This window comes from Pipistrellus kuhlii, unplaced genomic scaffold, assembly GCF_014108245.1.
Source record: "Pipistrellus kuhlii isolate mPipKuh1 unplaced genomic scaffold, mPipKuh1.p scaffold_m20_p_7, whole genome shotgun sequence".
NCBI classification, from domain to species: Eukaryota; Metazoa; Chordata; class Mammalia; order Chiroptera; family Vespertilionidae; genus Pipistrellus; species Pipistrellus kuhlii.
Genome location: NW_023425573.1, coordinates 44,029,267 through 44,087,087, shown reverse-complemented (window position 1 = coordinate 44,087,087; position 57,821 = coordinate 44,029,267). Strand labels below are relative to the sequence as shown.

The following is a 57,821-nucleotide window of genomic DNA, read 5'->3' as shown; positions in this document are numbered from 1 at the left end:
TGCAGTGGTGCTCACATGAGTGGGCCCAAGCGGGCAGTGCGTTCCACCAGCGGTCAGCCTGGCACAGGCGCATGGAGATGAAGTCGCCAGTGCCTGCTTTCTCACAGGCCAGGGCCCCTGAGCAGCCAGGGATGAGTAGGAGATCTAACAGCCTGACAGTCTGACAGCAGAGGCAGCATTCGGCCTGGGGACTGATGAACGAGCAGAAGATGGAGGCTTAGGCTTAGGGACCCTACCCGTATGATTTTGTGTGCCGAGCCTCTAGTATTAAAGACAAGAATAACGCTTTGAGAGGATGACAGCAAATGTCAAAGACTTCACTTTCCTTCTGAAATTAAGATTAGTGCAGCAGTCAGTAAAACAAAACATTTATTTTGTCCCAGTTTAAGATAAAATGGATTTTCTTTTTCTTTTTATATTTCATATTGAGCTAAAGAATAAGGAAAGCCAGGTCTTAATAAATGCCAAGGTAATAATTTTATAACACAGGCAGTAAAATATGTGTGAATGCTATTATGTGGTTAAGAAGTCTATGAAGATGTACATATTTTGTAAAGCAGTCAACTCATGGAAAGGTACTGATGTTTAAATGTGAAAGTTGAGTTGTCAGTTGGAAAGGAGAAACTGAGATGTTGGTGAGAGAGAGATTGTCAGGAAAGCAGTAGAACATTTCCTGGCCATGCGTGCAGTCCTTCGGATCTGTCACAGCCATGATGAACCCCACAACCATCACCGTGGCACCGACGGGGAGCATGACACAGGACATAATCTTATCGGCGTGTGTCCTCGGTTCCTCAGACAGTTTCAGATAACATGCTGATGGGATGATAAAGATTAGGGGAGCTGCACAAAGCACACCCTGCGTATTGAAAATGAGAAATGAGATAAAGTTATCTATCGAATGGGACATTCCTTGGACAGTTTTTAAAAACATTTACATAATATATTTGTCATTGCACATATTAAAAGTTAGGTAGGTTTGGTTAACTCAAAGGAAAGAAAAAAAAAATCCCCAAATAAATTTAGAAATAGGGTTGTTTGTTTTCTAGTGGCATATTTACAAAAGAGAGAGTGAAATAAGAGTAAATATATATATATATTAGATTAAAGTATAATTCAGTAAAATAAATAAAATTATATTGAATAAGATAAAATAAAATTATTAAGACTAGAAAGATAATCAGAACATAAAAATGATGGTAAAACTGACTTCTGGAAAACTCTTGAATTTTTCTATATTTTCATTATATCATAATACCTTATACAAATTATTCTATATCTACTATTCCATTTAAATCTAAAAGATCTCTTTGTCATTGTGTTTGAGAGGAAACTATTGGGATGCATGTAGGGCATATCATTTTTTTTTTTTTTTTTTTACTTGAGTTTGTATAAAAGTAGGAGCCTATTTGAGAAAGAATAACTATAGCCCTAAGGGCACTCAACATGAAATCATATTTCTAAATCATCTTTTAAGTAAAATGAAACACGTTAATTACCCTAGAAAATTGACAGTAGAACCTAAATTGTTACAGAAAACTGTAGAAGAACCAAGCAATACTTAGAGAGATGGAATTACATTTATTCGCACAGGTCCAGAGGAAAATGTCTCTCAAATTCTGGGCCCCAACATGGAGGAATTTTCCCTGTTTATATGTTTTTACCTTCTTTGTCTCCCAAATATGGGGTATTTTCGGCATCCTTTGCAAGTTCTTAAAGAGCCCCTATGTGCTGGGGCCTTGAGACCTCAACCAAAGGCCTGGCCTGGTGTCAGCACTGATAATTTTGTCCAGGGAAGGTTTAACAGCATCTCTGAAGTGGGAGTAGTTTTATTACCCTTATTATTTAAGCATTTATAGAAGCCAAATAGAAGGGTTAAAATTTCAAACAGCAGTTTTTATATAAGATGGATGCTTCAAAATGATTGTGACTCATTTGCCCTCCCCAACACTAGCTTGTGGAGAAGTCTAACCTGAGGGGAATGTCAGATAGAAAATTATGAGTAGTGTTTATCTAGCATACAAATACCACTAAGTTTTTTACTTCAAAGGAAAAGAAACTTTCCTCTGGAAGAGTCCAAATTTACACTGGAGACAGATTAATAGATAGCAAGCAGACAGCTCTGGTTTAGGGGAGGGATATTGGGATGGTAGAGAGATTAAGCAAAAAAGAAAAAAGTGAGAGAACTCATGGACATTGAGTCGGGAAGGGAAGAAGGAGGGGAAAGAAGGTGCAAGAATGCATAGAGAGCTTAAATGATGATGGGGGGAAAAATAAAAATATAATGTTGCCCAGCTGTGGCATCTCACTGGTTGAGCATCAACTTATGAACCAGGAGGTTACTAGTTCCATTCCTGATTAAGGCACATGCCCAGAGTTCAGGCTTGATCCCCAGTAATGGGCATGCAGGAGGCTAAGCAATGATTCTTTCTCAACATTGATGTTTCTATCTCTCTCCTTCTCCCTTCCTCTCTGAACAATAAAATATATTTAAAAAAATAAAATAAAAATATAATGTTAAAATTTAAGTCATTTAATAGATTTACTAATTCTACTAAATGTTAATTACTATATATTAAACAAAATATGACACATTAATGAAATATAATTATATAACAAACAATATTCTCTTAAGCCATAAAACACAAATTTTTTTTCATAACTTATATTCAATAGAAATGTGACATTAGGTTTAAAACTAAAATCAAGCTTTCCATAAAATTCACGTTTTGCTATATTTGAAAAAGTTATAAAATTTGTAAATAAACAGAAACATAGAAAGATGAATATAATGAAACCTTATATACATATAACTTATGATCTAAAATATTTTTGACTACACAGTATTTGGGTAATTTTAAGTTTGAATTTTTTTCTAAAATTTTTTTAGCCCTAGCCAGCAAATGGGCTGAAGGGTCCCATATTCAATTCAGGTCAAGGGCACATGCCAGGATTCCAGGCTCAATCCCCAGTAGCAGGCATGCAGGAGGCAGTCAATCAATGGTTCTCTGTCATAATTGATGTTTCTAATTCTCTCTTCCTCTCCTTTCTTTCTTAAATCAAGAAAAATATATTTTTAAAAAAAGATTTAAAAGATTTTGACACAACTGTAGTTATTTGGTAAAATCATAGAAAACAGATTTTGAAGGTGGTTGATGTAAAACATTTTATACCCTAAAAATAGATTTAAAGAAAATATTCTCTTCATATCACCATTTACTAAAATTACTGGGTTTTATAATAAGTACCATTCTCATACCAGAAATATTACAACTATGATTCCCAAAGTATATTTATTTATTTATTTATTTATTTAACAAAAACAGAAAATGTACAGAGGAATGAAAATTAAAGAGGATATGTTATAAAATCAGACTAGCCAGGCAGTATCTAAAAGTTTGGGGATGAATAGGACTGACCACATTTCATGGAAAGTACAATATTTCTACAGTCAGAAATATAAGAATGAGAATCTACTAAGAGGTACCAAATTGTGTTCTAATTTAAAATATATGGATAAGCCAAACCAGTTTGGCTCAGTGGATAGAGCGTCAGTCTCAGGTTCGATTCCAGTCAAGGGCATATATCTTGGTTGCAGGCTCATCCCCAGTGGGGGGTGTCCAGGAAGCAGCTGATCGATGTCTCTCTCTCATCAATGTTTCTGACTCTCTATCCCTCTCCCTTCCTCCGTGTAAAAAATCAATAAAAAATATATTTTAAAAAAATTAAAAAGAAATAAAATAAAATAAAATATATGGATAATACTAGAGGCCCAGTGCACAAAATTCGTGCACTGGGTGGAGTGGAGGGAGGTGTTCCTCAGCCCAGCCTGCACCCTTTCCAATCTGAGACCCCTCAAGGGATGTTAAACTGCCTGTTTAGACCTGATGCTGATGGGCAGTTGGACATCCCTCTCACAATCCAGGACTGCTGGCTCCCAACTTCTTGCCTGCCTGCCTGCTTGACTGTCCCTAAGCGCTTCTGCCTGCCAGCCTGATTACTCCTAACCACTCCCTTGCCAGCCTGATCGATGCCTAACTTCTGCCCTGCTAGCCCAATTGCCCCTAACTGCCCTCCACTACCAGCCTGGTCACCTCTAATTGACCTCCCCTGCTGCCCTGGTTCCCCCAACTGCCCTCCCTTGAAGACCTAGTCCCTCCCAACTACCCTCCCCTGTCGACCTGATCACCCACAACTTCCCTCCCCTGCTGGCCATCTTGTGGCGGCTATCTTGTGTCTACATGTCAGCAGCCATCTTTGACCACATATTGTGTGTTGTAGTGAAGGACAATTTGCATATGACCTCTTTATTATATAGGATTCTTAAGTGTTAAAAAAGCAGCAGTTAGACTATATAGCTGATGTTTGCACTGGAAGAAGGCCAGTTGGGTATCTTGCCTAGGTAATCATTACTTCATTAACATATGAAAGCCTAGTCTTGCTACTGGTTGTTGTGAGGACCCAAGATCAAGGGTAAAACGATGGAGCAGTCCATCTAATCCTCATAAAGAAGGGCAGTTAATTTAATCTCTTTAATATGGCCATCGTTCAGAATACACCGCTGGGTTTGGAATAATTTTTTGAAATTGCTTGATAGGACATAAAAATACCATAACTGTTTCCTAAAGAGACAATAAAATATAGCCTTATTTATAAAGCCAGGACAGCATTTCCTTTTATAGTAATACTGTTTATGCCAGGGCATTTTGCAGTCTGCTGTAGGGAAATAACAGAAGGTATTAAAGATTTTTATTGGCAACACAGATGGGAAAAGTATCTGAATTCTCCTACCTGAATAGAAACCTCTCAAATGATGAAGTGAAGCTGAAAACTAAATAAAAGAATGCTTTTACATTTCAACTTTGGACTCATGAAATGTGTTTCTGAATCTTAAGAACACACTCTGCCTGGGGAGGGCTTTGTAGCTTGAACCATGGCCTGCTCACCCTCAATGGCTGGCTCTCCACACCTGGGCTCTCACTGGGCAACTGGCGTACTTTTTCCCTCCCACTGTAAGATGCACACAATGCTTGTTGGGCTGGTTACTCTGGCCACGGGCACCAGCTGCTTCATCATTTCTCTTTATGCTGCTGCAGGTGGGAACCCCTAGGGCCCAATTAACACTGATGCCTCTTTTCTCCAATGACAGCACCAGTGTGAGATGCTACCAAGAATGGGACTTACATTTATTTTACTTGCTTCTAAAAGGAGTCCGTTAAAATCAAGGATGAGTTTGCTTTGGAAAAACTTGTCATTGTTGTCTATTGCCATGAAAACTATGAAATTAAAGGGAAGCTAAGTTCTAAATGAGGTTTTGCTTTTATTAAACAAGAAATGTAACCTTGAATAATTTATTCTATTTTTTTTTATTATACTAAGTAACAGCATTTCAATAATTTTACAAATTGAAGGTCTGATTCTATTATACATCTCATCTGTGAAGATCATTATTCTATTTATTGATGATTCAGAAGCCACAATAGAAAATAATTCCTAAAGTATTATGATTATTAACTAAGATAAAAGCAATTAGTTAAAAATTATTAGTTTAAATGCAAAGCTTTTAGTCCCATTTTATTTCATCTCATGGTATTTATTTAAACCATTATTAAAATTTATCCTATATATTATGGATTACTCTTACTTGTAAACTCAATGCATAGATTTTTTTTTCAATGCATAGATTTTTAACTTAAAAAATGAATAGGGAAACGAACATATTTATTTTACATAATTCAGTGCCCATATTTTGGAAACCTCAGACTAGCATAATGATTAAAAACGTGGGCTTTAGAGTCTGAACACCTGTGTTCAAATGTTGTAAACACGATGACATATTTAATCACTTGGTGCCTCAGTTTCTTCATCGGTAAAATTAATGCAGATGAAGGAAAATAGTGCATGCAAAATGCATGACACAGAATAAGTATGCAATACACATTAACTCACAGTGTCATTCTGAAATGGAACACAGCATGCTTTCATTACTTTTAGTACTGTATAGTCCAGCCTGCATTAGTTATTGACAGAAATGATGCCTAATGTGACTCTATTAAACATGACAAATGTCCACACAAAAGTAAGTTGAGTGAATACCTAAATATGTTATTTGTTTACCAAAAGACTTTTCATTGGAAAACATATGCAAAGGTGGTCTGAAAGAAAAGGAGATCTTAGATTTTATTAACATACAAAGTGCTTTAAAACTAGTATAATGGTGTTGGATTATTGGATAATAACAGAAAATTTAGCACTCTTCTTTAATTATTTTTTATGAATGTCTATATAACTAAGTTTTTAAAAATCTTAAACCTACAAGATGTTTTAAATTAAAAAAAAAATAGTCCTCTACTGCCAGCTCAGATCTTGACTTTATAACAGATATTCACGGAATATTTTTCTCTGATTACAATACTAGAATTCTATCTTAACCATAAAAAAATTTTCAACATAAGTACAATAGAGAATATTTAACGGTTGAATGCTTACTATTTGTTATGTAAGTGTCAGAGAGATTAGTAATTAATAGAAAGTAATGGTCAAATTTATAAAAATAAATCATTCCTGAAGAATAAGTAACATGTGTGTGGCTTGGTGAATGTAAAGGCTATAAAAAATTGTTAGGCTATCAAGATGTGGTGAGTGGCCAGGCAGTTGATAAACATATTTTCTCTCATATCAAAATCCTATAATATTTTTAAAAAGTGAACTCAAATGAGACAGGTCATGAAATAAGAAATAACAGAGCTGGTAAGTATTATATTGATCATCTCCTCAGCCTAGTTGGCAGATTACTATTACTGTCAACACAAACAATTTTTTAAAAAAGTATTTATTGGTTAATTTTAGAGAGAGAGAAACATCAATTTATTGTTCCACTTAGTTATGCATTCACTGGTTGATTCTTGTATGTGCCCTGACCAGGGATTGAACCCACAATGCCAGTATATCAGAGAAGGATGCTCTAAACAACTGAGCTACCTGGCTAGGGCCCTAAAATATTTTATAACACTTAATTTCTTAGTGCTACATTAAACAATGTCCATTGTGTCCAAGAACACTTGTGGAAATGTTCACACAAAAGTAAGTTGAGTGAATACCTAAATATGTGGTCCCCAAAGAGCAATTACCCATATAGTAATTTGAGCACAATGATCTTAGCACTGTGCCATATATGTGGATGATGAGGAAGGCAGTAAAATTAATTCTTGTCTTCAAAGAGCTTATAATTTGATATAGAAGGACAGTTTATGGATGTCTAAACAGTACATGATATATAAATTAGTATATTAAGATAGCAGTTATCCATCTACATAAATCAAGGTTGGAACATGAAATGATTTGGGGTGTAAATGGTGCTGGGAAATTTTGTCAGATACATGCAAAAAAATGAAACTAGATCACCAACTTATACCATACACAAAAACAAACTCAAAATGGCTAAAAGACTTGAATGTAAGATGGGAAACCATAATGTAAGATGGCAAACCATAATTCTACAAGACTCCATAGGCAGCAAAATAGCAGACATATGTCGTAGCAATATCTTTACCAACAGAGTTCCTAGGACAATGGAGACTAAGGAGAAAATAAACAAATGGGACTACATCAACATAAAAAGCTTCTGCAGAGCAAAAGAAACCATCAAAAAAAATAAGGAAACCCACTGCATGGGAGAACATATTTGCCAATGCTATTGCAGGTAAGGGTTTAATCTACAAAATTTACAGTGAACTCATACAATTTAACAAAAGGAAGACAAATGATACAATAAAAAAAATGGGCAAAGGATCTAAATAGACTTTTTTGAAAGAAGACATACAGTAGGCCGAGAGACATATGAAAACATGCTCAAAGTCACTAATAATATGAGAGCTGAAAATCAAAACTACAATGAAATACCATCTTACACCTGTCAGAATGGCTATCATCAACAAATCAACAAATGACAAGTGCTGGAGAGGATGTGGAGAAAAAGGAACCCTTGTGCACTGTTGATGGGAATGCAGACTGGTGCAGCCACTATGGAGAACAGTATGGAGATTCCTCAAAAAAAAAAAAAAAAAACCTAAAAATTGAACTCCCATTTGACCCAGTAATTCCACTTCTAAGACTATATTCCAAAAAACTAGAAACACCAATCAGAAAGGATATATGCACCCCTATGGTCATAGCAGCACAATTTATATTTGGAAACAATGCTAAGATTTGGAAACAAATTAAGTATCCATCAGCAGATGAGTGGATTAAAAAACTATTGTACATCTACACAGTGGAATACTATGCTGCTATAAAAAAAAGAAGGAACTTTTACCATTTACAACAGCATGGATGGAACTGGAGAGCATTATGCTAAGAGAAATAAGCCAATTGGAGAAAAATAAATATCACATGATCTCACTCATATATGGGATATAATGATCAACATAATTTGATGGACAAAAAGTAGATCCATAGACAAATGGCAGGTGAGGTGGGGGTGGTGGTTAGAGAGCAACCAATGGACTTGTATGCATGCATATTAGCATAACCAATGGACACAGACACTGGGGCTGTGTGGGCTTGCCTGGGGTGGGAATGGTTGGGGGGGTGGTCAATTAGGAGAAAAGGACACATATGTAAAACTTAAGACAATTAAAAAAATTAAAACTAAATTTAAAAATGTTTTGGGGTGAACCTACTAGGCTTTGGCCTATGCAAAATGAGGAAGTAGGTAAGGTTACTTTGAATTTTGTCCATTTCTCCCATGAGCTTTCTTTCCACTGAGCCACACTGGCCAGGCGGCTCATGAGCTTTCTTTCCATTGCTGGTTGAATACATGGTTCCCCAGTCCTCTGTGTTTGGGAATATATTTACTCCCTACTTTCCACATACACTGCTACAAGAAAATCTGTAAAGTGTGTTCCTGACTAAATCTCCCACTGCTTTTGCCTGGAACTTCAAATCCAAGTGGCATCTGGAAGGAACAGTGTCTTGGACACTGACAATAATACCTTCACCTATCTCTCTCAATGGAGTAAGTAAATAATGACTTGGGATCCCATCTATAAAAGTCAGCCCTCCATAATTCACGATTAATACATGTTAAGTGCTGTGATTCTGAGGCATTATTTATGTCTCACCAAAGGACATCATTATCCTAGTTCCACAAGGTAAAACCAAGGAGTCATTCTACTTCTCTGTCCCCCTAATTGAATCTGTCACCAAATCCTGCCAATTTTTTTCTCAAAAACATCCTTGGGAGTTCATCTACTTCCCTCTGTCTTCTTTATTGCCTATATAGCAGCTGAACTTTCATGTTTACCTGTGAGGTTGTTAGTTCCATGAAAGCATGCATCTTTTCTGATTTTCTCCCATTGCTATATCATTATTATATGGCACACGGTGATTATTCAATATATACCTGTTCAATGAATAAATTAGAAGCTGCAATTGACCTTAAATCTGTGTACAGATTTGTACAGAAATGAAAGGAGAATAATAATTATAAGAAAGAATAAACATAAGCTAAAGTAACTAATATGACTTGTAGGCCAAAAATAAGATGGACTAGAAATGAGGGTAGATTTTGAATAAATGGTAAATAACTTTCCAGGGAAGGCATAGGGTCAGATTATAGAGGCAATAGAGTTTATGGGAAAGGGGACATTTTTAAGCAGGATAAACTGAAAGGAAAAGTTAAATATGTATTAGTTGAAGCAAAAAAGCCAGTATTAATTCATATGTGATATAATGAGGACCCAAATTAGGAAGGTAGCAGTAGGGTTTACAAGAGAAAGTTTTAGAGACAGAAAATTTTTTTTTTAAAGAAAAAGAGCTTGGATCATTGTCAGTGAATGTGGAGCATGGATATCACTCCCTCCACATATTTTAATTAATTTTTCTAGACTTATTTTTACTTGGCAATGAAATTCCAGGTGCATTAATTTATAGCTATTTTAACAATATCTACGTATTATAGGAAATACAATATGAAAAAGTGCTCTAAACCTGGGTGTTTAAACATCAACCACTTTGACATTTTGGATTGGACAATTCTTTGACATGGGGGCTGTCCTGCACATTGTGGGATGTTTAGCAGCATCCCTGGCCTCTAGCCCATAGATGCCAGTAGCATCTGCCTACCCAGTTGTGACTTCAAATGTGTCTCTAGCCCCAGCCAGTTTGGCTCAGTGGATAGAGCACTGGCCTGCAGACTGAAGAGTCTCAGGTTTGATTCTTATCAAGGGCACATGCCCCAGTTGCAGGCTCTATTCCCAGTAGGGGGCGGGCAGGAGACAGCCTATCAATGATTCTCATCATTGATGTTTCTATCTCTTTCTCCCTCTCCCTTCCTCTCTGAAATCAATAAAAATGTATTGTAAAAATACATCTAGACAATGCTAAATGTCCCATGGGGAAGGAAGGGAAAATTTCCCTCTGTTGGAGAACCACTATTCTAAAAGTAGAGTCCCATTAAATGCATAATATCATCATTATAGGAAGAGATTAATGGGAGTCTGGGGGAGGAGGATCTATGTAATTCTTTCAGCAATAAAGATTTTTTTAAAAATATCATTATTATAAATAGTTACTATTTAAAAACCAACACATTTTAAATTTACTTCAGAAAGTGAATTTTTGAGGGAAAATTTGAGGAAAACACATCTTAAGTTAAATCTAAACATCATTTTTAAAGGGATGTTTAGAGTGGAAGGAGTAAACCTTTAAATGTACTTACATTGAGTTCTAAAACTATTCCAAGGCAATCAATCAGCACTGACACGAGCGTGGCTATGGTGATGATAACCACTGTTAGTATTACGTGGAGCACTGATGAAAGATTCCCACCAAAAAACACATTGGCAATTACCTGCCAAATAAACAGATTATTTAGAAAGGGATTCTCAGACACATGCAGGATTTATTAAGTATTTCATATTATGGTACTTAGGGATATATAAAATACTGCCAATCAAAATTTAAGCCATACGAATGTTGTACATTTTTCCAAATACATACATAGACATACACAATTCAAAAACAAATAGTTCTTTATTGAACTATTTGTCAGGCAGTACATAGCACACTAATGTGTGAATAAATATATTTCTCAACTGTAAGAGAGACTTTTGAAAGTTGCCTATCATTCTTCCTTGAGTCCAACAAGGTTACCTCTAAGACAATCCACAGATGCTATGGAGATTATTTGATGACCTCTAAGAAAGGAGTTACCATAATTTTCTTTAATGATAATGGATATGTAATATCCTTTACTGACAGGAAATTAGTTTTATGTCATCTAAATCTTATTTGATACAAGTTAAATCTATTTTCTTTAGCCATTCCTCAACATAAATGGAGAAAAATTGATCACCATTTTCCACTGATACTTAGATTAGGAAATCAATCAACAGTTAACTATTTAATATGTCCTATACTGTGATATGTCGGCAAAGAAAAGATGATTCCTATTTTAATTGGAGTGATCCAACCAATCTCATTAAACAAATAGTGATCAATTTGTGTCAGGATAAAAATGAGCAAATAGAACTTAGAACTAGAGGGGCTTTATTTATCTAGATCTGTCTTCCTTATAGTAATGGGTTTTACAAAATTTCTGAAATGTGCTTGTTCTACCTTGTCTTGAGGTAGGGCTTGAAACATGGATAGGATTTGGAGCAGAATTATAAACTGATGCAACAGTGTGAAAAAGAACAACGAGGTAAGAACAGGAATGAAACCTATGAAGGACAAAGAGGAGACAGTCTGAACAGGGTGGTGACTGTGCCACAAAAAACATGAGGCAAGAATTGGAAATGGTAGGAGATTGCCAGAGGGTGGGGACATTCCCAAAGCCACTCTCTAAGCTGTGATAAGTAAACGCCCTGAATAAGTAACATTCCCCACAGAGGCACACCACTGTAACCTTGGCAATACTTTAATGGGGATACTAATAACCTTTACTCATTTATGGTTTTACAATTGGTAATGTCTTTCCAAATGTTAACTTGTTTAAGATTCATGTTTATAGAGGCCTCTATGACAGAATTGTAATTGTGGAAAGTCACTAGTGAGGCAGGATAGTGAGACACGCTTTTGGACACCCTTATATGCAGCTGGCTACTTTACCTATAATTAAAAATGGCTGTGATTATGTTTTCATCAAAACATTGTGTGTGTGTGTGTGTGTGTGTGTGTGTGTGTGTGTGTGTAGAAAAAGAAAAAGAGAAAGGAAGTGAATGGGTGAGCTATATGCAAGATTCCTCTGCCTGATAATTATTCTGCTGGCAGAGATCTTGATTTAGTTCTGTCTTCCTGTCATGGCAGCTAGAAAGAGTATACGTACAAGTTCCAAGTATTAAAGACATAGCTGTGCAGGTGGAATAACTCAGACTGTCCACAGACAGTTCACCAGAAACCATATGAGGATGACCATCTGTTATTGCTCATCTAGAGATCAGAACTAAACCTAAAGTACTAGGAAGAAGCTAAAATAAAACCATTCCCTGCCTCCAACATTAGTAGACAAATTCTAAAAGCTCTTAGATTAAAAAGAAAAAAATCAACATAAAGTTCAGTCTAGGTCTTCATTATATTCAAGGTGGAGAACTGCCCAGTGAGTTGCACATTTGCAGGGGAGGACAAGTGCTAACTGTGAAGGACCTACCTAGTGCTGACCATTTCCTTATTCCATGTCCCTGTGCTGTTCCTCATCCCCAGCACTGGCAGGAGGCAAGCACTGCTCTGCCTCTAGAAGCCTGCCCGTTAGTTAGTGTGTTTAAGGCTCTGCAGGAGTTTCACTTCACACATTGGAGCCGTTCACATGGTGCACTGTGTAAACAGTGTCTAGGAACAGATCCTAAAACTAATCCCCTTTCAGTGTGATCCCTGAAAGAACCACTGTGAAGCAGGATCATGTTTTTTTGCTAACTGGTACAGTGGATTTTTAGCTAATTTGCATTAAGAGCTCCAGACAAGCCATATCCTCTGAATTTTATACAAAGAGGATTACTTCTCTTTCACCTAATCTTCTGCCACAAAATCCAGGTGGACTAGATAATATAACTTGGAGTTGATTTAAAAGTGAAATGTACATAATACTATTTATAATATTTTATATGGTATATAAATACAAATAAACATATAAAATACATCCATAAAATGCATAGTGTAAGTGGAATTTTGGGTTTCCATGGAAATTATACTTTTGTTTTTAAAATATAAGAAAATTGATCAGAATCTGTCCTTTGGTGCCTTTAATACATGTTGACTTTATGAAACATCTTAGCAAAAAGATAATTTTGTGAAACATGTTTTTAAACTTTAGTACTTAATTTCTTTGTAAGAATGCTGTTTTTTGTTTGTTTTTGAAAACTTAGTTTGGCTCTATTAAAGACTGGCATTCATTTTGGAATGCAGTTGTGTAAATATTTACACTTATGCTAATATAAACTAAACCAAATCTAACTTTAAAAAAAATAGATCTTGTAAACACTGAATATACATTTATCTTTAAACTGGTTGAAAAGGAAATTTGGGGAATTTGCAGATTCAGATTACTTACAAATCTTTCTAAATTAAATGTAGTAGTAGAGAGAGCCCCTAGATAAAGTGTTGGAAATAAATTGTGCTTACCTCTCTCGTCACAAAGCATTCAATTGGGTACGTCAAAATGACAGTGACTCCATAACAAAACCTTCCAAAGGTTACCAGGTCATCATTTCTGCAATAATTTTCAAATAAGTCTCCTAGAGAATGATATAAAGTAGACTTAATAAATATTATACATTCATATAAATATCTAATAAAGAAGATAGTGGATATTTATTATATCAATGAAGCTACATAAATTTCATTTTATTTAATCCCAAGGATAAGTTGCCAAATCTAAATATGTTTTTGAATTCAATAATTATGTAATTATTGTATGATATGAAAACTAGTATATGTTTCACCTGAAGATGAACTAATCACTAGTAGTTTTCCTCTAATTCTCATTTTTTCCTTTGGTAAATTTGTTTAAATTTGTATCAACTTCTGAAAAGTATTTTTATCCATTGTCTTCCTATGCCAGAATCAACTCCCTAAATTCTTGTGCACTGGTTTTATAAACTTGCTTCTGGTCTTTGTTTCTGGTAAGTGACTTCATTATTTTTTTTAAAGGGTCTTTTAAAATAAACAAATTTCCTTTTGAAATGCTATTCATAGATCAAGGACAATCCTGAAAGGAAGAGTGGACCATTGCGTCTGGGGATCTGAATTTCCTGTCTATCACACCACAGGGTCTAATCACAAACTCAGGCCACAGCAAGGAATTCTGAACATACATATCTTTCAGGGTATCCAGTGAATTCCAGTGTAAATGCACTGATTCAAAACTGAAAATATGGAAAAGTTGTATATTTCATTAGTCCCAAACTCAATGAGGGACCATATATACCTTGAACCAGTTCTTACTTAGATACTGTATTTTCTCAGATACCTCTGTGATTGGAAAGGGCAGAGAAGACAGGTCAGCAAGAAAAGCTTTCCAATACTGTAACAAAAAAAACCTTTGGTCTGTGTATTTCCTAAATTAGCACACTTACGTCTTAGAATTTTGGTCAGTTTCCATTAGACTGAATAGAAAATTAGTTCAAAGTCACACACTACTACATTGTGAGAAAAGAAAACAATACTATTGTACTTTTTCATCAAAGAGCAAAATGGCCTGCCTCTTCCTAAGACTTATTTCAAGCAAATCTCTCTTCCCACCATCCACTAGCACAAATGTATATTACTTCCTGGTGTTTCTTTGGGGCCGAAGGGGATTAACCACAGAGCAGTAATGGCAGAGACCTGTTTCAAGGTTGTTAGAAAAGGTTCCAGCACTTTAAGAAAACAGGGCAGGCGCTCCCCTTCACTAACCTCCACTAAAAAACGAGCCGACACAGGCTCAAAAGTCACTGGGAATGTCAAGAACAATCTAGAGTTCTGACTGCCTCCTCACAAACTAAAATTAATCTACTGAAAAGGGAAGGGGAAGAAGCACACAGTTTGCACAAACAAGACCAGATCTGCCTTAGGTGAAATGGCCTGAAAAAAACAATGTCAGCTTATTCTAGTTTGAGACTAAGTGTATTTTAGGGAATTATAGCTAGGGAAACACACACACACACACACACACACACACACACACACACACACACACTCACCCCAACCCTACCAAACCTGCCAGCTTTGTTATATAAAGATTTCATTATATCTGAGCAATTACCACTGTTAAATATACCAATGAGGTGTGACCAATAAAAAGGATTTGTGTGTTATGGAGAAAGCATTTAAAAAGCAATGTTTTGTATAGATTGGAGCCTATAAACCATTCATCTTGGCAAAAATAGTGATACGTGGCAATATTTTGAGAAGATTCTTAACAAGACTTTCAAGGGACTTTATTACTGCACTTTTATGGTGCACACATATATTATGTTTTTATTGCATTGGGCTTACGTTAATCACTCTCTTTTGAAACAATCTTTATTTCTCAAGTAATATCTGTCTTAAATCATAGTCACCTTTAGCCTCTGTTTGAACACTCACCTAAGAGGAGCAGGCATCTAAGAGATAGCATTTAATGGGTCACACTTGACCAAAATGTGGTAAGCAGCAAGAAAAATGAAAATAAAATTGTACTGGAAGTCTGAAGACTTGTTTTCCACTTTGTCACCAGCCAGCTTGGGCAAGTCACTTCTATTTGTGTTTTAAACAGGGGGTAAAGCTGGTTATTCCACTTACCTTCCTAGAGTTGTTTAAAGGTCAAATGAGATAATAAACCTGCAAAAGCTGTGAGATGCATGAATCATAGCATTTAGCAGGCTGTCACACTGAATATTATACTATATAGATGAGGGAATGTGAGGGTCAAAGGAAGAGATGACCACTCAGTTGTTGGGCCTGGGTGAACAGAAGACCAGAGAAAAAGTTCGGCTGAAACCGGTTTGGCTCAGTGGATAGAGCATCGGCTTGTGAACTGAAAGGTCCCAGGTTCAATTCCAGTCAAGGTCATGTACCTTGGTTGTGGGCACATCCCCAGTTGGGGGTGTGCAGGAGGCAGCTGATCGATGTTTCTCTCTCATTGATGTTTCTAACTATCCCTCTCTCTTCCTCTCTGTAAAAAATCAATAAAAAATATTTTTAAAAAGTAAAAAAAGGATGAGATTAATGTTAATAACTTATTTTTATAGCCCTAGTTGGTTTGGCTCAGTGGATAGAGCTTGGGCCTGTGGACTGAAGGGTCCCAGATTCAATTCTGGTCAAGGGCACATGCACATGCCCAGGTTTCAGACTCGATCCCCAGTAGTATAGGAGGAAGCCAATCAATTATTATTTCTCATCACCAAAGGGCTTGTGTGCATGCATATAAACATAACCAATGGACACAGACACCAGGGGAGTGGGGGCATGAGTGTTGAGGGTGGGGGACAATGAAGGGATAAGAACACATATGTAATGCCTTAATCAATAAAGAAAATAAAATTTTAAAATATGGTTTTTTTTAAGTTTAACAGTTTTCAAATGAGAAAAATTAAGAAACAGGAGCAGCAGAGAGGTAAGGAGGTAGAGAAAAAATAGACAGAAAAGAGATTTGTCTGAAGTAGAACACTGGGTATAATTGTACCCCAAATGAAAAGTGATAACACCACTTTATGTGAATACCAAATTATGGTAAAACCAAACTCCTCATTTTACCTTGGGTGAAGCCAGTAAATGCCAAATATCCAGATGTAGCAAAGAGAATACAGATAAACACAGAAACCAAGATGGATACATGGATGAGGCGGGACCACTTAGCTACTGTGCGTTCCTCCAAAGAGCCATACACTAAGAAGCAATTATGGTGGCAAACAAATGCTGCAAACAAACAACAAAAATGATTATTGAAACAAGCACCAGTGTCCTCTTTTTACTTCTGAAAATTCAGAGATGCATGCTACTTTGGAATGATGATGAACTGAAGTTCAAATACACTAATTTATGAGATACATAAAAAAAAATAATCTTTCTAGCAGCTTGGGGAATAAGTAGTCTCTTCATGTCACTCTTGATATAAACCAGGCCTATTCAATTTTCTCTCCCATTTTCCATTTTCTGGTGGCCTTTCCAATCTTAAGGGGAATATAAACAACACTATGTTTCCAGTCCACAGCTTCCTTTCCAATTTGTGATGTAACAGGCATTTTAAATATCCGGCCAACTCCTAGTAGTTGGTGTGCAAGGTTTTAAAGAAATCCATAACATTTGCTAGATTTTCAAGTGGGAAAAAAAATGGCTTTCATGAATGTTCTGCATGAGAAAGAGACTTGTCCAAATGGAAGCAAATTTCAGTGATGAGTGAGAAAAGTTTGGGCCTAATTTTATGTTGGCACAAACTAGATCATATGCTGCTAATAAGATGTCTAAGACACAGGACATCTGTTCTCCAGACACAGATCTGAAACCTAGCACTGCACCAGAGACTCTGTATTGAGAAAGAGCCTTTGAAACCATATACTCACCAAACGACATGACACCAACAGCCTGAATGGCATTGGGTTTTGCAAATACCCAGGCATCTTCTGTTTTTGGTCTAAAAGATAATTAATTTAATGAATCATTAAACAGATACAAGCATAAGCATATCTAAGAATAAGGAATGCTGTCACAATATAAATGACATTTTTTATGTCAGAAATAATAAGTGGTCTCCATTAATTGTAAATAAATTCCTTAGGAATATCAATATTTTCTGTTAACCCCAGTCCTCTAAAAATGCATGTCAAATACTTGGAAAGACTATATTACGTATTTTAAATATTCACCAATTACTTAATTTTGTGACTGGTCACTAATTTAACAACAAACATTCATTATGCACTCATGTGATATATTAATTGAGAAAGATACAAAAATTAATAATACAGTGTCAATAATGCAGTATCAATTAATTAATACTGCCCCTTATTCACCTCCAACCAATTTTTCCAGATTCATCCTACACAACAGATATTCTTAGTTGACACTACTTTATTGAGGAAGGTGGACATGAACTAATGTCAATCAATGATACTTAGCCATTTTCGGAAAACTATCTTATGTTATTTAAATCTTCACAATAAGTATTATTATCACCATTTAATATATTAGGAGAGGAAAGTTCTGAGTGGTCACATAACTGGTCCATCTCCCTGAGATAGTAAGTGAAGAAGTTGAGATTTCTCCTTGGTCTGTCCATCTCAATATCTCCTCCACAAGGAACTCCCAATCACCTGTTTCCACCTGTGGACATGCTTCTCAAAAAGGCTGGAAACATATACACTTTAAATAACTCAAAGGAGCATCTTTCTCAGTGGAATTAAAATATTTGCTAGCCTCTCTATTGGCAGGGATTAGTTTCCCAGTAATGGTAAAGAGCATAGGCTCCAAGTAGGACAGCCTGTTTTGGTTTTTCGGCCCCTTCCACTTATTAGCTGTGTGATCTTAGGGAAGTTATTTAACCTCTCTGCGTTTCAGTTTTGATATCTAAAACGGGGGATAATGATAGTACCTTACTCATTGAGTTCATATACTAAACTCCTAACAGAGAGCCTAGAATATATTAAGTGTTCAGATTTTGCACTGTATTGTCATTATTATCCACTGTCGTGACCTAAAAGGTAGTAAAAGTATAAAAAAGTATGGCTAGCTTCCCTGAAAAGAAAAGGCTTTAGCAAGACCTAGAGAATGCATGGAATTAGAAGGGGACGGGGAAGAAAAGTCCTAAAAAGCACCAAGCCATCTATTTTATGTTTGTTATTAATTCTAGAGCAAAGTAGACGCAAAAACATCCCATTGGTTTTGTCAAAGTTAATGAAATTTATGCATGATGCCATTTCTTTACAGTTTTGAAATGAGCAGATGCAGACACAAGGGAACTAGCTGGCCTCCAAGGGAGGCCTCCCACTGGTACAAAGCTCGCTCCAGGGTCCCTTTGTTTTTTGAGTGGGAGTTGCTGCCACCTGCTGCCTCCACTACTACCTGTCAAATTCCAATGTTAATGTGGAAAAATTCTTATTTTTTCCATGGTCTTTAAAGATATTTTTAAAGGCAGAACTAACAATTGTAGAAACTTGACTTTTTTTTAACTTTCTAATATATTTTAAATGTTGTACTTTTCCTGTTAAAGTATTTGCAGGCAAATAAAACTCTTTTTTTTTTCTTTTTTTTTTTTTTTCGGTCAGTACAGATTGGAGTGGTGTCTCACTTTTTAACTTTTATATTAATAATAAAAAGTACTTTGATATTCATTTTTCTTCTTTATTTGAGTTTTTTAAAATGTTCTTGGCCCATATGGTTCCTTCAGTATATTCCTAACAAAGATGGAGTATGGAACAGTAACTAGACATCATTTTGGATTTTCTGGGTTCAGTGTAATGATGCTGATTTTATAAGATGTAAATTACCAAAAAAAAAAAAAGATGTTATAGCTTGTGGGGGGAATATGTGTTCAAATCTAGATTAAATGGAAAGAAAAGATATTGAATATGGCTTTGCAATTGTTTATGAAATAGCCTGTGATTGAGTTCTAGACAGACAACCATTTCAAGAGAAAAAAAATGAAAAAGTGTCTTTTTATATTTTATCAGATTGCTGAAACTTTGATACCCAATGTGGGTGAGAAAATGAACATACAGATTGTTCTGACTTTAGACTTTGATGCTGAAATAGAAAATGAATATCAAATGCAATCAAGAAAAATATTAATATATAAGAAAAAAATCATGACAAAAAAGAGTTTTTCTAATAAATGCAAGGGTAGTTCAATAACTGAAGAACCTATTAATGTAATTCATCACATTAACAGATTAATCAAATTAAAAGCTAATACCATTGAAAAATATTTTAAATAGCCTACAAAATATTTTTTGATAAGCAAGATATTAATAAAATAGAACTTCCTTAACCTAATAGAAACATGATATATTTAGAAATGGGAAATTATCAATATTACAGTTAAAGATGGAAACTGGATAAGAATATTCATCATCATGTCTTCCATAATACATGTGTTAATTGTAGGAAAAAAAACAAGTATGTAAGAAGAGAAATACTGTATAATTCCACATATATTTCATTCCAGAAAAGGCAAAACTATGAAGACAGTAAAAAGATCAGTGGTTGCCAGGACTTGGAGTTTAGGGAAGGGATGACTAGGTAGAGTGAGAGAAATTTTAGGGCAGTGAAATACTCTGCATGATAATATAATGATGGACGCATGTCATTATACATTTGCCTAAACCCACAGAATGTACAATACCAAAAGTGAATTCTATTTAAATTATAGACCTTCATTGATTCTGATATACTAATCTACATTCATCAATTTTAACCAATGTACCACTCTAGTAGGGGATGCTAAAATTGGGGGACCTTTATGGAAAAATCTCTATGCTTGCCTTTCAATTTTGCTGTGAATTAAAAAAAAAAAAAAAACAAAGTCTTAAAAAAATCTGAACTGGTCATCTAGCTAACCGTGGTTAAAAACAAAGCCAAAAGTAAGTGTTAACTCAAGAAATAAAACAGGTGTGCAAGAAGAGAGCTCTAACTATTTAATTTTGAACATTGTGCTATGTATTTGCATATTATGATATGGAAGGAAATGATCATTTGAGAGAGCTAAATCCTCATTTACTATATGACAAGACAACAGTGAGAAACCAGAAATAGCAATTACAGCATGTTATGTAAAAGTAAAAAATGTAAATACCAAATGATTTTTCTGAAATAGGAAAAGATTTGGTACTAGGTCGCTTTGTTTCATTAAAAGCCATCTGTAATATTTGATTTTGTAGAAATATATGAATGTATTATTTTGAGAAAAAAATAAAACCAAATGAAAGTAATATAGGGGGAAATCAGGACTCTTTAAAATGCCCCACAAAGCTTCAATTAGATCATGAGAACATAATGGAGGCTTAATGTAAGATTAAATACTTCGAGTGTTTTAATATATTTTAATACTAACAAAAATAGAGGCTGGCTTATAGCAGTTTGCAGCCTTGGTATGTCAGATACTTTCAAAAGAATAATTGCTTCCTTCTCTTACTCAAAAAAATCCAGTCATATACGTAGTTACATTTTTAAAAAAGCCTTTTTGTGTGGGAGTGGGGAGGTTTGGGAGAGTTTCTTCATTCTGCAAAATTATCTCAGCTTGTATTCTTGGATTCAGGCATTTCATCCTATTTTGAAAAACAAATTCCACTTTGACAACAGTTGGGTGGTGGTAATAAGGCAAAGCAATAGGAAGCAAGCCCTAACAAATATGCCTTGGGGGATTGCTTCTGATCCCCAGAACATAAGACTTCAGATCGAAAGATCAAACATCACACCTCTCTGTGGTACCTGCCCAGATTCTTTTCCACTGCACACAGGCACCTTCCAAATCAGATGATCTCGGCAGGGTCTGCATTTTTGTTAAGAGAGCCTTACATATTAACCTCTTCAACCAGACACATCAGAGAGTTAAGTGCTCCAGCTGGCAGGCAAACAAAGGTTCCACGTTTCCTGTCAGGCCACCAGCTATTAATGACGGAGGCAGATCTGCCCACTTCCCAAGCTTGGGCTTGGCTGACAGCTCTCTGCCACTTCCTGCTCCTAGCTCACGTTTCTTCTGACTCTGTTCTCTGCATAATTGTGATTTATATGAACATTAAAGCTATTCAGGAAATTCTTCTTGGGAATCACTCTAAACATAAAAACTGATACTTAAAAACAACAACAACAACAACAACAACACACATTTTACATAAAGCTAATCTTGAGTTAAAATGTACATAAGACATTATGCTGATTTTTTTGGCCAAAATATCTTCTTTTTTATATGAATCATATAGAAAGCTTGCACAGCTTGGCACCACAAATATCACAAATACGTCTTTTTTTCTCCTTTGGGACACTAGCCACTTTTGATTCTTCTTTCTTTCTTTCTTTCTTTCTTTCTTTCTTTCTTTCTTTCTTTCTTTCTTCCTCTTTCCTTCTTCCTCCACTATTGGTTCTAATTTCTCTGTTAACTCTTTAAAAATTTGGTGTTAACTGTTTTTGTCAGTTTGGATTGAAAAAGCAGGGAGAGGATCAGAGAGGATTTCACTTTTCATTTATATAATTTTTAAATTAAATTTATTTTTTAAATTGATTTGAGAGAGAGAGAGAGAGAGAGAGAGAGAGAGAGAGAGGTGAACATCAATTCAGTTCATTGTTCCACTTATTTATTCATTGGCTGCTCTTTGCATGTGGGCTGAGTGGGGATGGAACGCTCAACCTTGGCGCCTCAGGATAACACTCTAAGCAACTGAGCTATCCGGCCAGGGCCTCACTTCTTCATATAATAAAAATGTGTTAGAATTATGAGTGTTGTTATGATTCTCAGCTGTGTTTTTCACAGAACAGAATTACATGAAAATATTTCACATTAAAATAAATGTATTGCTGTTAATTATTTTCTATTAGGGTTCTCCTTGGGTTTACCTCTCTTCACCTGATACACTGTCTCTGTACAATCTTGTGCATAGCAGACTCTCCCTAAACTCCAGACTTGCCTTTCCAAAATGCTGGGTGACTTCTCCTTCTTCTTCCTCTCTCTGAACACCAGATGTTCATCAAAATAAAGATATTAAAATATTAAAAACTCATTATTTTCCCCCAGACTGTTTCCTCTCCTCTCCTGGTTAATAACTTAGAAAAATCTGGGGCTCTTCCTCTACATTTCAATACACCAGCTCCTAACTCTATTAAGTAGTCTACTGAGGTGTGTTTGTCCACCCCAATAAGTTTTAAGAGTCCTGCAAAAAAGGATTGTGCTTCATTGATCTTCCCAGTCCCAGTACCTGAAAAGTGACTAAAGCAAGTAAGCATTTAGTAAATGCTAAATGACTAAACAGACTCTTCCATTTCCTCATTTTGGTGGTGAGCTCTGGACCATCTACCAGTCTGCTTGTCCAAACAGAAAACCTTGGCATCACCCACCTCTTTACTTCCTCTTCCCTTGTATCACATCCTTCTGCCCCCAATCTGTGCTCCCCTCTGCTGCAACATAAAAGCAAGAGAGTTTTTGAGGCCATTCTTAGGGAGACACCTTTACTTTTACTTGAAAGTCCCCTAATCCATGGCAAAGTGTCTGTCCTCTCCACACCCCTGTCCTAATGTGATAATCTTGAAATGATTCTGTCATTATGTGCATCATTCCTCTGGGCCTCACACACTTCTGCCAACCACAGCTTCCACCTCTACTCCTCTCCTTTTTCATCCAGTTAATGCCAGCACATTTTAAGCAGTAGAGCACATATTGCATTATCTTGAAATTCCATTAAATTAGTCTAAGGAGGTTACTTTCTATGTGCTTGTCCACCCCACCTGTCTGCCGGCCCAGCTTGTGTTAAAGACTCTTCCTCTGTTTCCATGGCACTTTCCTATAATTCTATTAAGTATTTTATTCAGATTATCTTTCCAGTGTCTATTCTCCCCATCTACACACTATAGATGTCTAAGGCCAGGGATTTTTTTATTTTTCCATCATCTTCACAGTCCCAATTCCTAGAAGAGTAATTGCCATCAGCTGGACATTTAATAAATGCTTGCTGGCCAAAAAAGCAAACAGGCTACTCTATTTTTGTTCTTTGATTTTAAATCTATACCAGAGACCAGTATGTGTTCTAACTGGCAATAATAAACAAGTTGCCAACCTCACTAAGGAAGCCATTTATTAAAACATTAATGATGGGCCCTGGCCAGTGTTGTGAAGTGGTTAGAGCATCAGCCCATGCACCACAAGGTCTCAGGTTCGATTCCCAGTCAAGGGCACATTTTATTTGTTGCTTTATGTAGGCAAGCTGGTAAAACTTACCAGTAGCTCTAACAGTGCTGCAGAACTTGGAGTCAAAGGATATTTTATAAAAATTTTCTAGTATGAAAATAACCTTGGGAAATTTTTCTTTGACAAAGGAATATTTTTGTATGAAATTTTTATTTCCCAAGATAATTCTTATTTTTTCATTATTTCAAAAATTTGGTCAGTCAGTCCTTAAGTGAAATCAACTAAAATCAGGAAGAAAAACATAGAATTACTCACTTATCCAACTAATCAACAGTTCTTTGCTGAATTCTAATTCTTTGTTAGGCACTGTGCTGAGTAATGGGGATTCGGTGTGAAATAAAACAAATGTGATCTCTGTTCTCATGGAGTTCACAATATGGTGAGAAATACATAAAATACACAACAAAATATACAAAATATGAATAAAGATCATTTTACAAATAGCATTATTTTATTCATGTATGTAAGTCCCTTCTCATGTCCTATGGTAAAATTCCAAATTTAACCAACCAAAGTATTCAAGTTCTGAACCTACTCCTGTCTGCCACACTCTCAGATAATCCCATTTCAGAAAATAAATAGAGGGTACCACGCATGAACATGCAAATTCCCTTTACTGGTCTTCAGAATGAAACCATATTTACTCTCCATACTCTTACTGTTTCAACAAGAAGAAGTATCCCAATTCCTCTCCAAGGATTACTCTATATCGTAAATTCCAACTTTTCAAGATCTCCTGTCTTGATCTATAACCAGTTCAATATCTTCTATGGCAAAAAGATATTTTATTAGGGTTCTTACTCCCTCACACCACTGTTTTGTCATGTTATTTGCATTTATTTATGCTCTTCACACACAAATAAGAAGGAGGAGGGAGAGGATTTGCAAAATTTATTTTCCTATTATTTTGCTTTCATCTTAATTATTTCTCATTTGCTTCTACCCATATGATTTGATTGAATCTCTGGAAGGTTACCAGTAACTTCCTGTCATCTGATGTAAGAACCTGTGGTTTGCATCAGGCAGTATCTGCTCCTGGCATCATTGCCTTGCTTTCCTTTAGGATCGTCCTTCCCTCACTCTGAGTCCGTGTGATTTAGTTTGGTTGACCTTATCCTTAACGTGGAGAGTAATCAAGTAATCTAAACATGAGCAACTCAAAGAGGCCATGATGATAGGGTTTGGGATTGTCACAGGTCCTCAGTAGATCCAATCAGAACTGACACTGGAAGTAAAGTTGGAGATAATTTGTAAAACAAAGCTCTTTTTATATAGACTTGAATGGATGTAGACTGAGACTGCTGCTGTTATCTTGTCATGATAAAGGGAAAGCCTGTCAGAAACCAGAGATATAACAGGAAGTGAAGCCAAGAGATCAAAAAAAAGGAGAGAAATTACGTCTGATTTCATTGATTGAGCTCCTATATTCAACCAAACTTCATAACAGAACTACCCTTGAACTTTACAGTAATCTGAGCAATCAATTCTATTTGCTTCATTCAGTTAGGGTTCTGTGGTTGTTGTCATTGGCAACAAAAAGAGCAGTAATGTATACATTATCAAAACATCCCATTTAACAAAACTAATTATTCCATTTTTTCAAGTATGCATTGTTCCTCTATCTTAACACATTTTTTTTCTGATCATTTCTTTTATTCCCTGTAGTTACTTCTTATGCCTAGGATTATATTGTAGAATTTCAGAATTAGAATGGATAAAAGGTAGTGGAACTAATATGTGTTGAGGTCCTTGGGGAAAGAGTATTTTATGTGCATAAATATCTGGGGAAAGTGTAGCTGCATTTTGCAATTATACTTGGAACACCAATCACACACACTGTTGTTTAAAATGCTGTAAAAGAGATGCCACATGAAGAGAAAATAGCTGCAAATATGGACTGCATGCTATCATTTCTATTTTGAATATCAAGAATTGAATATTAACAAAGCACAGAATGAAGGTTTTCATAGCAATAATGTCTCTGATACTAGTTTGGAAAAGTATGGGAGGACTGTGCTATTACATTTTCATACTAGCCTGCTTTCTAGATAGCAATTAAATTGCTGCCTCAGTTTTTTTAAAAAACAAAAGGTTAGAAAATACAATAAACTGACCATTACTTCCATAAAGAACTGAAAATCATTGGACTGTGAGCTATTTGAAATCATATATATTAAAAAAAAGCAGAATTTATGGCCCTCTGAGTTATGAAAAAGGAAATTGAACTGTGTTTCATTTTAAAAACACAACCACTGAAAAGGTGTTTCCATAGTAACAAGGTCAATACCAGTAGCCATTACAGACCTTCCTCCTTTCTGATAGTGGGTTTAAAGGTCTTTTTCAAATACCAATTTAAAAAAAAAAAAAAACCTATGGAAAAAAAATATAGTTTTTCTGATCATTCATCTTGAACCAAGAATGAGGAAAAACACACATTGGAGTACTGCATTTCTTATGTTTTATGGATTACAAGCATTTGTGGCTGTCGTATTTTCAGAAAGAAGCCTGACTGGCCAGCTACTATGCCAATCCCTGAAGATGGGAGTTGATTAGCCTGATTGTAAATCTGGACAAATAGAAGTTGTTTGCAGTAGTATTCAAACAGGAATAAAAGGCGGCACAGTATTGAGAAACACACTTCTTTAGCATCTAAATGTTGAAAGAGTTAAGTAAATAACCACTGTTATTAGGAAAATTTCAAAGGCTGAGATAAAATAAGACATCACCACTAGTGGAGGCTTAGAAAGATGCAGGCCTTATTTTGGTTACAGTAGAAATAATTAGCTCTGTGGTCATAAAGTCAATTCATTAAGGCCAACCAGGAAGTGGCTTCTCCTTTCTCTTCCTTTGTATTGAGATATGCTGCCTTTATGATGACCATTTGTGAGATATTTTATTTCTTTTTGTATTCAAAATAGTATCTCACATAACATTTTGTATATAAAAGATCCTAAAAAAAAGTAAGTGGAAAATGAATCATGAAAAATAATGACAAAAGAGTAACTAAAATAACAAAACCTCCAGTCTATTTTTAGAAATGCTGCATCAGTTAAAAGTGTACTCATAATTTTAATCTCTTTACCAAGGGGCTCTTGATCCTTGTTCACAGATTCATAACTGTTCAATAATGAATCGAGTCACCTGGTCCCTATGCAGATCCCTCAGAATCTTTGCAAGTAGAGACCTGACATCCGTATTTTGAAAAGCTGCTCAGCTCAGGTAATTCTAATGAGAAGCCAGAGTTGAAAAATCATTGCTTTAAATGGTTTTCCTGAAGGTCAATTAATAAGAATTTATTTTCCATCAACATTTAAGAACTTGTTTTTCCCCCTCAATATTGTATCATGGTGCTATACCAAATCTCTCACCTTTTAGTATAACCTACTGGTTTATTCTCTAGAATCACTTTTCATAATAAAAACTTAGTTGTCTTATACAACTGAAAAATTAAGCCAAAATTATTAATTGAATTCTGTGTTCAATATATTTCCTAGCTCTTTGTTGCTGTGCAATCAACTTTTGAAAATCAGAACTCAATACAGACCTACATAATAGATGCTAAGTAAATATCAGTAGAATTTAATATATGCTTTGGGGTTTTTATGTTTTCCTTTCCTGGGCCTGTGTTGCCTTTTACACCCTTATCTATCTGGAAAAGTTCAGATTCATCCTTCAAAACATACAGATCATGTTTCTTTTTCTCCAGGAAGCCTTCCCTGATTCAGACGGACTTTTAAACACTCTCTTATGCAGCACTGCCACTACCCCTCGTTTATGCTTCTATTTAGCACTCCTACTATACTGTCATTTCTTCTTTTCTTTTTTTTTTTTAAATATATCCTTTCCTATAACTGATTGTGAACAACTTGCAGCAGGTGCTGACTTATGCCTCCCTGCTCTTTTTATCTCAGGGCACACCCCAAAATGGCCAGAAACAATAGGCACTCTGAGTTTACGATTTGAAAGAGTATGTGGCCACATTGAAGTGAATCAGGTGCATTTCAAAAGCTCTATTGTATGTAGTAATGGACTAAACTGTCTCCCCCAACCATGTTCAAGTGCTGACCTCCAGTGAGATGGTATCTGGAGAAGGGTACTTTGGGAGATAATTAGGGTTAGATGAGGTCATGGGGTCTGGGCACTCTTGATGGGATCAGTGTTCTTATAAGAGGAGACACAAGAGAGCTTGCTTTCTGACACATGAAGACACAGCAAGACCAGAAAGAGAATTCTCACCAGAATCTGACCACACTGGCAGCCTCCAGACTATGAGAAAGTAAATGTCTGTTTTTAAGCTACCCACCTATAATATTTTGTTCCAGCAACCCAAGTTGACTAATACAATTATGAGCTGGGATTAAGTTGTTTGAAGAGAACATTAATATAAACATCACAGATAATCACACATTTTCCCTTTTATTTAAGTCTTTAAAAAATGTTTGTGTTGTTTTTTTTTGTTTTGTTTTTTTTACAAAGGAAAGGCCATGTCAAATGCAGTTAGACTAAACATTTCATATTTTCTTCCCAATAAATTTGAGGCTTCATTTGTGGCATTTACCTGATGCAGCATCGAGTAACAAATGAAGTGATTTTTTGCATCAGAACAGTTAATCAATAGGAAAAAAGTAAGCTACCTTGGGGACCACTTGTTAATTGTAGCTATTCACCAGGTTTCCTTTTTCCCCCCTCTCTCACAGGTAACATTTTTTGAAGATCCAGCCTGTCATTATGTCTTAAATTAATTTCATTATGTCTTATTTGAGATAATGAAAATATTTAAGGGCTCACGGAAACTCCATAATGTATGATTTATTTATTCAATAAATACTTATTTTGCATTACGGGAATCTAATTTTGCATTTAAAGCCATTTTTCCTACATTCTCTTAAGACTATGGAGATGAACTACTTAGTCCTTATCTGGTGAATCTATTCTATAACCAAATAATAAAAACTGTGCAGTTTAGATCAGCAGTACTCACACTTTGAATTTCATGGATGAATAAATAAAATTTGGGAAACTGATACCAAGTTGCCAGCTATTAGCATTAAAAACAAATACCATTATCATTTTTCACTATTAGTTCACAAATGACATAGCATGTTAACATAAAATAATTGAATATAATCTTAGTAGAGAGTAAAGGATGTCTTTCAATGTGACTACATTTTGTTTAACAGCCAAAAGCATAAAAAATATTCTTCCTCTCATTTCAATCTATGATTGATGAAATTTGTTAAGAACAAAATCTATCTGAGGTATTTATAGAAATTTCTATCATCTACCACTTTTCCTCCTAGACCCTATTTCTCATCATTCTTATCAGCTATGCAGAGTCCAAAGTAAACATGCATGGCTACCTACATGTCATTATTTTCTCTAATTTTTGCAAACAATAAAGAAAGAAAAATGATGCTTCTGGTGCCACTATTACTTTACATTTCAGAATTTACGCCAAATAAATACCTATATGAAGGTCATAAATCAAAGACCAATCAATATAGCAACAAAACTTACATGTGTGGACCCAATGAAATTACCCTGGTCATTACAATTCCAATAATCACGATTGTTAAAACTGTGGAAATAAGAGAGATCTGCAAAAGAAAGTGTAATGATACCATTAGTTGCTTCATAGAGCAGTGCTGTATTAATATTTAAAAATGTAATACCCGATTATTTAGTCAGGTTCACTGACCTCTTTTCCCCTGGATTGTCAAATAAAAAAATGACAACATCCAGCACAACAATAGCCATCTGGTGTGAATGAATCAATATGCCTATTTCTTTTGTCATATTAACAAAACAAAAAAAAGATTTTTTTTTTTTTTGGTGTGCCACAGAATTTTAATAGTTTATGTGTTGACAGGAGATTAAAAAGGTTGAAAATCGCTGGTAGAGGAATTATTTTATTGAAAATATTAGGTGTTTCTCTCTTTACTTGAGTAAATATATGCCCAGTTTCAAATACAATAATTTAGTAGTTTATGCTTATAGATTGGGTTGATAATTTCAAGTATATAACTTTTTATCAAACCATAGTCTGTTTTTTCCCCCCACTTAAATAGGAGAGCAAGTATCATATATGACTGTTGTAATCTTGCAAGATGGCTTTACAAGATTTTAGTAGCTTTTTGTGTATTGTAGAATACGAAACAGATGATTTTCTTTTATGAAAGTGAAAATATCTTTATTTTTCTTCAGGCCCTATGTGAGTGTTGACTTATGCTTTCTTTTCTGTCTATAGTTGCTCCTTCCGCTTGTCTTTATCTTACCCACCAACCCAGCAATCCCCTCTCACATTTTTGGGTTGTTTTTAATGTTTCCTTTTTGTTCTCTAGAGTTAGTTGTTTGCCTTTGTGGTCTTGCCATTTTGTCTGTATTTCTAAGTCTTCCTTGCTTCTTCCTTTCTCTTTGGTCTCTATTTCAACCGGTTAAAATATAAACTGATATGTGTAGGTATGTGTTCTACACACTCATTACATTAGATTAGGGGTGTCGAACTCAATCAGAGAAGGGGCCAAAATCTAAAATCCAGCCTAAATCGCAGGCCGAATGGTTTACTGAACAGTCATAAACTGTCATTGTGATGGAAACGCAGCGGAGTGCAGTGATGACAGCGCGGTGCGGGCCACATTGCAAGGCCTGGCGGGACGGATTTGGCCCGTAGGCCTTGTGTTTGACACATGTGCATTAGATCTATGTTTAATCTCTTATTTTTTAATGGATAAACACATTTTAGACTTTTTTCCTCTGATAAGATAAATATAATACAAACTTCATTTTATTTCATTTAATGGTTGTTAACCTTGTTTCCTGTGTTGTTACTTTTTAACTAGAAGGAAAGTTCTATTATGAGCCCTCTGATCTACTGAGGAACAGAAATATTAAGTAACGTTCCCAAGGTAACACAGCAAGAAAGTGGCAAAGGAGAAACTCAAATGCAAGTATCCTGACTCCAGATCATGGCTCCTAACTACCCTGCTTTACTCATTAGGAAATTTGTTTAGATATTTCTTTCTTTTTTTATATAAATATATTTTATTGATATTTTACAGAGAGGAAGGGAGAGAGATAGCGTCAGAAACGTCGATGAGAGAATCATCGACCAGCTGCCTCCTGCACACCCCCTACTAGGGATGTGCCCGCAACCAACGTACATGCCCTTGACCGGAATCGAACCTGGGACCCTTAAGTCCGCAGACCGACGCTCTATCCACTGAGCCAAACCGGTTTTCGGCATGTTTAGATATTTCTATATGACACTTTGAAGGGGCATTTAGGGGAAAATGTTCAGGTAATAATATGATAGAGTATTAGCAGCCTTCTGTTCATGAACTCCTTGTCTTCTGCTCTGTGAAGGCAAGATTTATGTTTACATTGAACACGTGAATGGAAAATAGTGCAGCCATTTCAGATATTTCACCATAAAAAGCCCCATTTGAAATACTCTTGTTTATCTCCAGATGACTGTTAGGGAAGGCAGGTAGAATAGTCAGAATACTCTGGAAGATCATTTCCATTCTCAAATCTGCCTGAAAAGCAGGACATCTTAATTGTAGACACACATCAAACATCACAGTAAAAAGTAAAATTCAATCAGCTGTTGGATTTCTAAAAACAGAATGCAAAAATATAAGTATAATTATATTTTAAAATGTTTCATTGGGGTCAAGCAGGAGAGGATCCAAGATGGCTGCTCGGGTAGACACCTAACCGCAGCAGCTCACAACAATTTCAATGGAATACAACTAAAATGTAGAGTGGACATTGCCCAGACCTACAGGTGGTCGACTGACTGAAAACTCTACAATAGGAAGGTGGGAGAAAGCCAGAGGGAAAGTCAGAGGAGCTGAAAAAAGAGCCTAAGGTACGGAGACATGCTGCGCGCTCGCACGTTCGCGCGCACCGAGAGGTCGCAGCCAGAGAGGAGGAGAGGGCTGGGTGCTGCCTGGCGTTCCCTAGCAGGAAGGAAATGAAACCCCCAGCCTGGGCTGAACCCCCGAACTGGCAGCGCTGAGCCCCATTATGGGCCAGATTCTGGGGACCCAGGCTCCGGCAGGGGGAGACGGGGCTGGGAGGCTGAATCCCAGGGGAAAAACGAAAGGCGGGGGCCCCCGGAGTCGCGCGCTTTGTGCGCAGAGGACTGAATGTAGACTCTGATGCTGGATTACCCTAGCCGGAAGGAACAAAGCCTCCGGCGGCGCTGAGCCTCAGAACGGAGCGCCCCGAACTCCCGGTCTGGGCCAGTCCCTGGGGACCCAGGCCCGGGCACGGGGAGACGGGGCTGTGAGGCAAAATCCCGGGGACGGCGCGAAAGGCGGGGTCCCCCGGAGTCGCGCGCTTTGTGAGCAGAGGACTGAATGTTGACTCTGATGCTGGATTACCCTAGCCAGAAGAAACAAAGCCTCCGGCGGCGCTGAGCCTCAGACCGGACCGCCCCGAACTCCCGGTCTGGGCCAGTCCCTGGGGACCCAGGCTGGGCAGGGGGAGACGGGGCTGTGAGGTGGAGTCCTGGGAGCGCGGCGAAAGGCCGAGCCCCTGGAGTCGCGCACACTGCGCGCAGAGGACAGTCTGTTGACTCTGATCCTGGACTCCCCTAGCGGGAGAGAGAAAGAAAGCTCCAGACTGGAGGATCGTGATGAGGAGCAGGAGCCCCCGCTGGACACCTGCCAGCCGGGTGCCAGCAAGGAGCCGGGCGACGGGGCCTCCAGGGGGGGGGGTGCCCCTGAGCCCTCGACCGCTGAGCGCAGGCAACCTGGGCGGCGCCAACCCCAGCGACAGGCTGAAGCAGCGCAGGAGCCCGCGGAGAACAAAGGGGTGCCACAGGCCAACCTGCTGAGATTCCAGGACGGGAAGGAAGAAACAATAGAAGTTCTCAATGTGAAGAAATCAAGTGAGAGCAAATGATAGTAAAATTACTTAAGAAAGATTGCAAAGAATATCTTGAAAAATCAAAGACTAAGTCAGAACTCAACTCACCAGCCAACATTGCAACATAAATGCTTTTTAAAAAAAAAAGAAAGTAAGAAAGAAAGAAAAAGGGACAGAATGTTGGAACAGCGGCGGCCAGGCCTAGAGTGGCCAGGCACAAGGCAGTGGCAGCCGGACCCGGAGCAGCAGCGGCAGGCCCCAGAGAAGCAGCAGCCAGAACCAGAGCATCAACGGCCAGCACTGGAGCAGCCAGACCTGGGGCAGGGGCAGCCAGGCTTGAGGCAGAGGCGGCCAAGCCCAGGGTGGCCAGTCCAGGAACACCCAGACCCGGAGTGGCCGGGCCCGAAGAAGCCAGGCCCAGAGCAGCCGGGTTGGGAGCAGCCAGGCCCAGAACAGCAGAAGCCAAGCCCAAAGCATCCAGCCCAGGTGCGGCCAGGCTCGGAGCAGCCGGGCCTGGGGCAACTGGGTCCAGAGCAGCCGGGTCTGGTGCGGCCAGGCCCGGAGCAGTGGCTGCCAGGCTGGGAGCGGCCAGGCCCGGAGCAGCCGGGTCTGGTGCGGCCAGGCCCGGAGCAGCGGCTGACAGGCTGGGAGCAGCCAGGCCCGGAGTGGCCGGGCCCGGAGCAACCGGGCCCAGAGCAGCCGGGTCGGGTGTGGCCAGGCCTGTAGCAGTAACAGCCAAGTCCAGAGCAACTAGGTGGGGAGTGGCAGTGACCAGACCCGGAGCAGCGACTGCCAGGCTGGGAGCGGCCAGGCCCGGAGCAGCCGGGTCTGGTGCGGCCAGGCCCGGAGCAGTGGCTGCCAGGCTGGGAGTGGCCAGGCTCGGAGCAGCGGCTGCCAGGCTGGGAGCGGCCAGGCCCGGAGCAGCCGGGTCTGGTGCGGCCAGGCCAGGAGCAGCGGCTGACAGGCTGGGAGCAGCCAGGCCCGGAGTGGCCGGGCCCGGAGCAACCGGGCCCAGAGCAGCCGGGTCGGGTGTGGCCAGGTCTGTAGCAGCAACAGCCAAGTCCAGAGCAACTAGGTCGGGAGTGGCAGTGACCAGACCCGGAGCAGCAACTGCCAGGCTGGGAGCGGCCAGGCCCGGAGCAGCCGGGTCTGGTGCGGCCAGGCCCGGAGCAGTGGCTGCCAGGCTGGGAGTGGCCAGGCTCGGAGCAGCGGCTGACAGGCTGGGAGCAGCCAGGCCCGGAACGGCCGGGCCCGGAGCAACCGGGCCCAGAGCAGCCGGGTCGGGTGTGGCCAGGCCTGTAGCAGTAACAGCCAAGTCCAGTGCAACTAGGTGGGGAGTGGCAGTGACCAGACCCGGAGCAGCGACTGCCAGGCTGGGAGCGGCCAGGCCCGGAGCAGCCGGGTTTGGTGCGGCCAGGCCCGGAGCAGTGGCTGCCAGGCTGGGAGTGGCCAGGCTCGGAGCAGCGGCTGCCAGGCTGGGAGCGGCCAGGCCCGGAGCAGCCGGGCCGGGTGCGGCCAGGCCCGGAGCAGCGGCTGACAGGCTGGGAGCAGCCAGGCCCGGAGTGGCCGGGCCCGGAGCAACCGGGCCCAGAGCAGCTGGGTCAGGTGTGGCCAGGCCTGTAGCAACAACAGTCAGGTCCAGAGCAACTAGGTCAGGAGCGGCAGTGAACAGACCCGGAGCAGCGACTGCCATGCTGGGAGCGGCCAGGCCCGGAACAGCCGGGTCTGGTGTGGCCAGGCCCGGAGCAGAGGCTGCCAGGCTGGGAGCGGCCAGGCCCGGAGCAGCCGGGTCTGGTGCGGCCAGGCCAGGAGCAGCAGCTGACAGGCTGGGAGCAGCCAGGCCCGGAGTGGCCGGGCCCGGAGCAACCGGGCCCAGAGCAGCTGGGTCGGGTGTGGCCAGGTCTGTAGCAGCAACAGCCAAGTCCAGAGCAACTAGGTGGGGAGTGGCAGTGACCAGACCCAGAGCAGCAACTGCCAGGCTGGGAGCGGCCAGACCTGGAACAGCCGGGTCTGGTGTGGCCAGGCCCAGAGCAGTGGCTGCCAGACTGGGAGCGGCCAGGCTTGGAGCAGCGGCTGCCAGGCTGGGAGCGGCCAGGCCCGGAGCAGCCGGGTCCGGTGCGGCCAGGCCCGGAGAAGCGGCTGTCAGGCTGGGAGCAGCCAGGCCCGGAGCGGCCGGGCCTGGAGCAATTGGGCCCAGAGCAGCCGAGTCGGGTGTGGCCAGGCCTGTAGCAGCAACAGCCAAGTCCAGAGCAACTGGGTCAGGAGCGGCAGTGACCAGACACGGAGCAGCTGGTTGTGGAACAAACCAGAGCAACAGAGGCCAGGCCCGGAGCAGCCTGGCCCAAAACAGCTCGCTCCTCACCTGCCCCTGCCCCACGGCTGCCTCTCAGACATGGCTGGAAACTTTTGCGGGAACTTGAGGGTCTGCTGAATCAAGTGATGAAGGCTTAGATCTGGATGTGTTGAGTTAGTATAGCGCTGGGGTGTTGATCTGTGAGTGCCTTGGGTGGGGCCTGGATGAGGCTGGTTGACCTATTTGGAAATGTCTTTTGTGTGAAGTGTATCATTGGGCATATGGAGGTATTATTGATATGAGAAAATGCTAAGTAACAGATTTGCTATCTGAAAAGGGATTTACTATCGGGGAAAGGGAGGGAGGAAGAGACTGAACATAAACTGTGCACCAATGGATGAGGATGAGGGGGCAGAGGGTGGGGTGGGAACCTGGTGGAGGGGGGAAGAAACGAGGAACCTGTGTAATAATATGAACAATAAAGATTGATTTAAAAAAAAAAATAAATAAAATAAAATAAAATGTTTCATTGGAATGCTTGGCATAATGTAAATACAGCATCAATAATAGTTTGGATAAAAATACAAACATCCTTGTTAGTAAGGAAATAAAATATAAACAGATAAAGGCTACTCTATGTTGATGAGCATATGCAGAAAATTGAATAATTATGTGATTGGTCTCATTAGAAAGAAATCAGCATTTGTCTTTAGCAATACAAATCATAAATGTTTACTAGATTCTCAACAATTCATCAATCAACACATTGACATGCAATAGATGAAAAATAGGCAAAACAGATATAGTAATTTATAAACAAAAATTTAAGCCAATAAAGTGATTCCTCCCTATTTCTAAATTTAGTTTACTTTTTTTGTTTGTTTGTTTTACAGAGAGGAAGGGAGAGGGATAGAAAGTAAGAAACATCAATGAGAAAAACATCAATCAGCTGCCTTCTGCACACCTCCTACTGGGGATGTGCCCTCAACCAAGGTACATGCCCCTGACCGGAATGGAACCTGGGACACTTCAGTCCACAGGCTGACTCTCTATCCACTGAGCAAAACTAGCCAGGGCTAAATTTAGTTTACTTTTTAATTAACTTACTATCTATAAAAACAATAAAACATTTTTTGAAACTTAAACTTGGTTTAAGTATAGTTCTTTATGTTTTCTAAATGTAAAGGGGTATTGCCTGACATCAGTTGAGTATCTACCTCACTAAAGAAAAAGGGCCTGACCAGCATGGCTCAGGAGTTGAATATCAACCTATGAACCAGGAAGTCACAGTTTGATTCCCAGTCAGGGCACCTGCCTCATTGCTGGCTTGATCCCCACTGGGGGGGGCATTCAGGAGGCAGCCAATCAATGATTCTCTGTCATCATTGATGTTCCTATCTCTCTCTCTCTTTTGCCTTCTTCTCTGAAATCAATAAAAATATATTCTTTAAAAAAAGAAAAGAAAAAGAAAGGGCATATTTAGTTCACACTTTTCAACTATTTAACCTCCCATTCCCAAAAGTAAGCTAAGGATCCAACCATAGTTTACTCTATCACAATTATAATTAAACTAAAAGAAACCGAAGATAAATACTGTAAAATAAGAACTTAGCCATACAGACAGCAGTTGGACAAAATTAATGCAAATTAGGAAGTACATTTCTATGCCAACTTAAAATGTAAAAATTTTACCTTTCCAAGCTTTGCTATGTCTCGGTACAAGGACAAAGGCAGAATAAAGACAATCGTAGAAAGCACAATAATGAAGTGGCGACCAATAAACAAGTCTTCAGGAGCAACTAAAACACAAATTTTATAAAGTGTTTATAGGTATAAGCAACATACCAGTGACACAGTGAATACTGAATTATCAAATGACTTTAATATTAAATAATATCTAAAAGACAAAGTTTTGAGAACAATTACACTTCATAAAAACATGTAAAACTAGAAATAAAACATGAAAATATAAATGCAGAATAACTTAAGGATAAACCTACAGTTCAAATAATGTTAAAATATTTTACATTTAAATATTTTAATAGCCTCCTGGTCAGTTTCCTTGTTTCTACCTTTTTTTTTTGTCTCCTTAAAGTGTAGTCTTAACCTGGAAACTACAGGAATCCTTTCCAAAAGCAAAAAACATTATGTCACTCCTTGTCCAAAACCCTCTAATGGCCAAACTGTTCATTCAGAAAGTAAGCTACACAGGGACAAGGCATGTTCTGAGCTTTTTTGGTTTTTAATTCTCAAAGATATGTATATATCGATTTTTTTAGTGAGAGAGACAGTCAGACAGAGACTGACAGAGACATTGAAGTGAGAAACATTGATCAGTTGCCTCCCATATGTATCTGGACCAGGGATTGAACCCAAAATCTAGGTACATGCTCTGACTGGGGATTGAACCAAGGGACAATGTTCCAACTAACTGACCCACCCAGCCAGAGCTATTCTGAGGCTTTAACAAATATTTTTCTGTATTTCAAAAAAACTTCAACAGTAAAACTTTAACAAAGTTTCAGAAATAATTATTAAGATAAAAATATTCACTATATATGTTTTCCTTTTGTTGAAAAAGAAGTATTTTCCTTGAAGGAAAATAAAGAGAAGCAACTTGAATAGAAAAGTAAGTCATAGGGAAGCTGCTGAAACCTAGTATATAATGTCTTAGATGAGAGAGAGAGAGAGAGAGAGAGAGAGAGAGAGAGGGTGTGTGTGTGTGTGTGTGTGTGTGTGTGTGTGTGTGTATGTCTACTGTCAAATACCCCCAAAATTGTAAACATAAATATAAACATACAGGGATTTATATATATTTTAAAGCTGTGCTAATAACAGTACTGTATTTGCTTCAGGAGCTCTACATCTATTCCAATGAAAAAGCCATTGTTTTAATTTTTTAGCTCATATTGAATTCCTTCAGAGATCATGTAGTTATATTTTAAAAAGTATTCTTAGTAGTACCAAGTCTTTGTGTTTTTAATTCTGTGAAGTTTAAAGTCTATAAAAGCCAAATCTGTCAAATAAGTGGTTGTGATTTTGAAAAAATAAAAAAAGAAGCTATTAGTCTGAAAAGTGGGACTAATTTTCGTACATGGCTAATTAACTAAAAGTAAGTTCCAAAATAGGAATTTAAACACACATACAAATGGAATAATTAATCATGAGTGCTTAACTCAGTCATAGCTAATAATCATAATAAAGTTGTGAATTAAAAACAATAAAAGTTTAAGTACCCAAACTCCTGAATGTAAATATTTACATATTTCTGGTGAACATAATTTGAATTAAATTATCTGATTATCTGTTACTATTTACTCTTTCAAACCGCTCCCCCTATGATATATTTAGTAGAAAATATATTTCCTTTATTGGGAAAATTCTAAAGCCTAGAAAATCACTAAAACAGACTGCTATGAACAGCCTGGAGGAGCTTAGTAGCAGGCTCTCTAGCCATATAAAGGACATTTTTTCACTAATAATCCAATGATGAGATCTATACCTATCTTTTAACAAAAATTTACCCAAATATTCATTCTAAGTGTTTTAACAATAGTAGGGAGTCCTGGACATCGTAATATTTCAAAAATTTCAAAATCAAAGACATACTACTTCTTACATCAATGTTTCTTATTACTTTGACTTATATCATGATCCAAGAATTTAGTTATCTGAAAAAGGTATAAGCAATTGTCCACTTGTCAGTCTAAGACACTGGTGATCTATTTCAGGAGAAAAAAAACACACTAAAGATTTTATCTAATGCTAAAAAAACTTTGGCATCATATTAATCTTTACAAATAATCATACATTACAAAATAACATTCAATGATGTAAGGAAACTGTAATAATAAAAGTGTGCTCTTTGCTATGTAACCTATGTTTTAAAAGTAATTTTTAATGTTTTATAAAATTAATATCCAGGAATGGGTTTCAAAGGGAACTTTAGCCTTGTGTATGATGTTTTATTTATTTACTTTTTTAAAATATTTTTTTTATTTCAGAGAGGAACAGAGAGGGGGAGAGAGATAGAAACATCAATGATGAGAGGGAATTATTGATTGGCTGCCTCCTGCATGCCCTCTACTGGGGATCAAACTCACAACCAGGGCATATATAATTGATCAGAATCAAACCCAGGCTCTTCAGTCCGCAGGCCAATGCTCTATCCACTGAGCCAAACCAGCTAGAGCTAGGTTTTGTTTTGTAGGTCTTTTAGAATGAGTGTTTCAAGAACTAAGAGGACAGGCATTATTGTTATTGTACTACAATAGCTATAGATTTAGTTACCAATAAATGGGGATTATGTGGCTTGGATGAGAAGCTCTTCAAAGCACAAAGACTCTGAATTATGCAAATAGCCATAATAGAATGAAAGGTTGAACAGGGAGGGGGCTGTGTCCTGTGGCAAGAAGGTCCGCTTGAGAATATTCATAGCTGCTTTTTCATAATCACCCCAAACTGGAAACAACCCAAATGTACCTCAACTATGTGACAGATAAACTGTTATTCATTCAGACAATGGAATACTCCCAAGCATTTTTTTTTAAAGAGCAAACTACTATATCCCAAAATTCATGGCTGAAATTTAAATGCACTATGCTAAGTGAAAGAAGGTGGACTCAAAAGACTACATACTAGATGATGGCATTGGTTTGGGCTTCTGGAAAAAACAAAACTAGACAGAGAAATCAGATTCCAATGTTTGCCAGGGGCTGGAGATGAGGGAGGGTTTGACTAAAAGGAGAAATAAGGAAAATTTGGACATTATGGAATTTTTCTGTATTTTCATTGTTGCTGTTGCTATATGACTACATGCATTTGTCAAAACTTACAAGACTATCGAATAAAAAGGGTTTATTTTACTATATTAAGTTACATATTAATAGAAATAATTTGGGGAAAGATTGCTTGCTTATCTAAGAAATGATGTAGTAAAAATAGCACATGAGAAAATATTACTAGCAGATGGTGATATATACCATAAGATATTTCAAATATATATATTCTAAATATAGTAATAATATGTATTATCATATTTACTATTAATTATAATACATATTACTGTTAATTACTACTATTATGCTAGTTTAATAGTGATAATATTACTGAGTACAGCAATAATAGTAATAACATTTTTAAACAGCTAAATAAGAATTAAACTATATGTAAAAGTAGATTAATACTTTAGGATCAGAATGGATCATAAATAGTGCCAAATATTTGAGTTCATCCAGCTCTTGAACTTGCAAATACTTTACTTATAAATTATTATGAACTACATTAACTATATGCAATAAATATATTACTTACCTCCTGGGATTCTTTGGAAAACTTTGCTCAAAGTGTCTCCAGTTATTATGTTGTAACTTATCATGGCTAAATACATAATTAAAATAATACAGTCACCAAAATCTTCATATTGAATAGTTTGAAAATAATCAGTTACTACTTCACAAGTATTGGTATAATCTTACTACTTTCAAATATAAAGTTTGACTACCAATATGTACAATACAACTTTAAAATAACTAGACAATAGATTTATGGAAGATTATCAGTTTGTATTAAAAATATTTTCACTTAAGTATTTTTAAATAATGGTGATTGGTAGTCATTTAAAATGTGACTTACTTGTCATTAAAATTCAGTTTCCAAATTGTTTTTAAGGAACACATGTATTTCTCAAAGTGAGTATTAATAACAGAAAGTTCTAAAAGCTCCAAAATATCTCATCATTTAAAAAGTAAGGTTTTTGAGAAATATGTTCTTAGCCTTTGGTGGAGACATAAGAAACTAATGGTTTAAACAATATCTTGTGTATTACTATTGCAATTTTGCCATTGTTGAATGTTAACATTTTACTTATTTAAGAAGTGCTAGGTGACATTTTCACCATTATGGTACATGACTTCCACTAATCCTTAGTTTTTTAAAAATTGTATTTCTGCCTTAGAAGAAATCTATTGTTTCTCTCACTCATTTGAATCCCAGATCATTCTATTTTTCACCAAGCTAGGGAAGCACAAGCATTGAAAATCACTCTCATTTCATGTCATTGAAATACTCATAAAACCACCCAAAAGGACTAGGAAATAAGTAGAAACAGCTAAAAAAGTAAATACTTAATTTGGAATATATCTCAACAACTGGTACTCTTTAATGACTAAGCAATAACTATTAAAACTATTTTATTCAAAGTGGAAGTATGTTTATGCAAATAAGCATCTTCACATTTACCTTACCTATAAAAGGATACAAAAACTGTAGAACAGAGAGGAGGAAATATCCTGGAAAGCCAAAGGTTTTATTGACCAAAGACTGGTAAGTGTCTGTTCCAGAGAGAGCCCCTCCTTTTATCAACAAAACAAGGGAAAAGTCTATGGAGAAAATAACAAACAAATGTCAGATTACATTTAATACAAAGGTTTTTCATGTATTTGATTTAAATAAAAAGGGGATTTAAAAAAATTAATTTAATGTTACAGTAAAGTAGAATAGCAAAATTTACTTTCTTTTCATTATATATTACTTTTCATGAAATGGTTTTGTTTCCAGTTATATATATATTTCAATCAAGATACCAGTATACTTAACAGATCCATGCAATGAACTGGACAGAAGAAGGTGTACAAACTAGAATCAAGCATCAGTTTTTCATTTTAGTTCCTAATTAACCAATGCAAAGACTATCAGGATGTGGCTCAACCATCTATGCAATGGAATGTAGATAATCAAATATTTCATAGGCATTCAAGTCTGAAGGCTGAGGATGAAAAATGTTGTGGTGCATACATAAAAAATAGATTTATGAGATTCAGATCATTTGTTTTTAAAGTACAACTAGTAACTCTATTTTATAGTTATTATGGTTGAGAGCACTCTAAAATTTTTTGAAATTTACAATTTAAGTTTCAATTTTAGAGTTGAAATGGAAGGTATAAATATATAAATATTATATAATTAAAAGTTTAATTCCCCCCCCCCACCCCCCCATTTAACTCAATGAATCTAGTGAATGCCATTTAACCTAGTGAACAACAATACAATGTATTGGGTACATAGCTCTGAACATGGTGTCATTATCGCTCTTTTCTCTTACTCATGTTTCTACCACAGGTGATTTCTTTTTGTCCTTTAAATAACTTGGAAATGCACTAAAAGACAAAGATGAAAATGCCAATAATTATAGTATGATTTCCATCCTGAGTCCCTCCCTCACATCACTGAAACTTCTTTCAAGATCTTCAATAAACTCCAAGTTGATGAATCCAGTTGTCACACCCTAAATCTTATCTCATTTGTTCTTTCAGTAACATTTTTTTCCTGTTTACCGTTTCTTGTTTCCCTCTTTTTCAATCATCCCCCTTTGGCTTTTGTGACTTCCTTTCTTTGAGTTTCCTCCTACTTTTTTGGCCATTTACTATATACTCCGTTTTCCACCAGTTTTCTTTTATCCAGAATTCTTAGACTTTTTTCTCATACTACAAAGTGTCCTACTGTGATCTTATTCATGTCCATGGTTTCAATTTCCCATAGACTTTAGTAACCCCCAAATGTGTATCTCTAGCCCAGAATCCAAAACTCCAGATTTCTACATCTAGCTGCCTAATAAATATTTTACATTGGCGATCTCATAGACATTTCAGTTTTAAAATACCCAAATTCTAATTTATATATTTGTTTTCAAACCTGCTTCTTCATCCATATTTCTCCAATCCCTGAATAGTTTCAACAGAAATTTGAAAATCAACTAGACTTCTCATTATCCACCATCTTTTGTATTCCTTTGGTCACCAAGTCTATTACTGCATCATAAATTATTCAACTGTATATCTTCATTTCTAATATTTAGCCTGCTTTATTTTAGCCTGGTATATGAAAAGGGCTTAGGCCTTTATCATATACCATCTGGATTAGTATAATAACCTTCAAATAGTTTTCTCATCCACCAATCTCTCTCCCTACCAAAACATTTTTTACATCTGCTAAGACATTCTTATTATTCCCCTCTCAAATGGGTCTTAACCATATCATAAATCTGATCATGTCTTTTGCTCAAAATACTCCAGGGGATCCTTTAATAAATCTGAATAAATATCAACTTCTTTTTATGATGCATAAAAAATTATGTATTAACTGTGTGACCTTGGGTGAAGGACTTGACTTTTCTGAGTTACTACTATTTTACAACCACAAAAATGTTAGCAAATACTTACACAATATTTCCTTAGGCCTTTTTCTAAACTTATATTAACTTATTTACTATTTATAACAGTCCTAGGTAGTTGCCATTATTATCCCCACTTAATAAATGAGAAAAATGAGGTACAGAAGGTTAAGTAAATTACCAAACTTCACAGAGTTAGCAATGGGACAGTCAGGATTCAGGGCCTGATAGTTTGGCCCAGGATCCATGTACATAATCAAAGCTTCAACTCTGTTGCATGTAACTGTAGACCTTGAGCAAGTCATTTTAATCCGTTAAAGTTTCAATCTCCTCCTCCTTAGAAGCAGAACATTATACTTCTTGGAGTCAGAAGGATTAAGTGGTGGCTTCATGCTCAGCATCTGGCCAGTCCTCAGGAAATGGTAATGATGAGGAGCCACTCATGACAGCTTTCATAAACACCTCTGCAGACTTCTACCAGCATCTTTTTCTACTTAAAAACATCAGCCCTAAACTTCAACTAGACTGAATATTTACACAGTCTCTTCTGCATTTCCACATTCTCATCTGTTTAGAGTAATTGTCCATTTTCTTTGCTCACTAATATATTTTCAAAAACACTTAGTAGATATATCTCCTGCTCCCCAAAACATGCCTGCTGTGTTGAATCCCAATGTCACTATCATCGTGTACATATTTTTATTATGGTACCAGAGGCCTGGTGCACAAAATTTGTGCTTGGGGGAGAGTCCCTCAGCCCAGCCTGCACCATCTCCAATCTGGGACCTCGTCAAGGGATGCCTGACTGCAGTTGGACAATCCAGGACTACTGGCTCCCAACTGTTTTCCTGCCTGCCTGCCAGCCTGATCACCCCCTAAACACTCCCCTGCTAGTCTGATCGACGCCTAATTGCTCCCCTGCCAGCCTGATTGCCCCTAACTGCCCTCCCCTGCCAGCCTGGTCACCTCTTACTATCCTCCCCTGCCATCTTGGTTGCCCCTAACTGCCCTCCCCTGCAGGCCTGTGTCCCTCCAAACTGCCCTACCCTAGAGGCCTGGTCCCTCCCAACTGCCCTCCCCTGCTGGCCTGATCACCCACAACTGCCCTCCCCTGTTAGCCATCTTGTGGTGGCCATCTTGTGTCTACATGGGAGTGGCCATCTTGTGTGTTCGAATGATGGTCAATGTCCTTATTAACCTTTTATTAGATAGGATTTTTTAATAAAGTATTGTAACTATGTATTTTTGTCTGCCTGAGACACTACATATTGAACTTCATACAGGCAGGGATAATGCTCTTCATTGCTAAATGGCAGCAGTGTCAGTAAATATTAAATCAATCAATGATTAATATACAATATGGTTCAAATTTAACATGACAATGACCTAATAAATATATTTTAAAGTATTCTGCAAGCACAAAGGGCATAGCAATTAATTCTAATTCCTTTGTTTAAAACTAGGAAAAGCTTCACAGAAGAGTTGAGTAGTGCCTTAAAGGTTGAACAGGATTTTACCAGGTAGAGAAAAAGAAAAGAATGTCAAGCAGGGGGGACTATCCATGGGAAGGTGGTGTGAAAGCATATTCTCTATGTGAGGAATGATATATGCAGAATAGCTAAAACATAAGGTCCACACGTGACAGTGTTGGTGACAGTGTAACAGAGAGGTTAGAATAGTTGGAGATGAGACTGAAAACTCATACTGTGACTACACTATGAAGGAATTTGAATGCAATACTACTTTGTTCCTGTTGTCATTATGGAATCTTGGAATGCTTTGATTTGAGGAGTAACAGTTATCGGATCAAGGTTTTAAAAAGTTAACTTGAAGCAACATGGAGGAGTTTCAGAAAGCGGACAGTTGCTAAAGGCAGTAAAACAGCAACTTATCGGCCAAAGAAGATAATCAATGAAAACCCAAGTGACAGGAATAACCAATTTCACGGTGTTGTAAACTTTGGTGAAGAACTGTATGGTTGGAATGAGAATGTTGAGTTTCATAAAAGTTCAAAAGGTATTGCTTAAAGTTAACAATTTGGTAAGAATTTAGTCAATAATAAATATAAATGATTATCTGCTTGTAAAATATAAGCTATAAATATATTATCTTAAGCCTTTTAGAAATCTCAAATATCAATCACTGTGACATTTTGATCTCACTTTAAATATGTTATATGCAAATTTTAGTTAATCCATGAATGAGTCTATGTTATTCAACATGAAAATTTTCTTTTAAATAATTCTGTATGTTTGGACAATTAAAGTTATTTTACTCTAATCAATAAATAACAAGATTTTGGGGCAATTTAAAATAAAACAATTGTAAATAGTTGTAATTCTTTTTTTGTGTCTCAACATTTCACAAACATGCAAACAGAACTTTGAAAAACTCCCTTTTGAATTGGTCATATTTTATTAAAAGCCTTAAAAAGAAAAAAAAAGTAGTAGAGACAAATTATTGTGTAATTACAGTGTCAATTTAAAGAAAAAAATTAAAGAAAAGTGTAATATTATACCCTTTTTATAAATTTAGCTCTTAAAAGTCTAATTAAAAAACAAAATTAATCATAATCTCTAAAATGTTTGCTTTTGTGTGGTTATCCTTTATTTATCAAAATAATATAAAAATTTTTACCACATAGCTAAATTATGAGTCAACTAATATATGATTTTACAAAGGACTGCTCACAATGACTGCTGTAGGTTTATATATAGCATCAGTTGAGAAAGTTATTCACAGCTTGCTTTATTTGTATATAATATGATTTAGCTTTAGTAAACTGTTCATTCTCCTTAAGTATTTAGTTCTTAGTTTATATATATATTTTAATTTATGTAATATGTATAAATATTTACAGTGCACTTAAATAAACCATGGTTATTATGTCTGGGTGAAAATTAATTATTTATTACTGCTGAAACAGGAAATTAGAAACGCTAAGGGTAAATCCTTAAATGGGATTTTTTTTTTTTTTTTTTTTTTTTTTAGTGTGATAAATGCTTGTATGACTAGAATGCAATTTTTAAACTCCAACAACTCTGAATGTTATGGATTCCCTTACTAAGTTACAAATTAAGCTACACATTCGGAACTATAGAAGCTAAAAGCATCTCAGGTTTTGGGTGGTGAGGAGAAGGCAGGAGGAAGGAGCCCAGTGCCTTCGCAGCCTAGACCGTGATGTCTACTTCATGCTTTATTCTCTTTCTCAGCCTGAGAAAATCAGCAGTTACAAACTGGGCTTGGAAGCCTGAGAGTTTGTGGGAGATAATATCTTGGCAGGGTCTCCAGAGCAGAGCTGAGCTAGAGATTCTTGGGCAATTGAGGGAGTGCTCCCAGGAGAAGGTCAGTGAGAGGATAGGGCAGGGGAGAAAGTCAGCAAAGGTGAGGTCCCAGGTGAAGACTAGCTATGCTCTGGAGCTGCAAGGGCACCACACATCGGTTCCTTCCTGGAGGCAAGTTCCTATATCACCGGTCCGTCATTGGCTGGAGGCTGTGGGCACATGGCAGCTGGGGGCCGCCACCTCATAAAGGAAGGTGGTGCCACTGAGGCTCAGGTCAACTCTCTGGAGAAGAGAACTCTGAGGTGTTTTGCACTATTTGGTAAAAAAGCATCAGGGTGGCTACGCGGAGTGGCTGCCATAGCAGCAACCACAGCAGATGGTTTCTGTGATTGCTGCCTCTTTCACAGTGATTCTGAGGTAGAGGAGAGACCCCATATTTGTCATGATGTGAGTTGATGGTTTGACAAGGCGGAGAGGACAGCAGGAAGAGGAGCTGATCATGAATGTATAGTCTGCACTTAAGGAGGGAGTGGCCAGACATGGGTGTGAAGGAACATGGTCCATGAAAAGGGGGAGGCAGAAGAGAAGTCGTAAAAAGCACCCTGTTGCTGCAGTTAGGAACAGGGGTCGGTGGGGAGCCTGAGCAGGTGTGAGGAAGGTGGGAATGCCAGAGCTTTCAGTTCCACCTGCACAGATATAGCTGGAAAAGGCCGCTCATTCCTGTGCCCCTGCCCATGGTCACTGTGGGAAAGGAAGCCCTGATGAGTCCACTTTCAGCACAGAGCTGACTTAGCTTTAATCAGCCTGTAAGATGACTTTCCCACCTACCACTTGCTGCAAAAAATGAAAGGCACATGAAAAGGATTTAGGCTTGGTAATATATAATGCTTTTCTAATCTGTTCAGAGGATTAGCAAGAAAAGTAAATCTCCTCAGACATAATGTCTAAATTCTTTAGGATTCTTTGATCCAGTAAAGTCAATTACAGGGTGTGTGTTGTGTGTGTGTGTGTGTGTGTGTGTGTGTGTGTGTATGTGTATGTGTAAGTTGTGCACTTTAAGTTGCAGGAACTAGCAATTATATAGCATTTTACCTGTAATATATGAAACCCAGAACAAAAGCAATATTCCTAGAGGAAAGCCAGCTTGCTTCATTGAATATGGCAACCCTGAAAAAAACACACAAAATGTCCCACCCATCATATTAATAAAACATATAGACATACAGAAGTTTTCTCCAAATCCTGTATATAATAGGCTAAGTAAACGGACATAGTTATATGGCATAATTATAAACAATGCATATGCTACTACATTCAAACAGTAATACATGAATGCTTATTTCAGAATAAAATGTTTTAAATTAAGGACATGTCAAGAGAGCAAGTTTATAAGTGATGAAGTAAGAATAAGAAAGAAGCCAATGAAAAATAGATGTCAGTTCACACAAATAATGTTCAGAGCGAAGGGATCATATGACCTAGGATAAGGAGAGTAAAGACCCAAAGCTTTCTTCATGTGCCACCTGGGCAGACAGAGAGGATAAAAAGAGCACAGAAAGGTGATGTGATATAAGTAGTCAAAATGGGCAGCCATGTAAGAAAAGGAGAGAAAAATGAGAAGACCAAACTATTTTAATAAAGCTGAAGGGGGAAATATGAAATATTTCATTATGGATTGTTTTGAAAATGAACAAATAAAGTACTTAAAGTAAAATATATTCAAAATATGCCGAAGTCGGTTTGGCTCAGTGGTAGAGCGTCGGTTTGCGGACTGAAGGGTCCCAGGTTCGATTCCCGTCAAGGGCATGTACCTTGGTTGCGGGCACATCTCCGGTAGGGGGTGTGCAAGAGGCAGCTGGTCAATGTTTCTCTCTCATCGACGTTTCTAGCTCTCTATCTCTCTCCCTTTCTCTCTGTTAAAAATCAATAAAATATATTTTAAAAAATATATATTCAAAATATTTCCACCCTGAAAGTTTACTTTCTGAAGTATTTTTTCTTTGAAAAAGCCTGATGAACAGATTAAGAGGTGTTTTAAATGTTGTTGACATGGATCAGCATAAATTAGTCACATCAGGAATTAAGTCTGGAATTCTGCCATGCAGAGCTGCCTACTCATCCATGGCACATAGAGGCAACATTTCAAACACATCTTTCACCCTGTGTGTTACTACTCTACTCCAGCTTCCTTCACTTGATGTACCATTTGAAAATAAAATTATCTATATAGTAAACCAATATATAGATAAAATTAAAACATTAACTTATGAAGGGTAACTATTCAATGATAACTGTGATTAAAATGTCAAAACTTTACGGGGAAAAAGAATATATTCAATGAGTAGTGCTGGGTTCAATTTTGTCCCAACTTTTTCTTAACTAGGATATTTTCAAATAACAAAAATAATAGCAAGTAAGAAAAAAATAACTACCTTTATTAATATAATGCTATGAACTTAATTTTGCCATAACTTTCCCCTTGCCTCAGATTGAGAAAATATGAGCTGATCATTCCTTTCAGTTATGATTTGGCTCTTTTGTTTAAAAAATCATACACACTTTTATTTAACCAATTTCTATTTATTTAGTAAGTGATATTCAACATTGACCTAATTCACAAGTTTGTGCTTTAAATTTAACACTCTATAGATGGGTAAGGAAATATTGTCTGGATTTAGTTTTTCACAGGATTGTTACGTTTTCACATTAAATGTTTGTACCTCCAATATTTCCAAATATTGAGGTCTTACACCTCAAGAAGGTCATAGAAAGGTGATTCAAGTAACGGTGGACACTTCAGGAAGAGGGAAAAAGTAAACTAGGTAACATTATCAATAACCAGGCAGCCTAAAAAATTTTCAGCATCTCTCATATGAGTCTAACCTAGCCCATGTGGAGGATGTGCTCAAACTTAGAAAGAGTGTATATCACCACTCAACCTTCAGGGAAAGGAGGACTTAGGTAATGCCCATTGTTCCACTGGAAAAAACGGAAGATTTTTATGAAAGAAAATTACCAACTTACCATTTAAGATCTTTCCTTTAAAAAATTCAATAAACACCAGCAACATAATCAGAGTCTTAAACTTGGCCTTTTCACTTACATTTAAAAAGACAACCACAAAGCAGCACTTACCTATTATACCGGATCCTATAATGGAGTTGACAACATTAAAAACAGCAGCAGACTGACGGCCAGTTTTCCCTCTGTGCTTATGTTCAGAAACAAGGGTTTCTTTGTCGGCTGGATCGCTCTGTTTAAACATATATAAAATGGCCAATAATATGTAAAATCAAACAAATATTGACTGGTTCAAAAGACAGAAATGCATCAGACACGTATGCAATGTAGGAGACTTAACAATATCAGTAAGGATGATAAGTAACATCCATCCTGATGAGAAAATAATGATGAAGCTAATAAAAATGTCCCGATGGATGACAGCTTCACCAAGTTCAAGGACTGCTACACGGGACCTCAGAGTAAAGGATCCGTTAGGGAGCCAATGATGTGATTTTGTGAAATTAAAGGGGTTACATTAAAAGTGCCTTCGAAGAAAAGAAAAAAAGAAAGAAAAGAAAAGAAAAAGAAAATAGAAAACAAGTCAAATCAAGGCAAACTTTTTCTCCTGGAGAACTTTCTCGGTGGCGCTTACGCAGGACCCAGTGCAGGTAAGCTGCCCTCTGCTGCAGGTGAATGGATCTTGCGGGGACTTGGCTTCAGAACCTGCCCCCGCCTCCAGCGTTACCTGTGGCGGGATGATGGGACCCATGGCAGCAGCCGGGTCCTTAGCAGGTGGAAGGTTAGTGGTCCTGGGTACCCCACTCTCGCCACATCTGCCTCCTCCGAGACCTCTCGCATCCGGGATCCCACGCGGCGGGAAACCTCAGCCAGGCCAGCTGTTCCTGGTCCTCTGGCCCCTCCCCCGCCCCTCCCGCAGCCCAGGCTGCAGCCCGCAGCTCCCCGGGCTAGCTCAGCCCCGAGGTGATTGCCCAAGGGACTTGCGCAGTTAAATGCACCTTCCTCCTCCAGCCGAGAGAAGCCACCAGATGTTTTTGACCTGGACAGCCCTCTCTCCTCCCTCTCCCACCCCAGCTCCAGCTGCAAAGTGTAGTTGGTTCTACCCACGGAGCCTGTCCAGATTGTACAGTTACGATGGCCTCGTCTTAGTCCATCCCCAAGTGAGCTGCTCCGGGGCTGGCCCAGGTAAGCATGCAGCAGCACCCGCTCCCCCAGTATCTTTTCTATTACCTCCTCCTCCCTATATCACCTCTGCGGCAAATAGGACGGATGAAAAGGCAGGCTTTTTAATTTAAGTGGAAAACAAACAACTTTCCTAGAGTTTTAGCGAACTCGATTACTGACCGTGCTTTGGTCAAATATTTCCTGTGACTTTTCAGGGAAGGAGGCTTGAAGAGGGGAAAGGAAGATGGACTGATGATATTCAAGGAATGAGCTTTAAAGGGGGTAGTTTGTAAGGTGATGGGAAAAGGAAGACACCTGAGCTAGAAAAAAAAAAATCTTAAATGTCCATTTATTCACCCTTTTATGTTATAGATGAGAAAAAGGCCCAGCAAATATCCAATCACACAGAGGATGCACAGAGAGCAGTTTCAGGGACAATAAGAGTGGTAATGTCACATGAGTCCTTATCAAACAATTAAGGAGGTTCTTGTTCATAGACTTTTATTTAAAATTATGAAGCATTTAAAAACTTGGAAAAACTAGGAATTCTAAAGCATTCTATACTCTCCACCATCAAATTAACAATCATTAACATCTTTTTTTTTTTCAAATTGCAAAAGTAAACATTTAATGTCACAACAGAAACCTCACTTATTCTGATTCATTCCTAGCATCATCCAATTCAGGAAATTGGTGTGTATCTTTTCTACCCATTCTTTATATTTTAATTCATTCATTTGTAGCCATAACAATAAGTTTGTTTAGCTTTTTACTTGTTTTTGGTTGTAGTGGAGCATTCCAGCTTCTAGTCCCAGCTTTTTTTATACTGGACCAGAAATTGGAAGTTCATTATACATATTTCAACAATTTATTTTAAATATTTTTTTATAATTTCAAAAGTATTATTTGTTTAATATAATTTCAAAGGTACTATAGTGTTAATGACAAAACATGAAAAAGAAAGAATTGGATACATAGAATCACTGGCAATTCACCCATGCAGAAGTAAACATAGATAATGTTTTAGAACCCTATAGTGTACTCAGATATTACAGTGCTTGAGTCAGAGAATTAATGCATATTACATGAACATAATGCAGTTTTAATAAGTTTATCTTTGCTCCAGGTAAAGGCCATGGGAGCCAGACTTTGAGGAATGTAGAGAGCCTTAATCTGAACTTTTTATCAGATGGCATAATTATGTGGATAGCATATTATGCCCATGTAGAATTATCACTTTTCTTCACTATTTGATTACAGTCCAGGCTATGTGACTTGTAAGGGAATCCAGCTCTCTTAGAGATAATCAGAGAAAAATCTCTCTTGGCAGAAGGCTGAATTTATAAAGCTCTTCCTGATGGCTAACCTGACTCCTTTCTGACATTGTTAAGAGTCAAATTTGCATGAGAATAGAGATAAAAACTTTCAATCAACTTAACCTCCTTTTGCTCCTTCCTCCTAGCTGCAGTGCAGAGACATGATGGAGGAAGATGGTGCTTTATCCTGGACCATGGCCTGTTGGGCACTTCAGTTTGAAGAAGGCCTAGTAAGATAGAAGGGGCCTGGGTCCTGGTGGATACGCTAGATCTGGATTGTCCAGGTTATATGAGAAGGAAAAAATTTTTCATCTAGTTTAAACTATGCTGTTTGGGTTTTTCTGTCATGTACAGACAAATATTCCCCTTAATAACACCTCCTATGGGTACTAAGACTGTGATTCTAATAGTCAAAAGGATTCATGCAATCCAGATATTTTTAAATAGCAGCACCTAAAAAAGGTCTTTAACGGAGTTCCTTGTGGAACAATAAAAATGTTCATTGTACTTAATTAAACTCTGTATTAAAAAACATACACCATTTACTATTAAATGCATTTATAATCAACTACAAGTCAATTGACTTTTATATTCTTAGTTTTTCCTCATTAATAAACTGGTGAAAGCCTTGGCTAATATGGCCAGGAGGGTGTCCTCTCTGTTGATATGGTGTGGGTTCCCTTTTCTGTGTGCCATATTGGTCTTAATCTTAGATCGTTTGGTCAGCACTGTTTGCGCATGTCTTGCTTATCACAGAGAATTATTACTAGATTTGGATCACTAACCTGAGGACTGACCCAGAAAAACTGGAGCTATGACTCTGCCTTGAGTGCCCTCTTAGCCCCTTCTGCACTACTGCCTGTATTTCTGCACATGTGATAGGGAGCACATTTAGAGCCTCTATGTAAAGAAGTGTTTCTGCTGGGGATCGAACTCCAATGTGACCTACATCTGTACAGCTCACAGTACTTACTTTGTAATCTCAGAGCCGTTCCCCAACTCTAGCAGTGGAGCTGAGCAGCAATTATGCATTAGCCACTCCACACCCACTACAATATGAAGAGCATCATGTTAGACAGTAGGTGAACAAGCTGTGATTTGTCCTCAAATGGTACCAGTTTTTTCACTCAATAAATATGCCCAAGCACCTGTAAAGTGACAATGTTGAAGAAGTGAAATTGGGTGCTACCTGCCCTTTCATTCCTTTTATGTAACCTTCATTTATCCTATGAAGGTTACACTAGGATAAATAAGAGCGGATTTACCTATTTTGATCTTTTTTCTTTTGTTTTAATAAAGTTCCATTTGCAATATTTGAATCCTGTATCAGTTGAACAAAACTGGAGAAATGAAACTCCGTGCCCTCAGTTGAGCTGTTAGGAAAAGTCTCTCCCAGATAGTGCTCTAGAGATTATATCATCTCAAGGACTAGCAGAACTGGAGCAGAGAGTGAGGTGGGACCCTGGCAGCAGAAGTGTGAGTGACACCCACGGGTGTGTATTCTCTCCTAGCTGGAAGGCTGCCTTCTCATGCATGATGTGTGACAGAAATGCTCTTCATCACAAAGAATAGCAAGTGGCCCTAGCCAGTTTGGCTCAGTGGATAGAGCATCAGTCTGCAGACTGAAGAGCCCTTGGTTGCAGGCTCGATCCCTGGCCCTATTAGGGGCATGTGCAAGGCAACCAATTGATGTGCCTCTCTCACATTGATGGTTTTTCTCTCTCTTTCCCTCCCTTCAACTCACTCTAAAAATCAATGGAAAAATATCTGCGGGTGAGGATTAACAACAAAAACAACAATAACGACAAAAAACAATGGCAAGTGGGTTTAAGATCAGGAAGTGGGATTAAGGGACCAAAATAACTTTGTGACTAGAGCCTGGATTGCCAATAGTATAAAAATATGGGGCTGGAAAACTTCTAAACCTCCTAATCTGGCTGTGTCTCTTCCATTCTGGTTTCAGGTACTTTTGTTTATTCCTAAAATGTAATACCCAGTCGTTTACTTAGTGCTCTATGTAATTGTGGACTGTCTGTGGGAGTGGGATGGATAACATTTATATTGTTCTTGTTGATGATGATTATTTTATTTCTTCACCTAACCTAGTATAGTTACTGCTGCTCATTAAAAATGTAGCAAATCGAAGAAACAATCTCAAGAGAAATCAGTTAGTAAAAAGTCTCGTTAAGAGAGAATGAGTTTAATGTGGCCAGAAATCAGGGCCATCAGGAGAACATTTCAGTAATGAGATCATGATGCTCATTTGCCTCTAGGGCATCTGAGAAACTGAGAAAGGCCTGGATCATCTCCATTTATTAATTCAACCAGAATATTGAAAAAACAAGGAAAATATAGGAAAGGATGTCACATGATTGTGACACAGTTTTACATGTTTTCATTTAACAAATTAATCCTCTGCTGGTAAACTTCAAAATACAATGTAATATCACTGTTATTCATATATTTATGTAAAAGCCTAAGCAACCTAATGATCAAATGACAGGTCAACCGGTCCGTATGATGTGCACTGACCACCAGGAAACAGATGCTCCATGCAGGAGCTTCTCCCTAGAGATAAGTATGCGCCCACAGCTGAAGGGCTGCTCAGCTGATCTATTGACGCCAGAAACAGGGTTCACAGCTGGCAAGAGCAAGCCTCTTCTGGATCGTGAATGACTCAGCAGCATGAGCCCGCAGCAGGCACAGCAGGGCCAGGATGAGCGGGAGTGGCAGGCAGGAGCAGCCCTCAGGAGCAGCAGGCAGCTTTGGACTGCTGGTTTTGGACCAATCCCCACAGACCACGTCAAGGGACCCCACTGGTGCACAAATCTGTGCACTGGGCCTCTGGCATGATAATAATAGGATATATAAAACATATTTATTTATAATGCATAACAGCAGGATGGTGTTTTAATGTTTAAAACTGATTATGGGGGACAAAGTTTAATCTCTTTAATGCATCTCTGCAACTGTATATATAACTTCATGTAGTATTAAGGTCTAAATCTGAGATTCATCAAGCACTGAAGTCTCCAACCAAATGACCCTTCCAACTACCTGTGACAGGCACTGTCTGTCTTACAAATGCTTAGTAGACATATATTTTAAAAGATGCATCAAATACTAGCAATTAAAGGTACCAATTATCCACTCATGTTTTAAGAGGATTGTCTGCTCGTCCTCTATAAGGAAGGGGGAAATTAACTATGCTCCATTTCATAGTCCCACACTAGTCACATATATGGAAGCTCATAGACTCTGACTAGAAAAGTAGTGTATGACCCATCAGGTATGCTCATTTTTTTTTCTTTTCATTTTTTGAACATTGTTATGATGGATAAAGTTTTTGTGTATAGCACTCTATAGTTTCTGAAAATAAGATATATTAACTCTGTAACTGGGAGCCAACCTTCATTAAAAGATGAATAACTTGATTAGGTAGTATAAGTAATGTAGCAAATGAGTAAAATAGATATATTTGCTAGAACAATTCAAAGGATCAATTTATCTTAAAAGGCTGAGTGAGTGGTCAGGGACATTTGATGGAAGACTGGAAACTGATAAAATTTAGCCTATCAAAGTTGAAATTTAATTTGTAAGCTTAACATCCTAACCTTGGATCTAAAAAAAATAAACTATGTAGGTAAAAGGTGGAAACATATGGGATATCTGAAACTCATTTCAAAATGAGTTAATGTTTTTAATTAACATGTGTTTTAAATGATTTAACAATGTCATTGCAAAAAAGTCTACTGCCGTCTTAGGCAATAAAACTTGAAAGGTATGACACAGAACAAGGAAAGTAGTAGTCCAGGCCATCTGTCTTGGTTACACCACACATGTGTAGACTATTATTTTCAGCTATGGAAGCCACAATTTGGAAAATTTACAGATAAATTGGGCCATTTTCAGAAGAGAGGAATCAGAATGATGAAAGGTCTCCTGACTCTTTAAATAGCTCAAGAATATAAGACTCGGGGGATTAAGGGTTGACTCAATAAAAGAAATGGCTTCATATTCTAATTACCTAGAGATATTCTGGGATGAGTTGGGTGGTAAATTCCTAGTGGAGATATTTAAACATAGGCATGACCACTGGGCAGGGACGTTGTATTATAGAGTATACTTGGGGATGATGAAGGATAAGAAGTGGGCTGGGTGTACTTTGCTTGCAAGAAGGAAAAAGTTACTTGAGCTCTGCAGAAATGAGGAGGGGTAGCTGTTAGAAGTACTTATATACTAGATCTAGGACTAGGAAACTTGGCAGGGCTCCTGATAGCTCTAGAAGTTTGCTTTCTCTGTCTGTCATGGCCAGCTTATCTTTATCTTCATTTTGGCTCCTTATTCCTCCTAGCTGTTCGTTTCTCCTAGGCAAAATCTAAGGGAAGTAAGTTTGATCTGCCCAGCTAACTACAGTTACCTCTCTTGAGCACAGCCTTTTGAACCACACATCCTCTTGGGTGGCTGCCAGCCTAGGGATGAGCTCTCCTTGAGTTACAATAGATTCCAATCCCTTAGCCTAGGGGTGTCGAACTCAATCAGAGAAGGGGCCAAAATCTAAAATCCAGCCTAAATCGCTGGCCGAATGGTTTACTGAACAGTCATAAACTGTCATTGTGATGGAAACGCAGCGGAGTGCAGTGATGACAGCGGGTGCGGGCCACATTGCAAGGCCTGGCGGGACGGATTTGGCCCGCGGGCCTTGTGTTTGTCACATGTGCCTTAGCCAGTCAATGGCCATGTTGTAGGCCAGCTACTATGGTTTACCTGCCAAGCACTGGGGAATGGATTGGGGGAAACAGTTTGAAGTAAAGGTGGGCTTGGGCAGTGACCTGAACGTATAAATGAAACACTAAGTAATTTAAAATTTCCCTTGGAATGGATAATTCTTCATGATGCTAGGTAGGGTCTGAGTTGGATCTTGATCATTGAAAGTAAGATAAGGAGAAGTTATGATAATTTCTAATATGGGGAATAAGGCCAAAACATGTATTATTGGGGTAAATAAAATAAGAAAGAGGAAAAGGTATTGAAAATTGATAAAGGTAGATTCCAATTAATTTTATTATTATTTCTCAATATTTTTCAGTTGGTAAAATTGCCTTGTATAACATACTTTCCTCCTGTTAACTGGAGAGGCATCATGGGTATATTAGACAAAAGAAAAGGTGCTTGATTTGCAAAGATGTAAATGTAGGGTGTTTTTTTTTTTTTTTAAATATAAAGTACTATTAGTGTTTTATGAGGTTAAAAATAATATGTTGTAATAGTGGCTTTATTCTTATAAGTGGCTGATTTCTGAATATAGAAATCCATGTGGGAAAATGAAATAAAAGCAAGAATGAAGCAAGGCATTTTTTTACTCCATTTTTTTTTTTAAAAGCCATTTGCTTTTCATTTCAGATCATTTTGCTTTAATTTTCCCTTTCTCAGCTGTGCTCCTTTCTCCCAGCTCTTCCAAGCTATTTGCTCAGTATGAGACTCTCTATCTAAAACATTTTCTAGAAAAAGGCCAATGTAAACACAATGGACTCTTGCCAGATAGAAAGTCAGCCTGATTATAAGAAGTTGTTTTAAAATAGTCTGGGCAAGAATAATAAGAATGCATGCACTAAATACTACTACCTTCTTCAACATGATGTCCAAAGGGCCCCCCTGAGGGCTGGAGGAGGCGCAGTGCAGGCAGCAGCTGCATTCTCACGACCTTGCTTCCCAGGGGCTGACCCGGGTGGTGGGAAGCAGAGGACAGCAAAGCCCTTGTGTTGGCCTGGCCTTAAATGTCCCCACTACACAGGCAGAAAAGAAATGTAGAACAGTAGCAATGACCACAGTAAGTAAACTGTAAGAAGACTAT

The 57,821-nt window shown here is 37.9% G+C and overlaps 1 protein-coding gene across 1 annotated transcript; it reads right to left on the bottom strand.

Moving 5' to 3' along the window:
* Positions 1 to 462: 462 nt before the first annotated feature.
* SLC38A11 (solute carrier family 38 member 11) lies at positions 463 to 50,557 on the bottom strand. Its single transcript, XM_036422183.2, has 12 exons — positions 50,215 to 50,557; positions 49,602 to 49,719; positions 47,559 to 47,633; positions 41,258 to 41,392; positions 40,326 to 40,391; positions 36,705 to 36,811; positions 29,363 to 29,442; positions 17,517 to 17,587; positions 16,711 to 16,872; positions 13,618 to 13,730; positions 10,721 to 10,852; positions 463 to 859 (listed from the first exon to the last, which is right to left on the bottom strand). The coding sequence occupies exons 1-12, from the start codon at positions 50,236 to 50,238 to the stop codon at positions 566 to 568; spliced, it is 1,377 nt and encodes a 458-aa protein (XP_036278076.1). The 5' UTR covers positions 50,239 to 50,557; the 3' UTR covers positions 463 to 565.
* Positions 50,558 to 57,821: the final 7,264 nt, after the last annotated feature.

Excerpts from the sequence above, each read along its gene's own strand:
- SLC38A11 (XM_036422183.2), bottom strand. The coding sequence starts at position 50,238 with ATGGGTCCCATCATCCCGCCACAG. Across the intron at positions 36,812-40,325 it reads TTTCCAAAGAATCCCAGGAG|TTGCTCCTGAAGACTTGTTT; the intron begins GTAAGTAATATA and ends TTTGTGTTTTAG. Across the intron at positions 860-10,720 it reads GAATAGTTTTAGAACTCAAT|GGTGTGCTTTGTGCAGCTCC; the intron begins GTAAGTACATTT and ends TTCAATACGCAG.